We start from the raw sequence: 71,205 nt of genomic DNA, 5'->3' as shown, positions 1-71,205 counted from the left end.
CACTGAGGGTCAGGAAGGAAAAACCTGGGGCTGAGCCCTGCTTTTCATAACCAGAGCCTCCTTTCACTTTGCACTAGAAATTCAACGTGAAACCCTTGGTTTGTGGCAGATCTTGAATGCCCCTTCAACCTGCCCTCTCAGAGAAGGTCATCTCATGTCACAGGCAATGAAAGCACAAGCCCCACTGTCAGGAGCCAGGAGACTTACTTCTTTGCAATGTAAGATGTGGAGGATCTAAAATGACTGCAGCTGCCATTGCATTAAAAAGTATGTCTGCTGCCTTCATGTTTTTGACATTAGATGCTGCTTTCAGTTTCTCCTTAGCTGACAGCTGCATTTCATGGTCTCATGTCTGCTCTAGGAACAAAAGCAACCTTTCAATCCCAGCAAGCCAGGGTGAACAATCTCTCTTGTAGCACCTCCTGATTCATGAGTGTTAATTTGTTTTGGTTTTCTCTCTCAGCTACACTACAGGAGCCGGAGGACGAGGTGACTGGATTTTGGATCCATCCTTCTGCATGACCCTGGGTAAGTAGCTTTGCTCCATCCCATGCTTTGCTGTGACAGCAGGGTGGGATTTGCAGAGGTGGAGGAGATGAGGTGATGGGCACAATACATGGGGCAATTGCCCTATATCCCGTCCCTCCTGCCAGTGCTGCCCATGCTGAGCTGCATAAGCACAGCATCCCACACTCCCAGCCGCAGGAGGCACATGCTAATTCCTGATCAGCTTTTAATGATCCCAAACCCCTCTACTGACTCAGGCGACAGCTAAATTTATCCCAAGGTTAGGGTGACTCTGCTATAGTGAATTCTATTTAAAGTCAAAGCAAGCACTTCAGAATAACAAGTTGTTACACAACTCCAGAGACCAGGCAGCTTCCCATATTATTTTTTTAACATAAAAGGTAACATATTTCCACATTTTGTACGTGCTAATTGTTGGGAACACTGTCAGATGGTTCAGCAAATTGAAAATGACAACATCAACCTGTTCAATCCATTAAAATCTCTCCAGGATCATAAGGGACATTGTCAGCCAAGTAATGCTGGCATCCCTGTGGTAAAGCTATCTTGCTTCTTATTAATGACTGGCTTTACAGATGAGCAGATTTTTTTGGTGTGCACCACTCCATCACATCATCCAGGAGGGGCACTGGCACAGTGTAAGGAAACCCAGAGGTTAAAAGAGAACACTTTCAGTCCAGTGCAGACTTAATGAAGAGAATGGATGAGTAAAGTTTAAACAGGTCCCAGGCCACACAGCCAAGATAAAAGGTTGGGAATAACTTTCTCCTTGCCCAAGGACCACTGCAGGAGTTTAGAGGGAATACGGTGCAGATTCTGGACAAGTCTTTTATAAGAGAAAAGCAATGCCATTGTGAAAGACTCCCAGGTCCTAACTTCAGGAGAAGCTAAGGAAAAAACAGCCATCTCAAACCTGCTGTAATTCACCTCTGGATAGTCTTTTGGGAGAGTCACGTGTTTAATACCTTGACCTGGACTTTAGCTTCTTTGTGTAGAAACACAAGCCAGCTCCAGTCCAAAAAGCTGTAGGGATAAGTTAGTGCAGTGGTATGCCCAAGCCAATATACCATGGTATTTATTTCCACTAGTATTTATTATCTTGGCCGTGGTATTTCCCAAGAGCAGAAAGCAGCTGTGTATAACTTCCACACCAGAATTTCCAACTAGCCAGGACTGTAGGCAGAGAAAACTTGCATCTGTTTTCATCCGTCCTGACAGACACATCCAAAATCATTTTGCCATTGAAACTGTTGCCATAAAGCTGCTAATTCATTATAGCCATGAGCCTTTCAACCCATCCAAAAGCTGAACGTGAGGATCCTGGTATCTTACCCAGCTCGTTGTGAGCAGGGTCCGCTCCTCCTCAAAGGGTGGTAGCACTGGCTTTGCTGGGGACTGTCATAAAACAAACAATAGCTCATTGTCCTAACACTGACGGATCTCTGATGCAAAAATAATAATTACTTTCTTCACATCCCTAATATTTTCTGCACTCCCTTTGTCTCTGCAATGTTCTTGTGGGTAAAAAATCTACTGGGATGGATCACAGATGGAGAGACAGTATTAATTTAAAACAGTGATGGAATAATGGCTGTGACACAGGGGAGAAACACTGGGCTATTATTTAAGATAAGAGAAAAAAATCCCATTGTTTTGTGTTTTAGGGCTAAGCTCTTTTTCTCCATCGGTATCCCAAGCTGTTTTCTCTTATCCCAAGACACTAACTTCCCAGACGTTAGTGTCTCACAAGCTAGGCTGTTGTTCTGGTAATGTTGCAGACCATTAGTATTTCTTTATCTTTCATTTATGCCATCATGTTTGCTTTCCCAGGCTGCTCTAAAGCAGGCTGACATTGCCAAAGAGATTTACTGCGTGTACTTTGTATACACTTTAATTAGGTCTCCATTCATGTCTCTTACCTGACACTTACATAAGAAATCACTCATAAAGTACTAGCACAGCAAGGAAATCAATACATCTTCAATGCACAGCGACTTTCAGGCTGAAATTAAGTGCCTTCACTTACATAGGTTGTGTCCACCTCTGCTTTGTGGCATGGAGATGTATGTGTTTGCTCTGGGAGTTGTACTGCAGCCAGGCTCAACATCTTTTGGTCAAGTAGAGGCATAAGTTGTTCCAAGCGTGAGGGTCTCAGCACAGCTGGGATCGTGTATTCCCCATTTCTGCTCATTTTGACATACAGCAGCTACAGCCAAGGAGGTATGCAGAAATTAAAGCTTTAAACAAGGAATTGTTTCTTTTTGTCACTTCAATTTTATTTTATTAGACTTCCTGACAGCTCCAAGCTTCAGACATCAGTGGCAACGGTGGCTGAAACATAGTACTATTATATTATTGTCACTTCAATTTTCACTTGTGTTTCTAATAGAAATCTAAATGATTAGGTGTTTAACTTTCATGCTCCACCAATGTGAGACAGAAAAAAATACAACTGCCTATATTAAGGTCTGGAAATGGTGTTTTTCATGAAGGGATTTTCTCTCGGCTGTTGGGTTATAAGACTTTATTTGTCCCTTTATGGGGGAGAGGGGCCTCCCATGCACTGGGCAGATTATTTCCAGAGAGGAAAGGATGGATTATTACTTTGTTCAGGGGTGAATACTCAGCTTGTGGCAGCACTGTAGCTGTGTGCCCTTGTGCATCCCAGCCAAGACCACTGCTGTTACCAAGATTAAGCTAGTAAGCATGCCTCTGAGGGAGTCCACATCCTAATGCCTGCTTATTATTCATCTCCCAGGCTGGTGAGTACAGAATCCATAAGAAAAGGGTCTTCTTAAACTTAACTCCCAGTTAAGTTAAGTTAAACTTAACTGCAGTCTTTATTTCCAGGAAGTGGTGAGAGAGGGGTAAGAACTTTGTTGTTGTCTGAGTTGCTTCACTCCTGTGAGAACAGGATGCCACCAAGTGTGCAAAGCACACATCTGTATATGGAGAAAACCAGCATCTGAAGCATAAACACCTCCAGAAAGATAATTTCTTCCATATGACATTCATATGGAAATTTTTTAATAAACCCTGACAGAAGATAAGGCCAATCTAAACACATAATTGCAAAAATACAGGGATGTACATTACAGCTGCAGGACAGTTTTAATTTTTTAATGATAAATACACAAGAAAACTCAATTTACTCTTTCTTGTTCATTTTTTGAAAGATTAACAGAGTGCCTGCATCCAAACCTGCTAAGGAGGCATCATCAGTCATTCACTGAGTTTTCCTTCACAGTCTTAATTTCACTCTCTTGTGTCCTTTTCTTACTGGTTGCAACATTCAGCTCCAGATTTCTCCTTCTGCTTCCTGGCACCTTGCTAGAGTCATTAGAGTCATTGCATAGAGACTGCAAAAGTCTCCTTTTGAGAAGGGAGAAACTTCAACCCCAGCAACAATTGTGTGACCAGCAGGTCGAAGGAGGTGATCCTGCCCCTCTACTCTGTTCTCGGGAGACCTCACCTGGAGTATTGTGTGCAGTTCTGGTGTCCTCAACATAAAAAGGACATGGAACTGTTGGAACAAGTCCAGAGGAGGCCACGAGGATGATCAGGGGACTGGAGCACCTCCCATAGGAAGATCGGCTGAGAAAGTTGGGGATGTTCAGCCTGGAGAAGAAAGGCTGCGTGGAGACCTCATAGCAGCCTTCCAGTATCTGAAGGGGGCCTATAGGGATGCTGGGGATGAACTCTTCATTAGGGACTGTAGTGATAGGACAAGGGTAATGGGATAAAACATAAACAGGGGAAGTTTAGATTGGATATAAGGAGGAAATTCTTTCCTGTTAGGGTGGTGAGGCACTGGAATCGGTTGCCCAGGGAGGTTGTCAATGCTCCATCCCTGGCAGTGTTCAAGGCCAGGTTGGACAGAACCTTGGGTGAGATAGTTTAGTGTGAGTTGTCCCTGCCCATGGCATGGGGGTTAGAACCGGATGATCTTAAGGCCCTTTCCAGCCCTAACTATTCTATGATTCTATAATTTCGGCAACTGGGGACTTCATGGAGACCTACAAAGCAGCCTGTTTGTGGAAGTGACTAAATCAGGGTTTCATGACAACTTTTCGCTCCCATTTGGACTTTTCTTGGGTTTTGTTACTCAAAACCTTTTTTCTTTTTTTTTTTTTTTTTTTTGCTTCAGTGAGTGCTCCCAACAGGCTGTTTCTCTCTGTAGACACCAGGCTACAAAACCTTCCTGCCCAGCAGTATTATTTCATTTAATCTGAAATAATCGCACTGTAATCAATGCAATTGCTCCCCGTACAACATGCTGTGTGATACAAGCAGCAGCGTTGTTTTAAGGAGCAGAAATTCAAGACTACAATTCCTGTATCTGGACATTCAAAATCTTTGTTCAAAGCTTCAATATCAGGGATCAACTTTGAAAGTGTAAACCTCCAACTCTGGAGAATTTAAAGGGGACTCCCATTCTTATAGTTCAGCACAAAGAAATCCCTCCGCACACGGGTATATCCAATAGATAATCTCATGATGGAAATTAATTTGTAAGTAGTGTAATAGTTCCATTAATAAGATTAATTCCAGATACGGCTCTATAGATTATTGAAAAGACAAAGCAGCCTGATCCATGCAATTAGAACGAGAAACCTGCATTAATTAGGATTTTCACCTGACAGTAATGGTTACAACAAACAGCCCAAGTAACTCAGTCTTCTCCTCTGGTTTCATAATTCTTTCTGGTTTGTGTTGTCAATAGCTTTATCGGTTTTCTTACATCATACATATTCAGGAAGAATGATAGTGCTATTTTGACATGCAAGTGTAAAATCCTTTCTTTCTCCATCTTTGTTCTGATCTAAATGGCAAGTATTCAGCATCACTTTTTGTGTTGTCTTATTTGAATTATGGGAAAATCTGGGGTCTGGGAGGTGTGAAATAGGGCAGTGCTGTCTCACCTTGCTCAGACACTAGCCACTTTTCCTCTTCTGATGAAAGCAGAAACCACCGTAGCAGATTTCATCATGATATCTGCACATTATGCATCACTAAGTAAATGGAGGACTTCAAATAACAACCAAGGCAGGGGATCACATGTTTATAATCCATAAATTCTACTAAATATGATAAAAATCAGTATAACACACTGTTCAAGAAGAGAATGCAGCTCCTGCTCACTGTGTGCTGATGCTTAGGTCCATGTCCTTTGTGCAAGGTCCATGTGAATTTCTAGATCCTGCCAAGGCAAAGCCCAGTCACAAGTATGGATGAGGCCACTGGCACCCAGTCAGTGTTACCCTGCTTGTGTACCTCCAGGACATGTCCCTTTCTTCCAAGGAGTTTTCAATCACGCATGAGTCTTCACTTGACCTACTCTGCAGCTTTACTAGGAGGGTTTCTATCATGCAGTGAGTAAAGTGCCAGAGTACCACGTCACCCTAACAACCACCCCTGGGGAAAGAAAATCACTCTGTTCCGCTCTGTTGTACTCATTCCCAATTACAAGCCAAGTATCTCAGTCATGAATGTCAAAACAGATATTATCTGGTTAAATGATACAAGATAGGAGCAGTTAAGCCATAAGCTGTCATGCACACAGAAGTGATGACAGGAAAGCTGTCTTCTGATGGTAGGGGGAAATTAGCTTAATACTTCAGGTGAAGTGATGTCTGCTTAGCAGAGCCTCTGTTGTTCCACATTAGAAGTAATGCTGGTAGTGTTACTGTTACAACACACTATTTATTTTTTTCTTTTTAGAAAGATTATCATGCTTTTGTATCTTTCTAAAAATGTGCTGGGCCCTCCAACCTGCTATGATTAATTTTCGAAAACCAAAGCTACAATTTAGACCAAAGAAATGCTCCATTTTTCATCTCTGCATCACACGAACCACACTGAGTTCAAAGCCATCAGTCCCCTTTGAGGGACTGGTTCGCTGGTTCCCTTGAACGGCATGACCTATAAATGGTGCAGTGTTCCTTTGATTTCTGTCTGTGCAGAGTTTTGGCCATTGCTAGTTATGCCCAGCTGTGAGATTAATGTGTCATTCTTGTTATGTCAGAATTACTGGCATGCTGCTCTGCTCATTTTGCTGAGCTACAGGAGCTGTTGGGCAGCGCTGGATCCTCTCCAACAGAGATGAAAGAAAGTCTCAGGCTAGCTAGAATAGGGGAATCTCTGAGTTTGAGATTTTGCTGCTGAAGCTTTCAGAGTCACCTGCTTCATCTTGCCAGGCACCAGGATCATTTCTGCCTCATCCTCTGTTTTGAAGGTATTTGCTGAGAGCTTACAGATGAGAGGGGATGGACAGGTCAGCCAAACCTGTTTACCCACACAGTCACTCCAACCCCTGACCTCTCCTGCCAGGCTGCTAGAACCTCTGTTATTTTCCTCTACCTATCAATCCGTAGAGCAGAAGTGGGGTTGAAGACTGACACAGCTCTGTGCTCAGAGTGAGGGGCTCCATCTGCACACTGTGTGTGGGTCACGAGTACATGCCACAGAAAGAGATGAGTGCAATAGCACACCGTTAGGAGGAAGGCGCCTGTGCAATGCATGGGGAGATTTCCAGTGGTATAACAACTTCTAGAATAAAAGAAATAACTAATACTATCTCAAAGTAGATAGATGTTGAGTCCTTCATTCAGCTTTGAAACCCTTACAATCAGCTACGCTGAGAAGTGTCTTTCTTCCAGCCCACATACCTGCAGTTTATAATGCCCTCCTGGAAACTCAGAAATTTGGACATTTTGAATGTTTTTCTGCCTAATTAGGAAAAAAAAATATCACAAATGAAACAGAGGGGCTGTCAGCACATGAACTGCACCTTCTCGTGTCTTTATGCCCTATTTGAGCCTATTCAAGCCACAAATCTAAACCCCTTGCATATCTAATATAAAATTGGACAATAAACCTGGAATATCAATTATAATCCTAGACACATTAAATTTTTGTGGAAACCTTGCTCTAACCTAGCTTTGTGAGGGTTAAATCCCCCTCTAGATATTTCCAGATAATCAAACATTTGGGGTCAGTTTGCACCCTTCAGACTGAAAGGGAAATCTGGCCTTTTGCTGGGAGCATTGTCCCTCAGACACACAGCTAAGTGCCACAGCAAAGGGAGCTGCTGGAAGGAGCATGGGCTTCTGCATCCTGCTCTTCAGCTACATTTTCATGGTACTTGGACACTCTATGCAGTCACAGAAGCTTCCTGCACCACTGCAGGCATGAACCAGGTACCCACTGTCCAAGCTCAGGTGTCTGTGATGCTCAGACTTTTATGTTTCTCCAAGGTATGTCTGAACTCTGTCCGTGCTGTTTGTCAGACAGTGAGGTATTTGGGTAGCATTCGCTCTTGCTGTGTCTGAAATGTCCTCACATAAATGCATCAGGACTGAAGATTACATTAAACATAAACTTGCAGAGGGAAATCACAGCCAGCCTGCCATCCCCCATGCTCAGTTAAATAGACTTGCTAAATGCACAGACAAGAAACACTTTCAGCCCAAGTTCATGATTCAGTGAACCAACCCTGAAATGCAATTCCAGTCCTGAAAGTGAGATATGCTCTCATTTTGCTCCCATATCTGCAGAGTTTTATTATTTTTACTATTATTTTTTTTTCCCTTTTTCTGCCCTGGCATTTTGTCCTGGTGGGGCTTGTTCTTCATTGCAAAGAATTATACGCTTGATAAAAGAAAATCTGGGGGCAGTATGAAAGATATCTTAGGAAGTCTTGAACGTTGCCAGAAGGCCTGCGGAGGAACAATTTAGCTGGCAGATAAATCGTTGTAATAAGTGACCTAACAATTGTTTTGTGTCGGACCATGCTGCACTGTGAAAATTGACAAAATCCTGTTTCAATTGAAAATATTTCCTCCTGCTTGTGTAGGTGGTTAATCCTTAAACAGACCCAGATTTTCCATCCCATAGCAGAAGAGCTCAGCTGTAGCTGTGTGCTCATTATTCCCAGCTGGCTGGCATTATTATTTGGTTGCTCTCATTCTGGGCTATTGTTCTAGTTCACCTTAAACCACTTACACTGAAAACACCTTTGAAAATGGCAGTGGCACCATTTTCTGGGCAGTTGAGGACTAGAAAGCATGAAAGCCAAATAGGCAGACGGAGTCAATCTGCAAAAGTCAGCTCAAAATGAATATGATGATACATTTCAAGTAAGAAGATGCTGAACAGATATTTTGAAACGCCTTGGGATTAGACAAAATGTACTTCCCATCCCATTTGTCTGTACTAAGTCATTGGTGCTTTCTGCATGGTTGGATTTCATTTCAGACCCATGTTATATATTAAGGTTCACCTCCACTTTATTTATTTTTTTTTTTAATCAGACTGGTTTGGTTTTGTTTTTGTTTTTAATAAAACAGTACCAGCACAGAGGGCAAGTGGAGAAAAGAGTTCTCTGGGATGTGCCTCCTGTTGAAGATCTTTGCTTGTAAAGAGAATTGTCCTTTTGGGGAGGGTGCATGAAAGGCGCTATGCAAGAGGGAAGCCAAAGAAGCGCACTGTGAGGTGTCAGTGGTCTGCAATCCTGACATCTTACCTGAGAGCGCAGGAGGGAACCTCAACTGATGCTATCACTGGATATTGCAGCAATGAACAGCATTACTAGGAGGGGGGGAGGAATAACACAACCTCACTCCCACAGTAACTCATTTAGCTCCAAGATTAATGAAGAGGTTAGCAGGCTAAGACCTATTTATTTAATTTCCTTGCAGTTCATTTGAGCAGTACATGTACACTGGAGGCAAGGAGACTGAATTTAAGGGTGTTTTATTCCTTTGGCTTTGTTAGGCCTTATACTGAACCTGGTGTATTCAGGATCTCCTTTAGGAATTAAGTGCAATAATGTGAATGAGGAACGGCTGCCACTGTGGTCCAGGTTTGGAGGGCTCAGTGTCAGATCATCATGAGGATAACAACATTTGATTTCCTCCAGAAAGAGCATGGACTGTACATTATTTCCCTGCAAATTCCATGCTTAGTCCTCCCGAGCCAGCACGTGGGGTTGACCACTCTTGGTCTGAACTCAAGAGACAGAGCTCAGGTCAGATCTCATGCACACACAACTGTGTGCAATCCGAACACTTTCATATTTGGATGAAATCCAATTGCATCCAACTCAATTTGCGTTATCCCACCCCTGGCAGTGCTTAAGGCCAGGCTGGACAGGGCTTTGAACAACCCTGGTCTAGTGAAATGTGTCCCTGCAGATAGCAGGGGATTGTAACTAGATGATCTTTAAGGTCCCTTCCAACCCAAACTGTTCTACGATTCTGTGAAATGTTCTATGTCGTTTTCCAAACTCTCTGGTCTCTGAGGCACAAACCTGATTTTCTTGTTTACCACCAGCTTTTAAGTTTCCTACAGCAAAAGTCAGCCCATGCTGGGAAAAACCCTGCCACCTGTGTCTGATAGTCCCACGCTTTTCCAGGGCCACCCTCTTCTGCAAATAAATCTGTCAGTCTCTGAGGTTGCTAATAATTTCAATGCATGATTAGTATAATGATGCAAAAAAAAAGTAGCAAAAGATACACATTTTGCCTCTAGTAATTCTTCCATCTGTTGGTAGGCCTAGCAGGGTGCAATGCTCTGCCTTTACAGATTTCAAATTAAAGGTTTGCCAAGATGCTTCACGGAGTTAAAGGCAAATCAATTACAGCAGCTTTAGTAAGTTACAGGAACTGCCCCATTGTCTGACTTCCACAGTCTCTATTTCAAGCCTTCCACAACCTCTGTTTCAAGCTTTATTTGCTTTATTTCAAGCAAAGCAAGATTCAGCTTAGTACTTTAACAGTAAGGGGATTCAGAGAATCAGTTAGGGTGGGACAACTGGTCTTTTGAGGTCCGAGGGAATACACCACAACCTGTTGATGCCCAGCATGCTCTCATATAATCAGTTAGGTGTATTCAAGTACTTTTTAACCAGCACTTGGTTCTCAGCTATGGAAATCAGTTTTCTGACATCTTCCAATTGACATGAGTAAACAGTAACAATGTATTTTATACATTAATGAATATAGGGGTGGCTGAAGTTGTCCAAGAGTGATGAAGAGAAAGTAATGCCTTTTCCTGTGCAGTTAACGACTAATGAAATGGCATATGGATGAATTAGCAGTCACAAACAGACAGGTAGGTAAGCAATTTCCTAAATGCAATATTGATTTTAAAGATTAACAACAATTTCAGAGCTTGTGTGCAGCCAAGAATTTCTGCCAGATGTCCAAACACCTAGCTGTGTAGTTAGAATGAAGACTTAAATAAGAATCTGAGTTGAAATAAATGTCCTATTTCCTACTCTCTGATCTTGTTTGAAGCTCTGGGCGTCCCACCGTTCTCAACACCAGTCGCTAGTCAATGAGCAAATAAAACCTGTGTTGGATTAGTGGATTTTATTCCCCCCTTAGGACTTGAACATTTTTTCTTTTCTTTAATGTTGAGATGGAAACACTTACTGCATAATAACAACAACCTGAGTCAAATGCAAGATGCATAACTGTGAAAAATGTGTTCATTGCTTCCCATGCAGCCTGCCAGTTTGGGAAAGAGAGAGCCTGGCTTACGTTCAAGGTTTGGGGATTATATCATAATCTTGAATGGAGCCCAGGATGCATCTGAAATGGGAAAGTCAAAGAGCCACGGGGTTTTATAATATTAAAAGCACTACTGGAAAAATGTAAAATGGACAAAGTAAAAATCAATCAGATGAAAGCTGTAATTATTCCACATGAGCTCCTTGCAAGAAAGACTGAGCTGTATGCTCGGTATATACATTACTCAGCTGGTGTCAGCTCTGCTCACTCTCCTCGTGCTGCCTTGCTTGGCGGCCCATCAGAGAGACAGGCTTCCTTGTTCTAGAGGAATAGAACTGGTGAAATCAAGCCTGTAGCCAATCACTTGCTTTAATTTTCTCTCTTTTGAATGACAGACCCCCAACTTGGATCAGTTCGGCCAAAGATGTTGTTTTGTTTTTTTCTTAGGAGACAGCTGACAGGAGAAAATGCTTCATTTCTGGGCTCTGTGGGTGGTTCCAGCCAACTCATCTTGATGGCAAGCAATCTGCGATTCTGAAATAAATGTCCCCTCATTCATTTACATAGGAAATAATTACAGATGTATACAACCATGTAATGGAAACATGCAGACATCAGCACATATTATTGCAAACTGTGCCTTTATTTTGGCATTGGAGGAAAATTTATCTAAGCTGCACCTCCCCCATCATCCTGACTCTAGCTGTACCCAAAAGCATGAGTCCCAGAGTGCAAATGGGCAAGAACCAGTGATATTTTCCATATGTAAACTCACAGTCCCAGCAGTCTAGCATTAAGTCTCAAGGCCAGGCTGGACAGAGCCTTGGGTGCCATGGTCTAGTGCGAGGCATCCCTGCCTATGGCAGGGGGTTGGAACTGGATGATCTTAAGGTCCTTTCCAATCCAAACCATTCTATGATTTGAAGATTCTATGTTTAGTGGTGGAGTCATTCAATACAGACTCTCAACTGAAAACTGGCAACTCCAGGTCTTCTCTTAGGGGTTATTTCTGTGGGGTCTTGTTGATGATTGAATGTTCTCTGAACTTCCCCTGGTTTTCTTCATAAAGGAAGACCTTCGGTGACTTTTCCTACTAACTGTGAAAAGCCAAAATTCAGCTGTTTGCTAATACAGCATCTAACTTCTTTTGCAGCTGTCATCATAGAAAGACTTCACATTGGTTTTGGTGGCCTCAATAAAAATAAAAAAAGAATGAACTCTTGAAAGGTTAGTCTGTAAGAATGCACTTCCCTCTCTGGCTATAGCAATGACCTTAGAGCACTGCAGATTGCCATTCAGGCACAGGCCTCTTTTTCTTCACATGACACACGAATCTCACATTCTCACTTGCTTCTTCTGTGACATCTGAAACTCAATTTCTTATCCAGGAGCTGGTATGTGAGCCTGCATTCTGCATGCAGACACCTCACTGCAGCACTGGTACTTCTTTCAGCATTGTGCAACTTGCAGATGCTAAGTTTCTGCTGAGGTATGTCACCATCCCACAGAATGCTGACCTATAGTCCTGCTGGGATGGGAACAAAATCTCTCTTATGGTTTTCTACCATAGAAACAATGCCAAAAGTCATACTATCAGAGGAGAAAAGGCATCCTTCAACTATATTTGAAGGAAGAAATAATCAAGTCTGAGACCTGGCTGTTCTCTGACCAGGCACTGGTCACTACCAGTACCATAGGTTCAGAACCTCAATAAAGTCTTCACTCATCAATCCTGTTTGCACAATCTGTGCTGCTTTGCTCCTCCAGTCTGTTTATCTAGATATTGAGACCATTTATGATAGAAGCCAGGAAAATTTGCCCCAATAAGCTACCTATTTTTATTTTTTCTCAAGACAGCTAACCCTATTCCATATGCACAGCCTGCTGACATCTCCTCTCTTTTCTTCTCTTTGTTAACCCATTTTGAACAGCATCTGTCTCATTCAAAGCAAGCTGTGAAGCAGCCTCCTTCCTGTGTATCACTTCTTTGTCCTGGCTTGCCTTCTGGAAGTTACTTTCATACCATCTGTGTGCTAATTCTCTACTTGGAGGAAAAGACTAAGAAATGTAGAGGTTTAAGCTTACACATTTTACCTTGCACATACAGTAGCCAAAGAGTATGGCTGGCCCAGCTCTTTCTGCTGGTACACAGTAGCAACCTGTTGAGCCATGGTAAATTAACCGTTTCTAAACTCTTGATCTGGTGCTACAAGTGCCTTTGAAGGTGCAGTCTTCCTTCTTTGCACAGCCTTGCAGCTTGATTGTTTCATCAATGTATACGTGAATTTTTCCTGAGGACTTTCAGCTCACTCTCCACATAAACACTGGGCACCTTGAAAGGTCCAGAGAAACAGCTATCCATAGATGAGACACCCTACCAGCCAAGGCCAGGCCCTTTTCCGTATTGTAGAGATTATGAAATGAAGACAATTTCCTAATGTGGCTCATACAAGTAATGTTCTGTTTCCTTTTTCTCCAGCTTTTACCAGAAAGAGGATTGAGCTTAGTATCATACAGCAATGTATTCACCTATTCTTTTGTCTACATGGAGAAAATGGCAAAAGAGGGAAAACATAGAAAAGGATAATCCGTGGAGGAATTCCTGCTCTGTCACAGGCCAGCAGTGACAGCAAGAAGCAGATTCAGTCCTTATCTTTACCACTGTGAGGGAACACAGCTTCCCAAATTTCATCTTTTCTGCAAAGCTGTTTTGAGAATGCCTGCCTTCCATAGGAAGGTACAAAGCTAGGAACCACAGATCAGAAGTGTTCAAACCTGCTGCAGTGCTGCATGTGTTCCTCAGGGAGATCTGTGGTTGATCCCTAGTTTAATTTTGAGGATACATAGGCTGAGATACCTAAGATAGATACCCTCTGGTTTTCTTCCCATATGCTGCCACTTGGGGATTGTCTGAATGTCACCTAAACCCATGAAACTGCAGCTGTGTCACCAATGCAGTGGGAATGAAGTACTCCTGATGACCAGGAAATGATTGTTCATTTACAACTACCTGTCTGCTGCATTCTCCATGGGGCTGTTTTATTCAATCTCGGTTATTCCATCTGTGCAAATTTCCCACTATTATATTCCTTTTCCTCCTCGCTCTTGGTGGATCAGCAGCACTTCAACATGGTATTGCTGGCCTGTCACCAAGTTTAGAAAGTGCTGCGGTCAGAAGGTTGCTCCAGCAGAAACCTCTCCTGCTCCCCACCAAGCACTGCCCCAAAGCTTGATCCAGCCTTTGAACACCAGAGGTATGAAGATCCAAAGGCTGGACGCTAGCCCAGGTTCCTTCAATAACAGCCCAGCATGAGCCCAGATGAGCTGTCAAGCTGGCTGATGATACTCTTCTAAATTCACAATAATATATTTTTCTAATTCAATCTCTAAAATGGAAGTGCACATTTCAGCTCGTGATTTCCAAGTTATCTTCTATTTCCTTTCAGCTTTTCAATGTTTCTGAAATGCCTTATGCTACAGGCAAAACAGACTGATTACGATGGGGTTTTTCTTTTAGCAGCTGCCACTGAGCAATGTCACACATGGAGAAAATGGAAAGTCGACTCTGCCCAGTTGTGTCAAGCATTTGAAAAGAAGAGAGGAAAAAGTCCATGTGGTAAAAAGCAGGTGGCAAGTGCTGCTTTAAGGAAGAGGACAGGAGGCACTTCTTAAGAATTTAGACACGGTGAAGCTCTACAGGGTGAGTAATCTAACAAAAATCAGCCCATCAAAAATGCATGATATGTTAGGCACAATGATTAACTGAGCTTTGGCTTTACGGCATCGAGACAAATGCATCTGTGTATCTTTGAGAAGGACGGGGAAGATAGGAAGAAATGCCTGAAAGAACCATGGCTACAACCTTGTTTATTCCCGTGTAGCAAAGCCCATCCCCTCCACAATAGGGACAAGTTATTTTCTAGTGCAAGGGGTGAGTGATATATTGGAATTTCAATTTTGAAATTAAAGTGAGCGTGTGTACCCCCCTTCCTCCCTTGCACATTGTAAACATTTGAAAACACAACTGATTAATATCTTTACTGATCCCATCTTCATGATTAACACCCAGACAGACAATTGCAATTAGTATGAGAGCTGGGGGATTTAATAATGAGGTAAAATGTATAGTGCAGCACTGTGGGATGCAAAGTTTTCTGTTCTCCCTACAGAGGAAGAAGGTACTGTACTGCTATCCAAACTGGGAAAAACGCATCAAAACATGTAGTTACTTGTTGTCTTCAAATAACGGCTGCTCTGAAGCAGCACATCCCTCAGCCTTTTTGCTGTCGAGAGACACTGCACTCTGTGAGGGCAACCTCGATTAGAAGCAGCTTGTTGTGACAACCCAGGGAGAAGCTTGCATTGCATCAAAAGCTCCCTCTTTTTCTTTGAGGAAGAAGTTTCTCCCTCTCTTTTTCAAGGTAACCTTCTCTGAACCCTCACTTTGTGCTCACACCTCCATGTCAGATAAAACCATTCCCCCTTAGTGAGCAGCTGAGCCCCTGCAGGTGAACAGCCAGGAAAGAGGGACTCATCAAACCCAGTAGATGTGAGTGACTTTCTTCCTGCAACAACAATTTTGCTGCTGATAAAGGGCATTGATTTTCAATGGATTCGCTGCCCTCAACCTGTTTGGGAGTGGGGAGCTGGAATTTCTCACTCTAATTACACGGCTAGAGGTTTGACATTTCTCTGCTGTGAAAGAAGGGGCAGGGAATATCACGTAAGAAAAAGTTGCCAGAGAAAGCAAAGCCAGGGAGAAATTCTCAACACAGATTGTCCTTGGGGCTGTGTGTTTGAGCTGGACACTGCCATCAGTCACTACACAGACCCAGATGGCACCAAACCATGGGCAAGGGCTGCTGGCTCTGGCTGTGGCCAGGAGGGTGGAAGCCAGGCTGGCACACCTGCATAAGAGGCAGCCTGGCAAGCCCTGTTCTGCTGAATCAGTGTCTTTCCAGCTTGCTCCTATCCTCCGCAAAGGCAGCTACTGCCTGGCAAAGCTGTGACACAGCTGCTTTTTGTGGTCATGTCTCTATCCCCTGGCTGCTGCTCTCCCCGAGCCACAGCAGACCCTGCCTCTTCAGTCCTTTGAGCCCATAAATGCCTCTGGCTCAAAGGCAAGAGCATCAAGAGGCGGTTTTCAATGCAGCACAGCTGCACTCTTTGCCTACACGACACATTTTGGAGCGAGAGGCAGTGTGCACTCCTAAAATGTCATCATGTTGCATAATTTCCCCAGTAACCCTTTCTCCCAACAGTCCAGATGTTTCCAGTTGGGGGATTAGGAAAAAGCTTTTCCTGAAGTGGTAGCGGAAGGATTGATCCTACAGGATAGCTGTCTGACACCCCATGCCTATGGTATTGAGCACAGCAGAGCCAACCTGTGCCACACATCGCACCAGGGTTTGGTGGGAATTAAACCCAAGGAACCCCATCTCCTCTCCCTTGCTTTAACTGCTGTAGAAGCTAAAGTTCAAATCCACACCATGCACTTTGAAAATGTGAGGAATTCATTTAGTCCCTTGAAATATTCCTGCCTTCCAAAGTACACAGAACGAGCACAGCTCTCATTTAGTGCTCATGCTCTGTGAAGAGGTTTTCATGCTCACTGCGGGGAACCAGGGATTGTTTTTATTCAGAGCAAGAAAAAAAAAAAAGGGCCCATTTGATGTAGAGCTGACAAAAGATGTGATGAAGATGTAGTGATGGGGAGGTAGGGGGATGGAAAAGCACTCATGGCATGGCTTTCAATCAGGCACCCTATATTGTTTTCAGGGGTGGGGAGACATTTAAATCTAAACTGCTCTCTAGGCAGACAGTGATTGCGCAGGACCAGTGCCCTCTGTGAAGATGCTCATATCTCCACACGAAAGCAAAAAATTGAGGTACTTTCAAACAAATTCTAAATAATGAAAGCAGCCGCACATGCCTATTAAATGGCTGATGGAACACCATCACATCCCCTTTCCTGACAGATAGCTGCACTTCCAACTTTATTTCACAGTAACAGAGATGTTTATCACATGCATGGCTCAGCCCTTTCTCCAGACTCCTCTTACATTAGCAAAACCTGTATCTAAGGCTTGTTTGTCATTAGCAGGTAGTTTTCTGAGAATTAAAGTGGATTTGGCCTATAGGGTGGGATTAAGAATTTTCTTATAACAAACTTGGTGGAAATCCTAATGGCATATTCCCTTATAGAATTCATGTATTTTCTGAAGTGTTGAAGACAGTTGTTGAGGTCTGCAAATATATTCCTTATGTGCCTCTATTCACAGCTTCTTTAATACAGTATTTCTTTGGATTAAATTTCCACCATGGGATGTCCATGGACACTGTGGCTGGACAGTGTTGTGGGATTTACTATGGGTTTTGTCACTCGCATCGCTTTTTCAGTGCATCTGTTTCCGGATCACAGAAGCCTAACAAGGCAATTTACCCACACCAAATTCCACAGGGAAAGGCTTGGAAATAAAGAGCTGTTAAAAGCAGCTTTCTGAGCACAGTTCAGAGCTCCAGCCCAGCAGGAGGGAAGGCCAGGCAGCTGCTGCAGGGAGCTGGAAAGACTGGTGTGGTGAGAAGCACTGGAAAGTGGCCGTTCAGAGAAGCCAAAGCCAAGCTTCAGTTCCAGTCTCTGCACCCAGCACTGTGCCTGGGGGAGGGCACATGTCTGCCCCTTGCTGAGATTTCTTTTTCTGGAGAAAAAGCTGTGCCTTGAAGTCACTTCAGCTCTGCCCTTAGGCCCTCTTGGGTGATAGGTATGATCTAACTGTGTTATGCAAGAATACAGAAATGCCAAGTAGCTCATAAATACAAATGATTAAAAGCATCTGAAAACGTACGAAAAGGTCCAGAATTTGCAAGTCCTGTCCGAAGTGAAGCGTCAGATACCCCAGTATGTCATACAATCCTCTCAAGATAAATTGAAGCACTAATTCACCTGTGAATTTAACTTGTCCTTAATTTCTCTCTGCTTCAGGTTCTTGAATGTAAAATGATTACGTTAGGAAATGTAATCATAAGGACAACTCATGAAATTCATGATTTATGGGAGGTTGGGGAATCAGTCTCTGAGGGGCTCAGGGACAAACACTCTAATGAAGAAGGGTTTTGGCATCAATGATCCTGCCTTGGTGCACAGGAGTAAACGAGTCATCTTCTTGAATTCTCTTTCTACCCTATTTTCTCTCTCACCAGCCTGAGAAGGGACTTCCAGGAGGAGGTAATATGTATTTAAAGAGCACCAGAAAATTCTCAGTAAAGAATATGTTCCAGGAACTGTTATACTTGTTCTCATCCAGTTCTTGGATTTAACCTGCACATCACTGGAGCTTGTTCTTTCCTTACAAACAGCATAGAAAAGGCAAAGAAAGTAGAAGCAGGCAGGTGAGCAGAACTGGATCAACTGAGAGGCAGACACTTCTCCAGCAGAGCCCTCTGCTTCTCATACCTGACATTCATACTGGCTCCACTGCAACATCACATGCCATGGACAGGATTCACCTTCCCTAACTTTAAATGCCTACAATGATTTGTCTCTTCCCAGACTTGGTTAGCTGAATTATACCTTAAAAGAAAACCCTTCTCCCCATTCACTGTGGAGGCAGCACAGCCAAGGGCTCTGTGACAGAACACTGGGAGACATCAGGCAGGATGAGTCCCTGTTGCTTGGTTCGCCTGGGAACTCTCTGTCCATGCTATAAGTCCCACTGAATAAAATCAGGTTTCCACAAGGCCCAGTCTATTGGCAAAACCATGTAACTTTAAGGATGAACAAATCACTTTGAGCAAGCAGAATCCGCAAAAACTAGTTACCAGTGTCATGCTGGCTTGAAATTGAGCGCCGGCATGAATTTTCCAACGCCTAATGAGAGCTAAACTAACAGTGCAGTGGTTTTGCCAGCGAGCTTGCATAAAACCTGTAGAAGCTAAATACCTGTAAGACTGTCCCCCCCAGCTAAATTTGGCTGAAGTCAGCCCCTACATTCAAAGTGTGAACAAATACACAAAGCACGGTAGCTTTAGCTTGATTTCTGGTAAAACCAAACTGAAACAAGATTCTGACTCTGATGAAGTCAATCACATCTCTGTGCCCAGGAGTTTCCTCAGAGCAAACCTGAAGTGATTTATTTCCACAATGGGACATTGCCAGCTGAGCTCTTTGAAAATGCAAAAGCTTCCCCATCATGCTTTATTTTCTCATTATCTTGAGTGCTCATAAACCTATTGCCTTAATTTTAATAAGATTTCATAGAGTTCGGTATAAATACCTTTTATCCATCACCATGTTAGAAGAAAGAGAAACAGTAATAATTATCTCTAATGCAGAAGCTAATTATAATTCTCTGGATTCATAATCAATACTTTAAAGCTGTTCTATATCAGAGAACAGTTTGTCAATATTTTATACACTTTAATAATTCATGGGTTTATTACATAATCAAACAGGAATCTCACTGCAGAAGGCCTCAGCATAGGAGAAAACGAATTGGAGGAATACAAAACCTCAGGGTGTTACGTGAGGTGGAGATGTACAGCTGCTCATACACACATTGCACCACCAGGCTGCTCTTCAACTTTAGTCTCTGTGTGTAAGGCTGTGTTCATAACACAGAAGAGTCGGTTAGAGGAAAGAAACATGACAAAACTCCACACTGGAAGGATCAGTTTGAATGTAGACAGACATTTTTTCAAGCATGATGTCAAAATTTAGTATTTCCACTGGCAGTGGGCATTTGGGAGTGGAGAAGGGATAAGGATTGCCCCCTGTGGGGCAACCAGCATTGTACTGGCTCAGTTGTATCATCAGCTCTGTCCTAAAAATGTAGAAACATAAATCACAGTCTGTTTTCTTAATATCCCTCCTGTCTTAATTCAGATGTTTGTTCTTTGTCACTGCAGTGCTGCAAGTGTTGCATTGTCCATATGCCTGAATGCAAGTCACTCAGGATGACGCAGTTTATGAGTAATCTCTGCAGCGATCATCTCAGGAGATACAAAACCTGCCTAAAAACAATGGGACACATGGAAGCACAATCTCTATGATGTGGATAAAAAAAGAAAGACTTGAAAGATGATTTATGATTATCTAATTGGCATTTGAAAAAGCCCAATGGAAATGCAGGGAGATAGCTCCTCAGGTCAGCCTGTGTGGAAAAACACTAGCTGAAAATAAGATGTTACAATCATAAGAACTTGGAAGTAAAATAGGAAAACTGTTGGCTGCGATCCTGAGCAATTAGGAACAGCTGCCTCTGCTAGTGTGTTACCACATGTGTCACAGGAGAACATAAAGCCCACAGTAGAGAGACAGTTCTTCTAGACCCTGAACATGGGACATGATAAAAGATGACTTCTGCCTCCAAAAGCTTAGTCTAAGCAGGTGCAGCAGTGAAATTAAGGCTTAGCATCACTTCCTTACCAAAGAGAAACCCAGCAGTGAAGCAGCAAGCGCTCTCGTTGGCACAGGGAGTATGCAACTCTCACCTTTTAAGTGCTGCTGCAGTGTCTTGCACACAAAACCATTCTTAGTCTGTTTAATGAGTGCAGAATGAGGAACTGGGTTTGCATGGCAAGGTTTGGGTAGCGGGGGGATACAGGGGCGGCTTTTGTGAGAAGCTGTTGGAAGCTTTCCCTGCATCTGGCAGAGCCTATGTCAGCCAGGTCCAAGATGGACCTGCCACTGGCTAATGTCGATCCCATCAATGACAGTGGCAGCACCTCTACAATAACGTAATTAAGAAGGGAAAATTATTACTGCACAGGAGCAATTGCAGCTGTAGAGAGGAGTGAGATTATGTCAGAGGAACAACTCTGCAGACACCAGGGTCAGTGAGGAAGAAGAGAGGAGATGCTCCAGACACTGGATTAGATGTTCCTCTGCAGCCCATGGTGCAGCCCATGGTGAGGCAGGCTGTGCCACTCAGCCCATGGAGGTCCACAGTGGAGCAAATCTCCACCTGCAGCCCATGGAGGTCCGTGGTGCAGCACATATCCACCTGCAGCCTGTGCAGGACCTCACACTAGAGCAGGAGGATGCCCAAAGGAAGCTATGACTCCATGAGTGGCCCACGCTACAGCAGGGTCTTGGCAGGACCTGTGGCCCTGTGAAGAGGAGCCCATGCTGCAGGAGATGTGACCCAACACTGGAGCAGTCTGCTCCTGAAGGACTGCAGCCCATGGGAGGGACCCCACTCTGGAGCAGAGGAAGAGTATGAGGAGTCTTCCCTGAGGAGGAAGGAGCGGTGGAGACAACATGTGATTAACTGACCACAACCCCCACTCCCTGACCCCTCTGCCACTGGTGGGAAGGAGGTCGAGAATTTGGGAGTGAAGATAATCCCAGGAAGAAAGGAGGGGTAGGGGGAAGGTATTTTTAATATCTGGTTTTACTTGTTATTATCCTGTCTGATTTGTTTGGTAATAAATTAAACTAATTTCCCCAAGTGGAGTCTGTTTTGCCCATGAAGGTAACTGGTGAGTGATCTTTCCCTGTCCTTATCTTGACCCACCAGCCTTGGTTATATCTTCTCTCCCCTGTCCAGCTGAGGAGGAGAGTGATAGAATGCCTTTGGTGAGCACCAGGCCTCCAGCCAGGGTCAACACACCACAATGGGAAACGCTCTCTTTTTTTCTCTCTGAACATCTGTATCGCACATCATTAGGAGCAGTTTTGGTATGTCTATAGAACCGTCCTGGACAGAGTATTTCTTATTGAACACTTGTCATTTTCTTGATTACATTATTCTTTTTATATCATTATCAACTTTTTATAAGTGCCCATAAAATAGGTGCAGGATAGTAAAAAAAGTGTTCAGAGTAAGTAAATGGATATTGTGCTAAATGAGTTATGTCTTTGATGCTATTATCTCTAAATCAGCATAGATTGTTCAGGCTAGGGGCTTTTAGAATCGTAAGTGGCTGAGATCATTTCTCAGTTCATCATCCTATTACCCATAATGAGAAAATACTTCTAAATATGAAGGTTACTCTTCCAAAAGATGCCTTGTGAACAATTCCCCAGGCACTGAACAATATTTATTAACTCTTTTCTTTCTGCATGGAAGGTACTGAGAGAAACTCAAAGTTCTCAAGGATTATCTGGAGACATTCAGCAGCTCTGAATTTGCTATCACTCTCCTGGGATCCCTTTAGCTTTGCACTCCAATTTCTAAGAGCATTTTCTTAGTTCCCACCTCTGCAGCTGCCTTTCTGCAGTATGTAAATTCAGATGCTGGTGCTGGACCTGGAATGCACCAAAGCCTTTTAAAACTTCATTTCATTATTCTTGAGTGGCTCTGTTTATGCTGGGTTTAAGTTTCCATTTCATCAAGCATAAGTTTTACTGGTTTTCCAGCCAATGATTTCTACTTGCAAGCTTGACAAAATGACAGGCCCCCTTCCCTGACCAAAGTACAGACAACCCTCAGCATACCGGTGATGAAGCTTCCCTGTCATTCCTTTATTTTTCCACACCATCACTGACTCGTTCCCTTATTGTATGGGTAAGATTACCAGTTTTATTTATTGGGCTGCACATTTCTAAGAACCCATTTAATGCACATTTTCACAAGACAGTTTTCATGGAATATAAACTTCATATTCCATTTAAGCTCTCAAGTAAAGGATTCCTTTTACCGTTCACTCAGTAATACACGGGTCTGTAAAAAAATATCTTCATTTTTCTGCTGGGCAAGGTGGGGTTTCAACACAGCACATCTATGAGCTAATCCCATTTGAGGAATGCTGCTGCTCTTGCTGAGTTTAGTACCACTGTATCTCCAGAGAAGAAGTTCAGGACAGTGATTAAAGAGCTGATTAGGTGTCAAAAGCCTCAATACAGTCCCCCTGCATGTTCCTTTCAACACCACATCAGCTTCTGCTAACTGCATTATAGAATTCCCCTGTAATGTCCATTTACTTCGGTAGTGAAAATCAAAGTAGGTCAACATCTGGCTTAACTATGAATGACTGGGCGCTGCAGAGAAGCTTTCACACAATCTTATGCACTGTAAGTATGGCCTTCCTCACCTTTTCTTCTTAATTGCAAACATACCTTGCTTGGGTTTGCCAAGTTAGTGCCATATTTTCATTTGTGCACACCATACTTCTGTAAAGCACACATACAGTATCTTTTACAACACAAGATGAAGCAAATGCAAACGTGGCTTTTCCTGTAGGCTAACTGGTAGACTTTGCATGTTATACAAACAGCAACTGATACTTCCAACTTCCTGTTTTGCTATTGTTTCCTTATTTTCTCTTCATGAAAAGCTACCTGTGCTGGCATAATTATTTACTGCAATTCGTATGGTGGTGAGGCTTTTTTCAGAGATCTACATCTACAAACAGCATGTGATGGTTGTAAATGTTTTACTTCAGATTTGTTTGAATGCCTCTACAGGCAAATGCCAGCCTGGTTGTTGACAAGGCAGTTTATGTGGCAGCTTATGACAGACTTTTTTTGTACCATCACAAGAGTTGAAAGAGTCTCTTGTTAACACCATGTCACACCAGAAGGCTGAGGTTTACTTGCTGTAAACATTCCCTCCTATAAACTTTGGATAGCAAAACTTTACAAAGCAAAGGAAGTCTGAGACCTAGTGTGAAGAGTGAATTATTTTACAACTGCTTCCGTCATGATCATTATACTTTCATCCACAGTATTTTGTGTTGGTTGTTGGCAGAGACAACATACTGAATTAGAATAATCTCACATCCGAGTCAGTATGAGCCAGCATGATCCACATTCACAAAACGTAGGTACCACCTATTTGTCCAGTCTTTCATCACGAGATAATTTTCCATTATTCTCCAAATGTAGCTCCATAATTACAGCTGTAAAACATCAAAATTTAGAAAAACACCACTGGAACTACCAGTGCCTCCCAGACGATATTTTCCCCTTATAGTTTTGCACATATAAGTACGTGCAGTAATAACAGGTTTATACACTATATATTATAGCTTTTAAATTAAACATGTGGGGTTTAAAACATCTGGTTTACTTCACCCTGCCTTGTTGCATTGAGTCTTTGAAATTCTGTGCAATATTATCCCTTTTACTTTGCTTTAGCACAGAGGGATAAAGCAACGGAGCCACACATATTGGCTTCCTTGACATAGGATCAGAGCTCAAGCCATGCGCATGATACCCTAAGTGCTGCTGCTGTTATTAACCACTGTGGGAACAGAAACAATCACACTGACATTGCATTAGTCAGAACAGCTAACAAAGTAATGATGTGCTGTGATGCTATGCTCAATTAAACAGCTATTGCCATGGCATGTGCCTCAAGCCCCATGGCTTTAAGCAACTGAAAGCCCTTGGTGTGCCCTACAGCCACTGTGCATTTGATCAAACTGCCCTTCTTTTGGGGGCTTTTTAAAGCTCATCTTAGTGTTCCACTGTGTTTTGATGGAATGCAGTTGCAGTGCAGAGGGCAGAGGCATGGGATTTTTGTGAAACATATGCAGCCACACAAGATCTAGGTTAAACCATGTAGCTTTGTTCAGCAATAACGTGATCTTTGCAGGGATGTGTCTTACCAGCTAACTTAGCAGCTGGAGGCTCCAGAGAGGCTTGGACAGAGTGCCAGATCATGCAGTGCCATTGCATGAACACAATTTCATTGAGTATAGTGCACTGCATAGGATACCAGAGCTTGGCTTTTTCTTCTAGTGTAAAAAAGCAACTTCCTTAATAGTAACAGTCTGTATTTTTTTTACACTGTACAGGCATATGAGACAACAGTTCTCATAGAAGAGATCACTGGGTGTGATTGAACAGAATATAGACCTGTTACATCCCTTCAAAGGATCATTTCAAGAATATTAACCTAGTCTTGTGATTATTTTTTTGTGCATCATATTGGTGTTGGTCTCTGAATTTAATGTGATCTATAAATCAGCCAATTTCAGCTTCATTTAAAAGCCAGCATTGTTCCATCTTTCACATGACTTGAGGAACTAATTAGCACACTAATTTTTCTTTAAAAAAAAAAAAGTATTTTCCAGACAAGATGTATTTTGTAATTCCAGAATGTCCTGTTTTATTATCACTATCTAGCCATTTAAAATAGTGTATCAGAAAAGAGGTCTTCACCCTAAAGAAGATTTTAAATTGATTTTTAATTTTTCATTGTTTAAGATTCAATTCAAGAAAAGCAAAGACTGATTCTCAGTACAGGCAGGCTCCCAAGATGGGCTGCCAAAATCTGTACTTGTCATTCTTTCAGTGGGAATAGCTGTTTTAGTAATGTTTATATATTAGCAAAATTAGGCTCCAAAATGAGCTGCAATATCCATTTAAAAAAAAAAAAAAGAGGATAATATTATTTTAGAGAAACTAATTGGAAACTTGTTTTCGGCTAATGTAGTTATTATTTCCATTATGACAAGCTGGAAGCAGATGAAATTCACCTTTATCTTCCCCAGCCTGGTGTCTCACACTATTTATTCAAACTGAAATTAAAACCTGACAAAATCCCAGTGAGGCATTTCTCACCAGTTGAAGATTATTCGTCTGGAAAAGAACTTTTGTTCAACAATTTCATTATGTTGTTATAGACATATTTATTATAAAAGGGTGATACATAAATCAAAACCTACCCATTCCTGCATATTTTCCCCACCCCCAATAAAATAAAAAGAAGTTTAAGATGGTATTTTCATAGTAAACTAAAATTTTAAGGAAAAATGGCCATCGCTCTTTATACAGTGAAGAGGATGTGCTAGAGCTCAAGGTAAATTTACATGGGAAAACAGATGCTCTGCAAACTTTTGGCACTGACTGGACCCTCATTAGCCCTATGCAAGAGCATAGTCCGGCCAGCACATGCAAGAGAAGAGCAGAAAATAAGGCAGAAAGTTGTTTGCTTTATGCTGGTTTTATTCTGCCATGCCAACCTGTAGCTCTGTGCCCAGGGAAAACCTTAGGATTTTAGAGGTGTCCTCCTTAGATGTGCAGGATAAGAAAGGGGGGAAATTTTGAGCCTGCACATTGCATGTTTAAAACCAGCACAAAATAGAAGCTTGCTGTAATATTTGCCAAGGGCTGTGCACACAGGTGTTATCCTTGGGTGAATTCAAAGCTTTGAGTCCTGTTCCCCCGTGAAAAGTGGACAGCCTTAGGCCAATACAAAGCAAAGAGAGCCAGTGGAGTTCACAGCACAGCAGTGGTGTTGGGCAACCATCTCTTGCATATGAAAGCAATGGGGTGAAAAATTGTTTCCTGCTCTAATAACTAAAGGATATTAAGAGGGATAGGTTCACAGGGGTGTGGGCTACTTTTCATATTTAGAAGAAATTTTCCAGAAGTGTAAAATGATAATTACATGAGGAAAGGGTGTTTAATAATTTTCCCTGTTAATTCGAACACACAAAAGTTAATTGCAGTTTGGCAGTCTATGATATACAAATTAGGAGAGTTTAATTCTGCTAATCCTCACTTTTGAGTTGCAGGGTATTGAATATAAATATGATTGTCTCACAAAGGGACAAATTCTGCCTCCACTGAAGCCAGTAGGAGCTTTACTGTTGACTTCAGAAGGAGCTGGGTTCAGTCCCAAGGTGCCTGCATTAGCTGTGCATGTATGAGTGAACTGGCACAGAGCAAGGCAGACTAACGTGGTTCTTCTCTCAGAATATGGGCCAAAAATTCCTTGGAGATTCCTTGGAAAACTTGCCCAGCCCCATTATTCAATTCATGCAGCTATTGTTGGCTACCCATGTGCCCAGTGGGAGAAGTTGAGTTTTCTGTGGTTTTCCATTTCCCACTTCATTGTCTGTCTGATTAAATAATCAATGCCAACAATCCCTAAAAAAGCAAGGGCTCTAATACAAACTGTGCCATGTCACATACCGCAGCCTGCAACAGTCTGACTTCTTTACCAAACACTCCTCCCTTGCCTGTATGTTGTTTCCAGCACTGGTCTCATACACCTCATTTGAGACCATCTAATATTTTAGCCCCTTCTTCCTATGAGTAAACCCAGGAGGATCACAAGAAAACCAGCTCAACTTGCTGACAGAGGCTGGATATTCTGCTTTGAAGTAGGTGAAAATTTTGCTTCAGTGGATATGAGCTATGTGGAGAAGGCTGCACTTTAGACCTCTGTCTCTGAGCTGGTACTTGCTTTGGGGCTGTTGTCTTTGAACACCTCTAAAATGATGATAAAGCTATTTATCTATCTTTGTAAAGTATATGCATGCATGTATAGCTGAGAAGTGTAATTTAAGGTTGATCAAGTGAACAGGACATTACAATATACCTGGGCCAAGCACTTTACCATCATTTAATAAGATAACTACTACAAAGATCAGTCCAATCAGAAATGGATATTGCTTGAAAATACCCATTTGGATTGAAATAGAGCATGAAAATCAATCCCGGATCTTTACAAAACTGGATAAAAACATAAGCCACCAAATACATCTGATGTGAGGCAAAAGTCCTCATCTTGAGTTCTGCTATTACTGACGTTTCAGCTATTATTCATCAATATAGGAGGAAAAGCTGAACCCAGATAATTTGTAAAGCCTGTATGGTATTTCCAAACACATCTCCTGCCTTCCTGGTGATGATTATTATATGCTGCTCTAATTAAACAGATTAATTTACATCTCCTCTCATGAGAGGATATGTGCACCAGCAGAGATTTATATCTCTGGATTGCTTCCCTCAGTCACTGTTCATAGCTCTGAGGCTGCAGCAGTGTTTTCTCCTTGGACCTTCAAAAATGCAGGAGCAGAGATGCTCTGTGATTCCAAACGAAATAATTTTGATGTCACAAGAAATGTCATTAAAACTACTGCAGTCTTTTAATAAGCTCCTTCTTGGGAGAATGGATTTTCAGCCTCTTCGCATCAGCACTTGGCAGAGTAACTACAGTGAAGGTTTGTGCCAGTGTCCCCGTTACAAAATCCGTTACTCAAAGGTTTATAATTACAACATGCCTATAAAAATTTACTTTGTTCTGAAACCCAGGATATAGTTTCTCAGACAGAGAGGAAATATTGCTGTCTGATCTTGGTTTAAATCAATTTTGAGTTTCAAGAATCCAAAAATAATATGGTTTGTGGGTTTTGCATGCTTTTTGTGTGGTTCTATAACTCAGAAAGAAATCACTTTGCAGAATAAATTGTCATGTTTGTTTATAAAGCAGAGCAGGAGGAAAAATAACACAGATAAAAGTTCAGGATTTTTATAGTGGCTACTCAAAATTCTAAGAAAACAATTTTCTCAAAGAATGTCCCTATAGTGTCCTCACAAGCCTTTCCCTGAATAGATACAATAATATATATTGAAGGAACTCAGCACTGTTGGAGTTCATGTACGTGAACTGGAGAGCTCTTTTAAGCAGCTGGAGAAATAACTTCCTTACATCAGATTTGTTCTGCTCTATTCCCATAGCCAGGAAGGAGAAGAATCATTGATAGGCAAAGATGCAAAAAGCCACATTGCTGAGACTCTGTGCTTAAACATAGAATCACAGAATCATAGAATAGTTGGGGTTGGAAAGGACCTTAAGATCATCAAGTTCCCCCCTGCCATGGGCAGGGACACCTCACACTAAATCATATCACCCAAGGCCTCGTCCAACCTAGTCTTGAACACACTTCCAGGGATGGAGCATTCACAACTTCCCTGGGCAACCCATTCCAGTGCCTCACTACCCTTACAGTAAAGAACTTCTTCTTTATATCCAATTAAAACTTCCCTTGTTTAAGTTTTAACCCGTTACCCCTTGTATATCACTACAGTACCTAACGAAGAGTCCCTCCCCAGCATCCCTATAGGCCCCCTTCAGATACTGGAAGGCTGCATATTTACGTTATGCTTGTGGCTACTCACAGGACAGAGATGTGTTCAGTCAGAACTGTTAGTTAAGTGCAACAGGCATTTTCCCCATTTCCATGTCACGGCAGTGAGAAGGAAGACATTCTGTGCCCTTATATAAGGATTGCTAATAAAAACATCAATAACTGCACCTTGCACAACTGAGAGTTCCCATTTATATTGGCATTGCTAAATGTCTTGCAATATTTAGACTTTGGCTTTTATCAATAAAGACTATAAAACTGTTGCTAAACTGAAATATTGATGACACAACCAAAGCTCAGCAAGCAGACAGAAAAAAAAAAAAAAGAAAACAAATCCTATAAATCTTAGTGCAATATTTGTAATTTTGTTTGGAATTTACAATCAAGTCAGTTTTATTCAATTAAACATTATTCAGTCTATGTCACCTCTTCCTTATTAGACAAAATGTTCCAGTTCTCAGTATCCTACTTCTGTATCAAGTTGACAGGGTCATTTTTCACATGGCAAGTTGGTATTAAGTTGATATTAAACCATTTTGCATACAACAACCAAAAGCATGCTGCAAATAAACAGTAGCTGTTTTCTTCTGATGGTGTAATTAAAGGTCCTCTTCCTAGCTATTTTGGTGGGTTCCAGTTTCGCTAGCCCCATTAGATACTAGTACAATATTGCAGGTTTGGAAATAGTTTTTGCATCCATAACCATAACACTCTGTTTTTCTCATTAGCAGCTTTTGGCATAAAGAAGCAAGATACAGCTAGTCGTAGTGCAACCCTAGCCCCCATTAACTAGGCGAAACCCCAAAGTCTTGTAAAAACACACGTTTGCCGCAAGTGAGCTTTTTCCTTCTATTTTGACGGAAGGAGGGGAATTGTTTTTAATTAATTCAGTTAAATTATTAATTTTATGCCTAGTGCTATGACTTCTTTAAGGTCAACCTGTATAAGGAGAATTACCTCATTTGGGGTGTGTTGTTTCCAGCTTGCAATGTATCAGGTATTTCACAAAATGATTGAATAATTAAAAAAAAAAAAAAAAAAAAAACAGAAAAGCAAAATAAAACCAACAAAAACTTACCACAGAATATGCTTATAAACACATTTTGCTCTTCATTCAACTTCAGGCTTTTAGTATTACTGATTCAGATCCCATATGTAATGAAATATATAGAGTATGTGCGTGGGCATAAGAGGAAGTATGTATATATTCTACAACTCGCTGAAATCCAAATGTATTCCTAAATTCTAAAGAAATTCTGCCCATGAGTCATCCTGGCAATGCAGTGTAGGAGTGTGAAACTGTGTGGGAAAGGGTGGGCTCTAATGAAGAGCAGAGTGCTATGCAGAGAGACTCATTAATAAACTTGATTCTGATGGTTTACACCAATCTATTAGTTGTCTGGGTCTTTATAAGCTCTGTTTCTACAGCAGTTCTGAAAATCCTAGAGGAGATGTTGAACAGATGTTTGGGTAATACAGTCGCACCTTTCTGGGACTGTACCATGATTGGTTTCTTAACTGGCCTTGCAACTCACTTCAGTCACAGCTCTAGGTGCTAAGAGCAGTTAGAGAGTATATTTTACTCTACATTTGGACTGAAAACATCAGGGCTTAACCATGCAACCATGGTTCCTGCAACCATGCAGAAAAGAAGACACTAACAATGTCACAAAGCTAATCAGGTGTTATAGTCGCATGGCATGATGCAATCGATATGCCATGAAACTTCACTGCTTCTATACCACCTCTTTTCTTTTTTAAATGTCTTTCATTTTCAAATGTCATGAAAAGCTAAATAGTCTGATTTTCCCCAGGGAGCTTTTAAAACTACATTTTTCTTCCATAACAGGAAATTCCTCATGATCACGTGTGTGCTTCCTTTCTTCTACAGTTTAGTTGGCAAAACAAAATAGATATTCTCCTATATTGAAATAGTGTTATGCAATGGCCCATTGAAGGAGAATTCATTAAGAAAACTGAAAAAACAACTTGTGACAAGGGTAACCAGGCAACAGGTACACTTCCCAAATGAGGAAAAGCGAGATTCTCACTGGACTTTTTCCCAGGGAAGCCCTAAGCCAGTTGCCTTTCCCACTGCTCTACATTATTACTCCATTGTTTTTATCCTCCTTTTAGACCCTGCAGTTTCTTAGCCAATATTGCAAAAGGTCAAGGAGGTTCATCAGTTCATCTCTGCTGTGCAAGATTTTCAGACAGGGATTTTTCTTCCTTTCTCATCCTCATGTAGCTTTGTAATGAAACACTAACTTAGAACCCATAAATCCTGCCAGTTTCAAGTAAGTTTCAGATAGGCATCTGGACTTTAAGGGACATATTAAAAAAGAAATGAGTTGGGTTTTTTTCTGGGTTTATCCAGGAGAATCCAGGACTCATAAAACTTTACATTGAATATTAACCTCACTTTTCACAAAATTGCAGTGACAAAAAAAATAGCTTGAAATTGATTTATCGATCCCTAAAAAGATAGATATATAAGTTCACTGAAGATAACACTTCAATATGTGCAAAATCTATTATTTGAGTTGTTAACATTCATGTGTTGGCTAACAGTGGCTATAAAAAGGACAAGGCAGATGACTCCCTTCTGAAACAACTGCTCATGGACACAACTTCAGCACTGAACGTCTTTTCTGGGAAGTATGTGCATCTATGCTGGAGTCACTGAGAAGCATCAGTTGATATTTAGTTCCTTCAAAAATTAAGCCATGTACTTATTCAGCATTCCAAAGTGTATTTACTTTTTCCAGCTTTGGTGTCTATAGTTGTTACAGGGTCTTACATACGTGTTGGAATTATTTGGATAGTTCTTTTGCACTTTTCTTGCAAGAAGAAGTCGTGATTATTCACTGTGTTTGAAAATCAGCCATGAGTTAAAGCACAGATTTCAGGACCATTGAGTGTGCAGCTGTATATAGAGAGAGAAAAGTGTTTCACTTTACAGATGTAAACAAAATACTTTTTCAGTCAGAGAAATGAAGGTTCTTGTGGTCCTTTACTGTGAATTCATTAGAGCTTTCAGTAATTTATTCTCATGCAGTTTCTGTTGCAGTGGGTCTGTGTTCCTCACATGACCTCAATTTTTCTAATGAGTTGCTAATGAGAGGTCAATTAGTTATGGAAATTAGAAAAACATTCACTGAGGAACTGTACTGAGGTAAAGTGTGCTACCTCATAATGCTATAAATCATTACAGCTTTAATGAATATTTTACTCTTTTTCATGTTATAGCTTATTTTCTACCCTACAAAATGGCTTCAAGATGATTTTGAAATCAGCACGAGCAGCTCTCCTAAAAATGTTATCAGACTGTATTTATGATCATTGCAGAAGAACACCTTTCTTTTTGCTTTTATCACTAAAAGTTTGCACATGTATCAACATCTTGCCATGAAATCTTCAGATGATTAAAACAGAGATGTTGGGAACACCAGAGTTGCCATGCTAAATTAGAGCATTAATCTGACACCTACCCCAGCTCCGTTTCCAGCAGTCACCTTTCATTTGGCACTGTAGGGGGAAAATGGACATCATGTAAAGCACCTGGCTGATGGGACCGTATCCAAACCGTTGCTTGCACAGGGTCCTCCTGAACCCTTTTTCAGGTAACCAGCACCAGCAGCACTGCAAGAAAAACAGCCAGAGCCTACAGCACTTCATCCTGACCCCAATGTTGGTGAACTCCACTCCCCTCTTTTTAGTGAAAGACCTTCAGAAATTGACAGCGGGTAAGAAGTTTAAATGTTCACTTCACAATTTGCCTTCTTCCGGGGCACCCATTTAGCACTTTTTTAAAAGGTCTTAAATGAATGGTATAGAAACAGAGGAAAAGAGGTAAAAAGAGTTCAAGGCACCAAGATGGATAGTGAGTTAGTTGCAGTCTCATGCAATTAAATGTAGAGGCCAGGGTTATAATTCACTGCTGAAATTCAGCTTTGCGCTGTCATAAGTTATTATTTCAGAGCAGAAGCTGAAATGGCCAGAGAGGGGAAAGTGTACAAGCAGAAGTATAATTGGACTTCAGTACTTCATACTGATACCCGGAGACTTCCATTGCTAAGCACTGTTTCAGAGTCTGACCAGGGTAATGCTGCAGAAATAAGATCTCCCATATTCAGACCATTAGATTACGCTGTTTCCCCTGCAGGCACAGTAAATCAAAGCAAAAGACACCCTGTTATGTGCTACAAGACGGTTTTGTTGGTCTTTCTTCCCAAACACATTCTGAACACGCATATTTTTTATATGAGTCTCATTCACTTCAGCTTTTCTGTCTCAAATACAGATTTAAATTGGGAGGACAGAGAAAAGGAAAAAAAATAAGTCAGACCTTGAAACCAAGCAGCTATCCACAGGGAAGGAATGTGGCAGCTGGTTAAATAAAACAATTAATGCATCATCACATGGATGTGATTTTCTTCATGTCTAAAGAATTACAAGGTGTTCATCCATTTGAACCAGCCCCAGTGTGGATTTAGGTGAAAACATTGCAGTTACTTGACTCCAGTGTGTTCAGTGCCCATCATTTTGGTGCAAAGAAATCCATTGTGCCTATTAACGTAAATAAGTTGGTCCAAAGAATAGTTCTGTCAGTTACTCTTAGTATCACCTTGGGTAGCACTCTCATTTATGTCTCTGATTCCCCCTTCCTTCCCTTCTTCTTGGAAAGATAAACAACAATGGGGTGTCTCACTACTAATTGAAAGCAATATAATACTGCACAGATCAGCTCCATGATGGAATAAAGGAGGAGTGTGAATCTAAGTACCTTCTCATATCATTGCCTCTACATTGTTTTCAGGAGCATTTTTGTCAGGCAGTGATGAAAGGCTGAGAACAAAGTGAGTAAAATTCCCTTTTACTGCTTAAAAATTCTCAGCTGGTTTGCTATATCAAAACGCTGTCTCTTTAAACAAATCACACAGTTAAAATACCAAGTTATAATTCAGCAACTAACTCAGAAAATGACAATTTAATCAATCAGAAGAAACCCTTCCGAAAAAGAAAGGGGAAAAAAAAAATCGTCAAGCTTTGATGCCATGTGAGTGGTTGAAACTATAAAAAGGTTCAATCATTGTAGAACAAGCCTGCAGCATCAATGTTTATTAAAGTCAGGGGAGCCATTTATTGACCTGGGAAATAGCAAAGCACCAGCAGCACTGCTGGATTGCATTTTTATACTTAACAAACGGAAGGTGGTATTTTCTTTTTCTCTTTTAATTGTGATTCCGTCAAATCCCAAAAGTTAAAAGCCTCTCAGTTTTTAAAGGAAAGCAAAGAGAAGGACAGTCCACACTGTTCTTCAGTCCTTCTCTTTGCTCTGACTCTTAGCACTGGGATATATCAAATAATTGCAGCACAGGATCAAATTTTTAGGCATCTGTGTATGCCAGCAAAATGACAGACAGGTGTGTGCTCCCCCCACCACTTGAGGTGGTGGTAGAAGATAGGGAGCTACCATTATGAAGCTATTTTTTTCTGTAATCAAAAAGGAATTACTGTATTTATTCCTATAAAGGTACCCTGCCACCCAGACAGCCAAAAGCATTCATGATAAATTGTCTTCTCCTAGACTGACAACAGGCATTTTTCTCCAAAGACACATCTTGGTTGTCCTGGACTTTTTGTAACTCTGTTTTGCTACGAGCACTTTGTTGAGGTACACCTTTTCACATTGCAAATTGTGAACCACATAAGGCTATTAAAAGGAAAGCATCAGCTATTTGAAGTGGTGAAATGTGCATATGGATCTGTGTTACCCAAATTACAGGAGCTGACCTTCTGCTTCATTCTTTCCATATTGTCCCCATCCACAGGAAACCTTGGGACCAGCAAAGGAACATGGGGCAGGGATTTAAAACACTCTGCATGTGTCTGCTGCCACCTAAACCAGTGCCAACACTGAAAGGGGACTTCAAAAGCTAAGAGGATGAGTCAGTGCAGCCTGAGCTGACACGCCACACGCTGAAGCTGAGAGCTGTGGCGTATCCTCTGTGGATTAGGTACAAAGCAGGATGAGCAGCACACACAGGCCAGCAGGTTATACATGCATGCATCAAAGGGTAATGAATATTCTAACAAATCCCCAATCACTGAGGACCTTAGCAGTTGTCCATACACTGCATGTATTAGCGGCTCAGAGCTTGGTGGGAGCAAGAGAGATAGAAACCAAGTCTTCCACTTGAAACCTGTGCCATCTCTACCACTCTGAGAGTTTCACAGTTTCCATAGGGAGCACAGGGTATAAAAGCGCCTGATTCCTTTCAGTCATACATAGCACTTCACATCTTCCTTTCAGGTTTGCAAACAGACCCCTGGCAGCTCTACTTCTCATTTTCTTTTCCTCATTCACAGAGAAAAACACATAATATCCTCACTTAAAACACAGTGAAGGATTTTGACACAAATTAATGATTCACTGTCACACTATAAGAATTTTTATATTTGAAGGGGGGGGGGGGAGGCTTCAGGTATTCTGAGAGCTGTAAAAAGCTGCTTCAGAATTCAAAGACAGCTCATTAAAAATCACATCACCAGATAGGTTGGTGTGAGGTTTGAGACATTTTTCACTAAAATCACAAAACTGCAGGAATATGAATAAATAAACAGTTACAGAAAAAGTAACCCACAAGTTCCCTCAAATTAGATCCCATTGGCATGAAATCAGTTCACAGCTGTCACTTCAGTGGCTCCAAGACAGATTATTTCTTAAATAATGTTAATGACAACTTTGATTTGACTTCTGTAATTACTAAAGGAAGAAGGGACTGCATTTCCTAGGAACAAAAATCTTTTATCTGCCTGTTTCATGTACAGTCTTTGATGAAATGGAGCTCCTTTCCCCTGAGTTATTTCCCTGAGCACTTTTGTTTTGAAAAAGAAATGGATTTCCAGGATGAAGGCAAAGCTGCTGTGCAGTTGTCAGAACTGTGGGAGAGGTGTCTAATTGTCACTTACAATGACCCTCGACTCTTTCCTAAGCAGAGCATCTCTCCCCACCTTGCTCTGCCTTAGAAGCGGGCATATTTATAGAGCTGGGTTCTTCTCACTACCACCAGTAAATCACACAAAATTTCTCCTGTAATCAGTGCAGTGTCTTCAGATTTACCAGACAGTATAATCTGGTCCAGGAGACAGCTGATTGCTATCTGTAACCACTCCATCCAATTCAAAGAGATGGAAGATGTAATCCAAAAATCTCCTTCAGACTTTTTTACTGCCAAAATACATCAAATTCTATGGCAGCCTTTTTACAATTTCCACTTTTCTAAATAAACATCACACAGCCTGTACTGCCTTTACTGCAAAACACTTCACCCTGCCTGTATTGTGGTGGGTTGTTAGCTGAACACACAAGACACTGGCAGCATCTCCACGTGAGTCTGTAGCATGAGACCAAGAGACAGGGTGCAATGGGGCTCAAGCTATGGACCCAGAGCCCTTTCTCATCACAGAGCACCAGGAATAATCCCTGTGGCGAGTTGAAAGCCCTTTACACTGTCCCCCTCCCAGTTAGACACTGCACGGCATTGTACATTATTACTCAGCTCCCAAAGATTAAAGAATTGGTGGTATTGCACTCCTGCACACCAAAAGTATTGGGCAGCTGATACATGCATTCAAAACAAAGCTCTAAGCAGCCTGCTGAAGAAGTGTTGAGCTGGGCTGCTCTGCAGGCAGGACAGGGCAACAGGAACAGCTCTGGCAGAGGCCACCAAGCAGAGCCATTGGCTGAAAAAGTGCTGATGACTGTGCAGAAACGTATTTCGAAGGAATCATTTAAAGTACGCTCCTGGACTGTAAATGAACTGAAACTGCTCAGAAAAAGCCCTGAGTGACATTAAAGACCATGCAATTAAACACAGAGCTCTGATCTGCGGTGATCAACAGAAAGCAAATACATTATTAGAATGCATGATAAATAGAAAATAACACGGAAAAGTGTCCAGATTATGGCTGTACTGTGCCATTCGATTAATTAACAGCTTTCCCCTATTGGTTTGTTCACTAAGACTCAAACATGTTCATTCTTTAATGAACATTTGTATTCCCAAAACTGCAAATTTCTTCCCAGCTTTCTTTTGTTGGGAAGGCTTGATAGCTGTTAATGAGAAAGTGAACAGAGAAGGAGCTAACACAGTGGGGCCAAATGAAGCGGGAGAGCTCCTGCACTCACGCAAAGACTTTCTCACTGTGACCCGGAATTTCAGAGCACCTTCAATTAATTTATGGAGCCTGGAAATGAAGGGACCTTGCCCATATGAAAATCAAATATTCCCATGCAATGTTATGACTTTGCCTTGAAGTGGTTGTGGCTCCATGTTTCATTCACATTTGTGATGTGGTGATTTTAACCCGCTGAGCTTAACTGTGTAATAAGGATGACTGGATGTGGATTAATCTGTCCTTTCCCACTACAACCAGGTTTTGCCCTTCATTGTATGTTTTTGTGGACTCTATTAAAGCATAAATCTTTACAAAGTTCTTCAAGCTTGGATCTACATCTTGCAAATACGGGAACTTTTCTGCCTGTATTGTCTTTTGGAGCACACCAGTGCATTAAAGTTTTGCACACTGAACCCTCACTCTTATTGCTTTATCATCTGGTTTATGTGCTGAATGTCAAAACAGGCATCAGAAATACGATTTATGAGGATATATACAGAAATTGTGGTCCCTGTTTGTGACTGGGAGTCAGCTGGCAATTGCCTAGCAGCGTTTCCTCTTCAGCTACCAGAGCCCAGCCTGGAAGCCCAAAGGCAGTGCTGCCAAGATGTGATTTAAAGATCATGGTTCAGGACTAACAAAGCTTTGAAGTCTTTTTGCAGTATATTTGAATTTATACAGTTTATAATTACATTTGACCGGTTTGTGATTATTTTTTTTTGCAAGTGCCCATTTTGAAAATGAAAGCTAAATAAGTCAAGCAGCCTCCAAATGCCAGTATGAGGTAGATTTCACACTCTCTTTCCTTCTGTCTTTGAAATATCAGAATATTATGGGTGAAACCGTAATTGTAGTGCCTGCAGCACTACAGAACGCACAAGCATTGATAAATCTCAGGTTCCCCTACTGATTTACCATTTCATACGAGTCAGATTTATCTCCTGCTCATAAACTCGAGAGCCCACACCTCACATAACCAGCTCTACATTCGGGGTGCTCTAACGTTGTTTCCACACACCTCACATAACCAGCTCTACATTCGGGGTGCTCTAACGCTGTTTCCACACACGCCTCCTCCACCCTCTGTTCCCCCCGCCCCGCCACTCCTCCGGGGCGTGCGTAGAGGCCTGTCACTGCGGCTAGGCATGGAGGGTGGAGCCGAGTCGCCACCGCCTCCTCTTCCCGGTCCTTTTCCGGTGTGTGAGGCCTCGGCATTACCCGAGCTCGGGGATCCAGTGCGGCCTGGCGATAATGCCTGTCGCAATGACCGGAGAGGCGAAGATGAAGCTATCCAGGAACCTGCTGCGCATGAAGGTGAGGCGGAGGACTGCGGCGGCGGCGGCGGCGGCGGCGGCGGCGGCGGGGCCCTGGGAGCGGGTGCCCGGCGTTTGGTCCGCGGTGTAGAGTGCGGGGAGGGCGGCCGGGCCCGGTGTGGGATCGCTGTTGTCGGGGAGCTGCCCGGCTCCGTGAGGCGGCCGCAGAGAGGGAGGGATAGGGCTGGCGGCAGCACCGTATGCCTAGGCCGCGGCGGCGCCCGGTGCGTGCAGCAGGCCCGAGCCGTGCTGTGAGCGGCGTGGAGAGGAGGGGACTCAGTCCTTGCCCTGGCGTCAGCCATCCTGAACGTGTGTCCTGGCCTGTTTCGTGCCTCCCATCAGTACGCTTTAAAGTACATCCCTGTGTATTTTCGCTTGCTCTTTCATTCAGGCCTGCAGTGCAGGCTGGACCCTTCCAACTTGGTCAGTTTCAGAGGGCTGTCGCCCAGTTCCGGACTGCTTAAAACGCTGGGCAGAGGTCTCGGTTATAAAGTGTATGGTGCTGGAGGGTTTCATCCAGGAAAGAAACTTAGTGATTTCCGTAAAAGCTCTTGCCCTGCAAGACCCAACTTCAGGGCACCATTTGAGAGTCTCCTCATTTCACCCAGTTTATTTAGAGCTTGCTGTGAATACAGAAATTACGAGAACTCTTCCCATACCGTGCACACACGTTGAAATTAAAATATTAATGTTGTTTACGTTTTGGACGGCTTTTAATCTTGAGGGGAAATAAAAGGTTTATTTTTTCGTACAGTGTCCGTTTCTTGACTGTTTATGTTGCTGGCTGATAAAATACCCAGCCTGAATGGCAGTGTTAACCGCCTTTCCCGAGTCGTAAATGCGAGTGCTGTTGGTAACATTGTGATGTGCCTGTTACCCTTGGAACCGTGTCTGTCATGTCAAAACCAATGTGAAATGAGTCCACACTTACTGGCTAATGGATTGTGCTTCATGCTGTGCACCACACCACCTTAATTCAGTAGGGTACATGCTGCTGTGATTGGTGGTTCTTTATTGCTGGAAAACAACCAGTAAAAATTGAGTTGCCATTAAGTTCTTTTAAAATGTTAATATCCATTAATTTTTTTTATAGCTGAGTATGACAGGGCCTTTGTGGCTTCTTGCTTGTGATGTTTTATTCACCCATTTTTCCCTCCACATATTTATACTGGACTGTGTTTCAGACACTGCCTGGAAAGAGTTCAGCTGACTTCAGCTCAATACTTCACGTAAAGTATGCTCTGCTACAGTAAGATGGTGGAATGTTTACCCCAATTAACAGATGCTGCAAATGAAAGACTAAAACTTATGCACGGAGGGAATGGAGCACAGCTTGCCTCACTGTCAAAAGGGAGTAGATGTTGAGCTTAATTAGCCATCAGTGTATGATAGAATAAGAGTTCTGGATTGCAGCATCATTATTTTTTCTTATTTTTTGTAACACTGTTTTAAAGTTAAATTTCCACTCCTCTGTTGTTTGCCAGTTAATTAACCCCCCTGGAGATTTCACAACCCAGATCTTAGATTTTCTTCCATAAAAGCCTGTGGAGAATCAGCTTGTGGATGTGCTGCCATGACATTTGCAGGTTTACAGTCCAGGCAGTAGTAACCAGCTTTGAAGAGATGAAAAGGTTCGGAAAAGGTCATACACAGATCTTGTATTTAGCACTTCCCTTCTGCAGATCTTCTTGTTTACAAATGCTTTAATTAATCCTTTAGCAGCTGCCTCCACAGGTGGTGATAAGATGTATTATCACAATTCAGCAGGCTGATGAAGTGGAATCCAAAGGTGGTACGTGGTCAGTGGTAGCCTTGTGAAGTCCATTTGCACTAAGTACTACTAAGTGTGAGCTAAGTGTGCTCACTGCTTGATATGAAAGGATGGATCATGCTTTTAGGTCTTGCACCATTTGATTCAGGTGCGATTGCTTGGGAAAACTTAATCCAAATAACCACTCTGTTGCTGATGTACATACTCTGTAGACCTCAGGGGGTCTAATTTTTAATCCATCCATGTGTGTTTACATTTTAGATAAATGTGATCACATATTTTTTATCTAGTTATTCATGTACTAATCTTTAGGAACATAATCTTTAAAACATAATGTGAAATGATTATTTAATTGGCTGCTTGTAGCAGAATTTCTTCTGTTGAGTTTTCTGACTGGCTAACCAATTTCCTTGAGCAGTGTGGTTTTCCACATGATAGATTCACTTATTTTCCCTGAGAAGATAGTGTAATTTTAATTGGAAAGCTTTGATGGATTTTGAATTGACTCAGAAAACAAAAGTCAATTTTTATTTCATTAAAGAGCTTGTACACTGGATGCAAATAGAAATGGAAAATATTTATTTTCTGTTTCACAATCACAGAAGCTTTTGTGTTGGCTTTTACCTTTGGTTTGGTTTACTGGGGCATTTTGCAAAGACTGAAAAGATGTGTGGGATATATGTAATACATATATTACAGATCTGTATTGCGTTTATATTTCAAACAAAGTCAGCAATACATTTGGGTTTTTTTGTGGGAGGGAAGTGTTCTGTGACACTTTTTTGGGATCTATCCCCAGCCAAGCCCATTTTAGTTGGGACCCAAACTATGGCCAAGCCTAGTGTTCCCCACTGTCATGTTACCTGTCAGCCTTCAGGCTTATCTAAACAGAAAAATTGGTGCTGCTCTAAATGAGAGGGGTAAAATCAGCTGATGTAGAATTCCCCTGCAGTGCTGAACATACAGGTATGCTTCGATACCCACAAAACAAATTTTCTGCAGGAGTGCATATAAACTGTATTGGTAGATTTGCCTCTAGCTGGGAATTACATTGGTATAAAGGTACAGATGCAGTTATTTAGGCACTTCCTGTAGACCTTAAGGGAGGTCCCACCTCCTAGGGATGTGAGAACATAAGAGTTATTGCCATAAGATTGTGGAGATTTCTGCTCTTTTTATCCTGTTTGGTTAACACTGTTAATACGTAATTGTCACTCAGTTCAGGCACCTGACTTGAGACAACTGGAAGTGAAAGGGATGTTTCACGTAGGTCGGTAGTTTTGCATTCGGTGATTTTACATAGATTGTGGCAGATGTCCTCTTTTACTTGCAGCTGTGAGAGAGATTGCCATTCCTATCTGCCTGTTTCCATCCTCTGCCAAAGGCTGTCACTGTGGAAGCAATTTACAGGAATATCCTTGTATTAGGCAAAAATAGCAGTCTTACACGCAACTAAATTACTAGTCTCAGCTAATTTGGCAGGCTGTTTCTGCAGTGAGTTAAGGTGCTTACACATACTGCTTGACTCGTACTTTCGCAGTTCATCAATGAGAAGCTAAGAGCTGGTAACATCTTCCTTTAGTACAGCTCAATACAGAAGACTTCATTTCATAGCCTCTGTTTCTTCTACTTCCAAAGGCACATTCCATCCTTCAGAGCTACAAATGCAAGCCAGTTTATTAAATTAAGCTGTAGAAAATAAGAGGATGGTTGAAAGTATAGATGTTTCAAAAAATGGGCAATCTGGTATAACCTACCTCTGACTCTGAACTCTTGCCGTTTGTATGAGTGATGTTGGTGTCTGATATGCAGCAATAACTAACATCAATATGTTCTCTCTTAGCAAAGTTAGAGAATTTCAATAGCCTGTAGAATCAAAACTAACCAGGAAAGGTCTGTTTTTCTCAAAGTACAGTGGCTGACTGGTGACTTCCAGCCAATAGCTGTGATTAGTTCTTATTTACTTTTCCATTACCTCTTTGTCCAAACTTAGACAAAACCCAGGGGAAAATCACAAAAAACCTTTACTTTTTGTCAGCTGCTAAATATTATATAGTGGATAATTGTTGTCATGGAATTGCTGAATGTTTGAACATACTCATGCTGCAAAAAGTTGAAACTGTGTTTATGTGTCTGTCTTTGTAGTTCATGCAAAAGGGTTTGGATGCACAAACTAAAAAAGAACTAGAAGAAGAAGAAAAGAAGGTCATTAATGACGAGCACTGGTATCTTGATGTGCCAGTTAAAAAGGCGAAAGAGTAAGCTTGTACCCTTTTGTACTTCTTATCATCATTAGATTGTTGTGGAGTAGTAATAGAATATACATATTTTTTCTATAACAGCAGTATTATTAATAACCAATTAATTGAAGTAAAAATAGTGACAGACTGGCATTACAGCTTTTTTTATTACGTGTTTTCAGGGATGTTCTCAAGGTTGCCTAGGGAAGTTTGACCTACTTTCATTTCTTGGGTCTGTTGTGTTTTTTCACTTGCACATTCTTCTGGGTGCGTGTAATTAGTTTCTTTCAGGCAGGGACCAACTCATTTATTGCTGCTTTTTCCCTTCATTTGCAAAAGGAAGTTTGAAACCCCTGTGTTAGTAAATTCAGCTCCAGTCCCACGGTTGGGTTCATTCAGGACAGTTCTGTTTTCTTTAGTCCAGCTCACTTCAAATCCTGCTTTGAAATAGAAGAGAGCATGGCAAAAAATAAAGGAAGGCTTAACTAATAAGGAAGAAAATGTCCATTCCTGCTGTTTGTGAAAGGTGCTTTAAATAGCAAGAGAACTACATTTAAAATTGCTCAATTTTTGTCCATTCAGAAGAGGACAAAAATGCCACTGAGGGAGAGCATACATAATATTTAAAAAGCTGGGATCCAAGGAACTGCAGTTGAACAAGGTCATTGATAAAATAGGTATTTGAGCTTCAGTTGCAGCAAGGAAGGTTCAAGCTGTACATTGGGAGAATTTTTTCTAACAGTAAGGCTATTGAGGCACTGCAGTAAGTTGCCGTAGGAGACACTGGAGTCTTCATCATTGGACAGCTTATATGGGTCTCTGCTGTTCATGGTACATGTTTAACTGATCCTACCTGAGGTGGGAGAATGAGCTTGATTACTTTAGCCGAACTTCCTGTGCCTGTAGGATTTTGTTTTACATGGAAGATGAAGAGGATGAGGGAAGAGAAGCATATATGTGTGAAGAAAAGAAGGAAGGAAAATTCACAGAAATACTTTTACCTAACATGTGTTTTATGAACACCTCAGGGTTATGTTTCTTTTCTCACTCCGTGCTCATCAAAAGAAGAAAAAAGGATGGAGAAAGGGGAAATCTTTCTCTGCTGAACAGAGAATTGATGTTTTATATCCTGACAGACTCAGTAATGCCAAGTCTAACATCACAATGAAAAATTAATTAAAGCATTTGCTGGTATAGTAATGCCACCTGGAGAGTGATATTTATGTGGTATTTTTATTCTGGCAAAAACAGTCATGTAGGTAGAATCATACCAGCAAAGAGTGCTTTTTGTCAGGAGAGTTAATTTTGCTTGTGGAACTGGCACAGCTTTACTGGCAAGAACTCTTCCTTTACACTCCAAGATCCTTGTATTGGAAGATTTATCAGAGCAATTAAGGTTCAGAAAGTAGCTGATGTTTTAAAATACACTGTGGTTTTGTTTATTGGGGGAAGCTTTTTTTTTTTTGTTTGTTTACTGGGGGGAAAGCTTTTTTTTTTTTTTTTTTGCCTTTTTACATTCATTTAATTTGATTATTCTGTGGTGCACTGTTTGACAAAATGCTGGGTTTGGGGTTTCATGCAGGAGCTTTATCGTAGAAGAGCGAAGCTTTGTAGTATGCGAGGAACTACTTTATGGCAGGATGTCCTTCAACGGATTCAATCCAGAAATTGAGGTACCATTTAAATGTTTTGAGGTGATCTTGCATTAGGATTGAAGCTCTTGGGGATGAGGATTTGAGTTTTCAGACTGCATGCTGTTTGCCCTTTTTAGCCTTTCCATAAATCATCCCGTGTACAGAAAGTCCATGATTGAAACCAAAATGTTGATCAGTGCAGCATCTGGTAAATAAAAGCTTTTTATCTCCTTGCATTGATGGCCAGTAATTGCATGGCTCCTGCAGATTTTCCTTCCCCGAAGTGAGGAAGCTGTCCCACGTGCTGCTCACCATAACAATAGATCACTTTTCCCTCTGCCATTTAATTTAGAGTCTAATCTAAAAACATTCAACACACCTGTGTAAGGGCTTAAAGTTCCAAAGTAAAAGTTCTGAGTAAGAGACCCTTTTTTTTTTTTTCTCACATAATCCATGCTGGTAGAACTACACTGAGATAGTAACAAAAATGTTAACACAGGACTGAAGCAGGAGGATGAAGATGTAAAGACTGAGGTGGGCAAAAGGCTGTGTAAGGTGAATTACTGGGAGGTTTTTAGTTACTTTGAACTTGCTCTCACTGTGACTTGGCATATTATTGCTACATGGTATTTACTGTATATGCTTGCAGATATTTTTCCTTCTCTAACAAAACTGATCACTGTATGCTAACATAACAATGAAAAATTAATTATGATCTAATTCTCTGGTCTCCCAAAGATGCCTGGCATCCCCTTTAGAACATTTGAATAGTACAATATACTTAATACCTTGTCTCTATGTTGCCCCTTTTCCCAAAGGCAGACTGTAAGCTAAGCAGAATAACAGGCAGACATGTTGCCTTCTCTTCTTGAGTTTTCCTAGCAGTATGCTCTAGCCTGACTGGGAACAAAAGAGTTATTAAATTTGATTCTTATCTTTAATGCATTTCTCCTACCAGTGAATTTCAGCATAGTTGCCATTGTGTCAAGTTATTTGTTGTGTGGTTAAGCTATTTCTTTCTTCATTCTCAGAAGTTAATGATCCAAATGAATTCTAAGAATAAGAAAGAAGAAATTGAAGTGGATGATAAAATGGAGGCTGATGTGTCAGATACAGAAATGGCCAGAAGGTAAGTTATATTTTAGGATATAATCAATATTAGCTAGGAATATGATATATTACTGCATTATATGTGGGGAAAATAAACCCGAAAAGCAAGCAAGCAAACAAAACAGAAAAACTACCAGCAGATATGGTACTTTACAGGACTGATTTTCAAGGAATTTTGGTATGTATTCCGTGGAATCTCCATCCACAGAATCTCCAACCCCATATAAGATATTTTGGGGTAAAATATCTTAAAGGGGTTTTCTACCCTTTGTTATCCAGGTATTTCATGCTAATTTCCTCGTTGTTCCAAATTACTAACAAAACCATATTACCAAAATTAACAGTATAGTAAGTGATCATGTAGTACTTGTGCTTCTTAAAATTCTGAAGAACAGCTTTTTTGCGCCACTTAAGGTGGTGATTAGATTTATTATTTGCTCCATTGAATTTTTGTCTGTTTGTAGTAAAAGCTGTAAATTTTCTATTAACTTCACAGATACGAAACTTTAGTGGGGACAGTAGGGAAGAAATTCATGAGAAGAAGAGACCAGCGTGTATTAATGGATGAAGAAAATTGTGAGAATATTGAGATAAGGCCTAGCAAAAAAGCTAAGAAAAAGTTCTTAAAACCTCGCGACTGATACCAGCTGCACAACTGGAGCCAATAGAAACATTTTCTACCAAATACAGTACCACAAACTGAGATTGTTTGAATTACTTGCTGTTTAGTGTAAAGGATAGATTTGTGAATCGGAGTCAGTTCTCACTAGAACTTTTACCATCTGCATGAATAAACATGTATTTAATAGGTGTCATACATACTTACCACTCAGCAGTTCCTACTGTGCACTAATCCCATCATTCGTTTTAAACGCTGTGCATAACTAGGTAGGTGTCACATGCAATTGAGAGCAACATTATTGACAATTTATGGTAACATCCGAAATAAGTATTTGGAGTAAAGCTGTGTCCAATCCAGTAGGGCAGTTCAGTTTTCACTGCTTTATTTATTATGAAAATTATGCCTTTGCTGTCTTCAAATTGAAAGAAGACCTCAGAAACATGTGAGCACGTGTTTTCTTTTTTTTTTTTACTGTGCTATAAATAAGATGGGGAAAGAACAGAAATAAAACAATTTTGTTTATTTTTTTATAAAGCTTATTTAAAAATCATGGGGCTTGTAGTAAAACCTTTTTTTAATAATAAATATATAGAGCAAGCCAAATATTGGGCAACATTTACAGTTTGACACATTAGTAGATTGTGTGTCTGAATTTCTGTCTTCAAAAAGTTTGCTAATCTTGTCTCTTTTTCAGCAAAAGAAAAAAATGCAATCATAGTTATTGAGATCTTGTCATAAAAGCATAATAATGACTTCAGAAACATTTAACAGCTGAATAAAAATTGATTTTTGTGTGTGTGTTTAATGCTTGTGGTTTAGATAATTTAATGTAAAAAAACAATGCTTAATAAATTCTAAGAGATCCTGGTTTATGCTGGTCACAGATGTCCCTAAACGTTAGTTGACTGCATGACTCTTCCTGTTCAGCATGTGATGAAGCCATCTGATGTAATGTTAGGACAGAAACATTCTGCTCTTTGATCAGTCAGTGCTCTGAAAAATGTCAGTGTGGTCTTGCCTTTAATTGTAGCAATTCTCTGTATCCTGCCTTTCAACAGGAAATAATTCTGTTACTTCACTTCTCCAGTGAGATGTCTTGAGTTACTTATCCTTAATGCTGATTCTCTGGACAAAGAGAAATCCTTTAAGTTGAAGCAAGTAGTGGCCATTCTGTTATGGGCACAAGACTGTTTCTGGGTGTTTTTCTTAACAATTCTGTGAAGCAAGACATGAAACTCAGTTATATGAAGAGGGAGACTGTGTGTCTGCTGTTTTATGCCTGTGATATATGAGCTATCTGTATAGCAAGAGCATCTCATTAGATATTCAAGATGGATCACGCATGGAAAGTGAAATACGCCTTTAACTTAGAGGACCTCGTGCAGGTGGAAAGGGTGTGATTCATGATCTGAGGTGCATTTCAGAGCTAATTAAACACTACTGGTTGATTTACTTAAAACCTCATCATACATTATTACTAGCTGAAAAGAAGTTAATGATGGCAAGACGTTTTTCTTCCCATGGAAGATGTGACTTGAGCTCAGAGATGATTTATTGTTGGTCACCCCAAGAAAAATTCAGAATGTATGCTGTAATTATTTCCTGCTTGTTAGTATAAAAATTACTGCTCTCTGTCTGGACACATGCCTTCAATGGAGAGAGAATTTCTGTATAGCAGATAGTTGAGGGGGGGAAAAGTGTTCTAGTGAACCACCAGCAACCAGGACATGTCACTGCAATTGCACAGTCTGAGAGACAGTGGATTGGAGAAGGTTCCAGTGGTGTCATGTAAAGGAGTTGGAAATGTGAGTGCCATGGCATGGTAAGAGTGTGAGTGAACTCTAAACAGCTTCCTAGAAAATTTATGATTTTGAAATTTGGTTAGGGGGGAAAAGGGTGGTTCTTCTGTTTCCTAAACATGCCCAACACTGACCATGAAGAAACTACAGATTTTGGTTTATTGTCTTCAAATCTGGGTGCTCAACACTGACGTTTAGCTGGTGGCTAGGTGAGCTGTTGAAGTGCTGCAGTGAGACAACTACTAATTCGGAGCATAATCTCTTATTCATAGGGAGTTATTCAATGCATCTTTAAAAGCACCATTCATAGTGTGTTATTATAAGCAAGACAAAACTAAAAGTCATCTCTACCTGACTTTTAAATGTGTTTTCAGTGTGCGAAGTTTCAAGCAGGCATTTTATTATGGGATCTTCTGAAATACCCATCTGTATTTCCAATGTTATAAATATGTATATGTATGTATTTTAAGTCTGGCTGTAGCTTCCTAGCCAGCGTAGAAACATTCTGCTGTATAAAATCTGTGCTTGAGCTTCTCTTGACAGAGACATAAGTTTAGCAGTGAAATACTCCTCATGTGAACCTACATTAATACAAGCTTTTTGGCTGTGAAAGTCTCAAATGCAGATGCATTTTCATGTGCTACTTCTGTGCTGTAGAATTTTCCTACTTTGCCTTGTTTCTAAAAGAACAGCATTTCTTCTTTGAGAACAAAAGCAAGTTGGGTAAGTAGTAAGCATTTTTGTTAGAATGGCTACGTGCAAAATTCAGTGGGAAGAGAGTTACCAGACACCAGAAGTGTTTGTGCCTGTTACACCAAGGCACCTATTAAAGCGAGCAAAGCAAAGCATGCATTGTAGTTTGTGCTCATTGGCAGCTCACGCAGTGTTGAGCTAAGCGTGTGTCTTCTCAGGTAAAATCTTGTCCCTCTTTGACAGGCTGACTGTTTATTGTAATAAATGTTCATTTTGGAACATGAAGTATCATACAGCATCATCTTCCTTGCTCATGTTTCTGGTTTTGTTGCTTTTATTCTGCTTAGTATTAGATCTTGAGAAGTCCAGGACCAGAGTCCAACTGAAGTGAGCCATCCTGTATCCTCCCTTTACTAATGCATGAACTGATTAAACTTTGATTCTTTGGGTAGGGGGGAAGATGTTCAGTGGTGCCATGGAATTTGAACTTTCTTCTGAGTCCTGCTTTCTAGTAAGACACTTATGCAATTCTACAGTAGAGGGTGGCTCTCATTGCTACTGGGCATTGAATGTGTGTCTAATGGGCAGCTGGGCTGGGATTCTGGGGTTTAATCCAGCATTCAGACTTAAGAAGAAGTTGTCTTTCTGTTAATAGAAATACTAAGTTAAAATTGTATTTGGAATTAGACAAGTCCTGGTTGTGGGGCTCTTAAGCATTTGTTCTCGTTCATTTCAACAACAGTCAATAGCTAAAACTGCACAGTCGACTAGGCTCTCATGAAACCTTTCTCAGTGTTAATAAAGCATAGCAGTGGTGGAGGATGTCAAATATCCCATGTTTTCCTTTTGCATTCAAATGCAGATTTCTCTCAGAGCTGATTCTTTAAGGACTTGGTCCTTTCTTTCTGGCTGGGAAAGCATCTGCTTCTGACAGTAATGCCTTGCTAATGGAACCCCAGCATGAGGTTTCAGGGTTTGGTTTTGTTTGTTTTTACACCTTTCTCAACAGGAAACTTTGAGGCATTTAGGGGTCTGACATTCACACCTAGATAACCTGCTTTTGTCAGCTTTTGGGGAGCTCTAGTTAAACTGTGAAACTGTTCCTCCGCTGTATGTGTTGACATTTCTTTGTGAGATTTGATATTGCACAGTGAGGACCTGGTTATAATTGTAATCTCAAGAGGAAAAATCCCAGTCAAGAGAGTAGTTGACAACAGATGGAGACAGGGAGAGGTTTGAAGCCCTGTAGATCTTTAGTTAAGAGCTGAATAGCAGAAGAGGGGAATCTGGCTTGAGTCGCCCCATTACTGCAGGCATAGTTAAAAATGCTGATATGAGTCCACAGACCTCTGCCCAAGAAACCTTTGCATACCATAACCTGAGCAGTTACCCAGGAGCAACAGCAGGAACATCTTTAGGCAAGTTGGTAAGCAAAATACCCCTCCTGTTCATGGCTGTCCTCATGACAAGGCAGGAGCATGAGAAAACTGGAGTTCATTGCATAGACAAATATTGTCTCTAAACTGGAGAGACATCAGTTTGATAGGTGGACCACTCGGTGGATAAAGAACTGGCTGGATGGCCGCACACGAAGAGTTGTGGTCAATGGCTCAATGTCCAGCTGGAGACCAGTAACGAGTGGTGTCCCTCAGGGATCGGTGTCGGGACTGGTCTTGTTCAACATCTTCGTGGCTGACATGGACAGTGGGGTTGACTGCACCCTCAGCAAGTTTGCCGATGACATCAAGCTGTGTGGTTCGGTTGATACGCTGGAGGGAAGGAATGCCATCCAGAGGGACCTTGACATGCTTGTGAGGTGGGCTGACCTCACTTGGAGTATTGTGTGCAGTTCTGGTGTCCTCAAGATAAAAAGGACATGGAACTGTTGGAACAAGTCCAGAGGAGGCCACTAGGATGATCAGGGGACTGGAGAACCTCCCATACGAAGATCAGCTGAGAAAGTTGGGGCCGTTCAGCCTGGAGAAGAGAAGCTGCGTGGAGACCTCATAGCAGCCTTCCAGTATCTGAAGGGGGCTATAAGGATTCTGGAGATGGACTCTTCATTAGGGACTGTAGTGATAGGACAAGGGGTAATGGGTTAAAACTTAAACAGGGGAAGTTTAGATTGGATATAAGGAAGAAATTCTTTCCTGTGAGGGTGGTGAGGCACTGGAATGGGTTGCCCAGGGAGATTGTGAATGTTCCATCCCTGGCAGTGTTCAAGGCCAGGTTGGGCAGAGCCTTGGTGACATGGTTTAGTGTGAGGTGTCCCTGTCCATGGCAGGGGGTTTGGAAGTAGATGATCTTAAGGTCCTTTCCAACCCTAACTATTCTCTATGATACTATTCTATGATTCTGCATGGTTTGGTGACCTGGGTGAATTGCCATCAGCTAGAACAGAGGTGGTGAGTGTTTTGAAGCTTGTAATGTTCCTTGGGACCTCAGGGGCCACCTTGTTTTGATCAATCATTTAGAAGGGGGTAAAATTGGACCTTAGTATGAGTATGAGGATAATATGAACACCAATTACAGATTGAAGTTCTTAGCTCCATAGAAAGACTATGTTCACACCTGAGAGCCTCCATTGTCCCCTATTACCTCTTGCTTGGCCCTTGGTTCCTTATCCCTGTGCAAGTACATGAGCACTCAAGCCATTAGCTGCCACCACGGCCGGTAACAGGAAAGAGCCGACACTCACTACGACTAGCCCAGAGCTGCTGTTTGCCAAGCCCACCACTGGGCCTCCTCTTTGGTGATCATCTTCCTCAGCCTATGAGCTCTTTATCCAGGAACCTGTAGGAACTTACCTTCTGCAACACTGCTGTCAGATTTGTTCAATATTGGCCTGTTTGGCTCAAGAATTTTGTGGTGGGGAGTCCTGACCAGTAGATTGATAGCATGATTGAACAGACCTCATTTACTTAGCAAATGGTGTGTGCAGCAGTCAAGCAGTTAGGGACTGTGTACTTGAAGCAATTCCTTTATGGTTTTACTTTGCTTTATTTGTTTTCAAGTATGAAGTTAACAGCATTTGTGAGATTCATGATCACATGATGTCTTTGAGCTTAAACGTATCAGTAGGACAAATTAACATTTGACCAATGATAAGGATTATTGTAGGTTAGGGAGAAATAGTGTTTTTCAGTTTTTCTGCTAATTTTTGATGCATTTGAGAATGTTTCCCTTGTTTGGGTTTTTTGCAGAGCAGCAGGGTAGGGGGAACAACAGGGTTTTATAAATGGGGAAATGTGATTGTGAAATGATTCTAAAGAAGGATGTTCCTTTAGATTTGGTTGTCTTGACTTTTTTTTTCACTTTGATACAGCTGAATTAACTCACTTGTGACGTGAATGCATCTGTGCCAAGTGGTACTCATTCAGGATACCCGTATGAACTCCCATGTTTGTTATACACAAGGGAGGCAGAATTAACAGTATAGTGGGGTTAGCTTTGTTGTTCCACTTTCATTGTACAAATAGCTTGCAATGCTAAAAATACCAATTTTCCACCCCTTTGAGGCAGAAGTAAATCTAAGCCAGTTGTGACATTTAAGCCTTGTTCACCCTTTAAAGGATGATTACTTGTCAGAAGCAGAGCTTATAGGCATCTCCTTAGAGCCCATCAGCCACAATAATGCTGCAGTATATTGTTTTCATCACCAGAAAAATACGTACATACCAAAAATTACTTTGGGCAGTTTACTGCAGTAATGGCAAAAGGAATGCACATGATGGTAATTTTCATTTTGTACTATGTTTTGTCTAAAGGTGATGGTGAAAGAATTATGGCTCCTAATGCTCCTTTCAAGGATGACATTGTTTTACTTATATCAAAGGTAGAGAAGTGAGATGAGCTGCAAGTGGTTAGATCCTGTGAAAAATGAAGTTCTAAACGTGTACTTCATTGTCTAAATGGTCACAGATTACTTTTCTCCCTATAATAACCGTAGAAAATGTGTTGGCAGCATATCACAATTAATAATCCATAGTCCTATTTATGTGCTATAGGCACTCCAAAATTCCCCAGACATATTTCTCACTCAAGTTTATAAGCAAATTCAAATGAGATCCTACATTTGTGCCTAAAATTGAATGCAGTCATCTCACAACAGATAATTCTATCTACCTAAGTTTTTTTTTTTATCTACCTGACTGATATTTCCCAGAGCAAAATTCACTTTAATCTCATATTAATGTATTTTTCCTTCAATTGCCTGCAAAGAATCCCATGATTTTCAGTAGTGATCGTGCAGACAGTGGGAGGTATTGTATATACATAGCACTAGTGTAGGTTTTCCTGGTCACCTAGATTGTGTAAAATCCTTTGACATTAACTGGGACAAGTTTCCTGTCGAGGGTTATGTTGAATTTCTCTTTGAGGGTTTTTTCCACTTCTTCACCTTCAAGAGTTACAAATTCCACCAGATCCATATTTTCCTTGTAGTTGTATGTGGTCTCAGTGAGCGTCCACCCAATTAGTGCTCGAAAGCCATCAGTGGTCTGGAGGGTGCAGATGGACTTCTTCATAAAGAGGGAGTCTGGAGAGGTCTGAAGGTACGTGCACTGGAAACGGAAATCTTCCACTGTCCGTGGCTCGAGGCTGAACATGTAAACTTTCCGACAGTCTTTTTTCTCCAGAAGATCGGAGTTAGAGAAGTTTTGATTTGGGATATATTGTTTCCGTCTCATTTTCTCGAGGTACCAGATGGCATTTTTCTCTGTGAAGCGAAAGACGCCGGGAGCCTGGGGCTGGTCTTTTCCCGACACCAGCTCCATCGGCTGCCACATCTGATAGGATACACCAAAGCCTCCATCAACAATATAGGCTTTGCCATCAATCACTACTTTTACAAGGAGATGGGTCATGAGGGTGGCATACGCGTTTTGGTGTGGATTGAACACATATGCTCCCAGAAAGCTGGTGTCGTACCCCAGATGTTTCAGGACCCAGCCCAATAGCTGGTTGTTTTCCATGCACCAACCACCCCGCTTCCTCCGCACAATTTTGTTATACACATGCTCCAGCTCCAAAGTAATTTTCTCCCCACAATGGATGCTGAGGTTTTCAAAGGGAACAGCACGTATGTGATGCTGGAATATATCGGTTAAGGTTTCCAAATCTTGTTTTTCAAGTGAACCTTTATAGCCAGTTCTTGCAAAATACTCTTCAAGGTTCATGTCACCTGTAAAAGAAGGAATTGGTTTTTTGGTTTTGTTTCTTTGCATCAGTGATGTATGATGCTGTGAAAAACTGCCCAAGCTGCTGCCAGCAAAGATGCTTTAATGTACTGAACCTCAGTGGAGCAGTTTTTAAGGGTAACAAGTATTCATATCGAACGGTTCCCCCAGCAAGAAAAGCAGCACATATGAGGGTTTGCTGTTTGTCTTCCAGTCATTCCTATGGCAAGGAGCTGATGCAGTTTCAGCTTGATATGCTACAAAATGGGGATTTGCTGCATTTGCATTGTAACAGAGGGGTTGAGAAGAAATGTAAGATCACACTAGGGAGTGTTCAGGAGGGTTCATGAAAATCAGTCTAAATCCACTGTTCAGTGAAAGGAGTGTCAATGGGGGAAGCAGTGTTATCTGCCAGTTGGAGGGAGGATAATTTGAGCCAGGATTCACATGTTCTTTTCATGAGTCTGCCACTTATTCACTGATGGTAAATGAATTGCTCATCAGTACATGTCACTCTTTCTCCAATTACAAAAAGCGAGAATGATACTCCCTGTAAAGTGTCGAGTTTTATTCAGATAATTATAACTGAAAAAAATCTCTGACCTTCACAAAAGCCACAGACCACCAACCCTCTTGTCTGCTCTGAGTGTTGCACAAACTCATTTTGGTGTTGGAATAATTAATCTGAAAGGAGGTGAGTGACCTTAAAAGGCAAAGAGCACATCTCTATTCTCCACTGTGCCCTGCATCTCACAGGGTGTCCTGAAAATGAACAGGAGCTGCTTTAAATCTCTCTAGCCCTGGCTTTCTCAAAACTCCTTCGTTTTCAGGTGTAAGTGAGAATTGCCGGAGGCTCATCCAGTGCATCCCTGTCTGTCCTGTCTCCAGCAATGCACTGTCTTGATAGGACTCCTCATGAGCAAGATCGCTGCATGAGAAAGTACTTTTTGCTTTCTAATACCCTAGCAAGTCACATATAGTCATCTGGCTTTTGCAATGGCCCTTCACTGCTGGCCACAGTTATGAGCTGGATCCATTGTAGGTATCTGATGCTGTTTGTACAACACACTGTAGATTGTCTGCTTGGATATGGAGCTGGGCACAAAAAGTTTTGAAGGCTTGAACCTTCAGAAAGATGGCACTAAGTGGTTCAACAGTCTAGAGTTACTACAAGTACTTAACTTCTGGACAACCCGCAAAGCTACTTGGAAATCCTCTGTGCATAAAGTAAGCTGTGATTTAGACACTTAATATTAGCAACTGAGGAAGACTTGTATTCAGATAAATTCAGTAGCAAGCTGCTGAATGTTTACTGCAAGCTTGAATTTCTCAAGATGGTTTTCAGGGTCAAATTCATGATGTGCATATGCACGGTATAGAAGCAGCTGTACAAAGGTGATAGAAAGCCCCATCAAAAACCTTTCTACAGAGAGGAATTTAGCTTCCAGTGAAACTTAAGAGTATTGTTGGAGGATATGCTCAATGTAATATTTGTTAAGTATAATGTCAGACTCATGGCACTTTTTTCTTTTGATTTGCAGAATCCAAGTCTATCCAATTCTGCCTGCTCAAATTGTGAATGCTAAATAAATCACACCAACATAAGGCTGGTTTTCAAGTCTATCTTATTTATAATCTCTCTCTGTGGTTCCATAAGATGATTGATCAGCATTAGATCTTGACTGTAGGAAATAAAAGCTCCTATTCTCTTGAATTTTGAGCAGATGAAAAACTAGATACTGAAAAGGTAATCCCACAAATGTGGCTGTGATTTATGCAGAGAAAAACCTCAGCAGAAGAACTTTAAAGAACTATTTCTAAATGTGCAAATGAAGGTACTCTTATAAAAATATACCTTACCAATACTATGCACACTATCAGCAATTCCACTGTTAAAATACATTATCTGTCTACCTTTATCCTAATACATCAGCACATGGATTTTCTGGGGTACAGCAACCAGTCTGTAAATTTTTTAAGTTGGTTTTAGAGGACTGTGGTTTTATTCCAAATAAAGCAGTATCTACTCTTAGATTGCTCTTTTGCTTCCTTTGCATTTGCAATATTTTAAAAGTTAGAAATCTAAAATAATGACTTCCAACAAAAGGTTCTAGTTCTAAGTTTGTATCTGCTATTGTATCTAAACAAAAGAATCTCAGTCAAATGAATCTCCTCCTGAAGAGCGAGAAATGAAAGAATTGAACTGTATTATCACTGATTTACCCTCTTTAATAGCCCATGCTTAGCAGATAATATTTTCACTGTATATCCACACATTTCCATGTGTTTTTCCTAAAGAGTATATTACTTATCTTATTGCCCACAACCTTTACTATCATAAAAAAAACTAGGTTTTCTTTTCGTTGGAGGTTTCTTTAAGAAAATAAACTTACCTCTTAAGATAGCCTTATTTATTTATCAAGTTCTTCAGCTTCTGTGTTGTTTATTGCTGAAGCAGCAGTCAGTAAGGCCAGGAGTGGGTACAAATTGAGAGAGTTGCCTTCTTCTAATCTCTGCTGGCCCTTATTCCTGAATCATAAATGCTGAGAAAGGGCAGAGTCCATGCAACATGGAGGCACATTTTTGTACTTCACTGATCCATGAGCAAATTAAACTTTGTTTCTTTCCTATTAATAGACGTTTATGTTTCCCCCAGTCAAGACCAGAATGAACTTGTTTTCCATCTAAACTAACTGCAATAGACAGTTGCAAATGGCTCTGTAACTTTTTAAATTAAATTACTGTTGTTTCAGAAGCCAGCACATTGTGATGGAGGACAGTCATCTGCTTCCTTGCGAGGACACTGCCATGGTGTTGCAGGCTGCATGTTCCCATGCTCCACGGATGCACAAAATGACCCTTCTTTGCCCACAAAGGAATTTTTGCTATCTGCTCAAAGCTTCAACTGCAGCAGGGAGTTATTTTGGAGGTGCCACGCATAACAAATCCCATGACAAATACTAATCTGCACAAAGTAATGCCTTTCCTCTCTGAAACTTGGTCTTCTGCATCTTCAAAGTACTGCAGAGCTGTTTATTTAATTCTCTCCGTGTCAAGCATGTCTGCTCTTCATGGAGGTTGGAAGTCAGAGGTCCCTTTTGCAAAGTCAGAGAGCGCATCAGACTGTATCTGGGAAAGCACGAGAGTTTTAGGCACATCAGGTACCCCATGAGTCTGTGTGGTTGACTAATACAAGCATCAGTCTCTTTTTCTTGGCCAAGGACTGATGCTTTCCTGTCGCCCTCTTCAATAATACATTCTACACGGTACCTGCCATAAGCATCGTTTTGTGTTCCGTATAACACACTGTGAAACCACACCAGTGGCATGTTCTGACTTCCCATTGTTTTCTTTTTCATCTGCAGTATTATTTAATTCAGGTAGCTTTTGTGCAGAATGATATTTAGAATAAATATGAAGAGTTTTATCTGTAGTGCTGTCATCTCTGCTTGACATCACAGGAAGGTTAGGCCCCAGAAGTTTAGATTATAGTTTACAAACATTCATCTAACTTTGATTGTTTCCATTTTGGCTGCCAAAAGCCTGGTTTTTGAGAACTGTTCAATCATCTCATCTTCTATTGATTTCGTTCCAGAGACACAGAAAAATCAGAATCAGAAAAATTAGAGAGCTTTTGGGATTTTTTAAGTGCTCTTGCATAAATAGCTCACTTTAAGTCAATTTCTGGTAAGGGAATAGGACTCAAGTCTTTAAGCTTATTTCATCATAAGCTAATCAGCATCTAATAGTGGCTTGTTTTGAGAAGGTCTTAACCCTTCTTTTTCGTTTTCTTTTTTTTTTTTTTATGAAGTCTCTGAAAGCCAAATTCAGCTCAACTTTCATTTCAGCCTGTTAAAGGAAGTGAACAATTCTTAAAACTCTGCTGAGAAGAAGATTGGAAATAATGCCAAAAAAAGATTAGAGGTCTTTTGTGTAAAATGGTAACACAGCTGCTCCTTCTGTATCATTTCGGTTTTCTTTGCCACAAAATATGTCTGAAATAAAAGCAAATCCAGAGAGGTGGAACAAAAAGTTACGGAATCAAAAGTCTATTTCCATATGGGCAAATTAGAGGTAGTAAGGTATGTCAGTTTCTAAAGGAGTAGTTTAAGAAAAAACATGCAATTTGTGTATGTAGTTAATTAGCAATATACTTGAATTTACCAAGCTTTGTGTCCACCTGATTAGCTCAACTTTAGAATCAGATTAAATGCCATTAATGTTAATTTGGAACTTTTTCTATTAGCTATATAAAGACCCATCTAGAACAGCATTAGGATTAAATTGTATCGACTAAATTAGGTGGCAAGCCACGAACATTTACTGGTGTGAGTTTGTTCTCCAGCACTATACCGAATTTGTCTTTCAGTATCTTCTCAACCTCTTCATCTGTATGAGTTGTGATCTGTATCAGGTCCATTTCCTCCATGTAGTTATACTTCATCTCAGTGAAGGTCCATCCAACTAAGGAATAAACCCCTTCAGGGGTCTGGAGACTGCAGATTGACTTCTTCCTAAGTATGTTATCTAGAGACACTTGTAGGTTTGTGTTTAGCTCCTGAAAGTCATTTATATGTTGTGGCTGAAGTGTGAATGTATAAATTTTTCTGATATTTCCTGGTTCTGGAGTACCAGTGGCAGGCTCACTTTGCTCAGGAATATAATGCTTCCTTTTGACTTTCTCAAAGTACCAGGTGCCATTGTCTTCCATGAAGCGGAAGATGCCAGGGGTCTGGGGCTGATCTTTCCCAGAAATCAGTATCAAGGGCTGCCACGACTGGTAGGCACCACCAAAACCAGCATCTACTATGTAGGAATTTCCCTTGATCACCACCTTCAGTAGGATATGATTTATCACAGCACCATATGCTCTCTCTGCTGGTTCGTAGCTATTTCCTCCGAGAATACAGACATCAAACCCTAGCTCTTCCAAGGCCCAAAATAAAAGGTAATTGGTTTCCAGGCACCATCCACCACGTTTCTTTCTCACAATCTTATTGTAAATAGCTTGTAAATCCAGTTCGATGCTCTCCCCACAATGCATGCTGAGGTTTTCGAAAGGAATTGCCCGGATGTGATGCTGGAAAATGGCTGTTAAGGTTTGCAAGTCTGCATCCTTATGGGACTCATTGTAAGAAATCCTTGCAAAATACTCTTGAATGTTCATTTTGCCTGTGTGAGTAGAAAAATAGCCAGTTACTGTTGTGTGGCTGTCAAGGGGCTCACTCCTATTACCGTAGCATAGGTTAACCAGTCTACAAATGCAGTCTAGGCTGTTTCATTGAGGATTTGAAAGAAACCTGTGCCCTTGATAGATGAAAGCAGGCTGGATCTGCCTGTGTCATCTGTATTAAAAAAGAGATGAGGGTAGGAGCAGGTGACAATAATGCTTTCTCTCTCTCAGATGTTGTCTTCCACACAGGTGGATGTCTTTCCTATGGGAAGACATGGCACATGGCACAATAGAATCTCTGGCCCTGGATGGGGCTCCCACATGACAAAAAAATTATAAAAAGGACAAAAAAACAGCTTTGAAGAAAAGCTGCTGGACCATAACAGCATGAAAGTCACAGCAATTTCTTGCTGTTTCTTTTACTGTAATAGGTAAGCAATTCTTTGTTTATCCCACAGGTAATTTAGTTGGGAAGTTTTACGTTTATGGCTTCAGCTAGCTGGGATTAACATCTCAGCATGTCACCATTTTAGACAGGCTTCTGTGTGAAATAGATTGTTGTTTTCTTAATCTCTTTAGTTACCCTGTGGAGTTCAGACAGAGCTTTGACCCTGGCTGTTGAAAGGAAGGAATTGTTAATTTTCCTAACCTAGGGGTCAGATGAATTGATAATTGCTAAGAATACATTCAAGGTATATTCATCAGCTTTTTGTTTCTTTTACCATGTTTTACAAACCAAAACCCTTAGTTTCAGTTCAATTTATTAGATATATTTTATGTCTTCATGTCTCTGAACCCCTTTTCTTCCATTAGCCATAAGAGATTGCCATTGACTACATACAGGCTTGATGGCCAAGATGCAAAAGGTTCCCTGTAACACTTCTAATGATCTGACTCACTTGGTATCTTCAAGGATTGCTTTTGACTTTAATTTAGATTTAATATTACTTCTTTTACATGCAAGGATATTTGTTTTCCAGAATCATTCACAATTTGCTAAGGACTGTATTTCCAGAAAGTCTGAGACCTCATAGCAGGCTTCCTACAAGGGTGCTGGGGAGGGACTCTTCGTTAGGGACTGTAGTGACAGGACAAGGGGTAATGGGTTTAAACTTAAACGGGAGATTTAGGTTATCATAAGAAATACGTTCTTTCCTGTTAGGGTGGTGAGGCACTAGAATGGGTTGTCCAGGGAAGCTGTGAATGCTCCATCCCTGGCAGTGTTCAAGGCCAGGTTGGACAGAGCCTTGGGTGACATGGTTTAGTGTGAGGTGTCCCTGCCCATGGCAGGGGGGGTGTGGAACTAAATGATCTTAAGGTGCCTTCCAACCCAAACCATTCTATGATTCTATGGTTTCTTGCTCCTTGAAATTTGTTATATGCTCCCTGGGAGGATTTTCCAAAAATCATTTGATGTAGATAAGATGGGAGATTTCCAGCAACTGTCCTCAACTTTGGTCCAACTCCCTAGGAGTGACCAGCAGTTTGACCTGATGTCCATGCCAGCACTCAAGCAAGTTCCAGGAGCTCTTAAAAATCCTATCTCAACACACAGGTGGAAATACCCTCAACCCTCAACAGAACTCAGACTGGCTGATGCAAAATCATGGGAAAATGTAACAGAATAGAAGACAATCCTGGTAAAAGAATAAGAAATAAACATCATCTCTTCAAAAGAACACCAAGAGCTTACACAGAAAAACAGCAATGTGTCTTTGATATTGCGGTTTATGGGTTTTTTCCATACTTTTTTTACAACAAGGGCACTCATCTCTGGCAGGATCTCCTTGGAAACACTGGGTGTACAAAGCCATTCCCTCCCCAACAGACAGCACACATGTACAGTAGCAAGCTTATCATGTGGTCCCCATTTTCTTTTCTGTTCCCACTTCTAGCCATTTTGTGTAGCCAGATAGAAACATCTGTTCCCTGAGATAGTGTCAAGCTGAACTTCTGACCAGGAGGGGCTGAAGTGAGTCCATTAGCCTGGTGGGTCTGATATGCTGTCCCTGCTCTGGGCCAGCAGCAGAAGACCTGATGCCCTCCCTGCAACCTGTCTCCTAGGACTGGGTGTCCCCGTCGCCCCAGCAGTGAATAACTAGCTCCCCACTTCCAGCCATCACAACCTCCCCATCAAGAGCTTCCACAGGGCACTGGCAATGAGGTTTTGGGAAAACACACTTTGGGAAATGCTCAGCCCATGCCTCAGTTTCCCCATCTGCCCCTTATCTGGCCTCATCTATTTAAAGCCTGTATAGCAGAGACAGCCTCGTGGTGGCTGACAAAATGGGCTCTGATTTCAATGAATACTAAGAGAGGCTGAAGTATAATAAACCTGCAGTAGAAAACCATTGGTGTTGGGGAGCATTCACATAAATCTCTTTACCCCCTTTCCTTGCCACAGGCAGCTTTTGCTCTCTGCGCAATCATTCCTATCTCGGTAGTGATGGGGCTGCATCAGCAAGCAAGCCCTCACTCAGGACAGTTTGTATTCCAAAACCAAGTTACCAAGTATCTTAAGCCTCAGTCTGGATCTCAGCCTTGTTTGCTTTTGCTCCTGCAACAGCCAGGCTTCATTCAGCATTCATGCAGGTTGGTGGGTAGTGACATTCAGGCGTGGGTTCTGCCTGTCTGCAGGCAGAGCTGGGGACTGCTGTTTCCTTTCAGAATCAGGCTGAATATCAGGAACAGTTCCCTGCTAAAATTCCTGAGAGCCTTCGAAGGTTGGATCCTCTTGCACATGCCTATACCATTCATTTGATTTTAGCTACTCCGTGAGTCCGCGGCTGGGTTTTCCATACACTGTGGCTCAGCATAAAGGGGTTAGTTTAAGTCTGCAGAAATTGACCTTTGCACTTGGACAACGCCCTTGCAATGCAACGCACGCGTGTCAGCCCTAGAGTTGCTGTAATTTATACTTTGCTAATATGCCTCCAGTGCAAGCACATGGTATGCAGACCCACAGGGGTGGGCTTTTCCAAACAGGCTGACCTGCAGCTGGAGGATAAAGTTAAAGATCAGACACCCGAGCACTTACCTCTTTGCCAGTGAGCTCAGCCTTGCTGCCCTGGTTTGCTCCAAAGTTCCCAGGAAGAGCTGTTCCTGGAACTGCTGCTTTTAAAGGTCCAGGCTGCCTTTATTGCCTGCAAGGACAGCCCTATGCTCTAGGAGAGCAGGAAAAGAGGAGGAAGGGTTTCTTCTTTCCTAATAGTTTATATTCTGATGGTTTAATTGATTTATTTGTTTTGGCATATGCCCTGTCATGAAATTCATTGTGTTAGGCACTGTACACAGAGCCTAAAAATGACCCAGTCCCCAAATTGCTTACAGTATTGAGCAAATTTTAACCTCCTATGTTACTGATTAAGAATTGAAGCCCTTCAGGAGTGCAAAGGAGAAATACAGTATGGGTCTATCCAGCAACTTCTGTAAGCAATTATAACACCATCCTCAACCCCACAGGTCAACCAGGTGCGTCAATCTCTGGGACACCTCAATGGTTGACCCCATGCTGAAGCAGCAAAACAATAGTGCCAGTTTTGACTCAGATTTTACATTGTTGACACTCGTGTGGCCTGAAGCCCTATAGGAAGTGACTTAGATAGGAAGATAGTCATATAAGCCCAGATGTTACTGATTACTGGTGGGAGATGGCAACTGTTGGGTTAACCACACTGCACGGAGCTATTCTTTGTGAATGATACCAGACCCCCAAACAACAAGGTCAGATTTGCCAAGTCATTTAGCTGAGTCCCTTTGGGTTCAAAGAGAAGCCCTGTCCTTTGGCAGCAAGGATGCTGCTCCTGGAGAACCCTGTGCTCTCTGGGCCTCCTATGCCTTTAAGTGTTTGTCTCCAAAGTTAGTGATAGGGAAAAAGCAAACCACTGCACTCTGAGATGAAAAGCCTCTTGTTTTTTATGTCCAACAGAGAGCTTCATTCAATTACTCAGCAATAAGATCTGCTTCTGTGGGTGTGCTGAGCAGGAAGGCCAGAGGCATTGAGCTGTACCATGAAGCAGGCAACAGCCAGAGCAACCAGAGCTGTCACAGAGGTTCCAGATAAGCCAGCTGAAAGAAAAGTGGGTTTTCCCGTTGTTGTTTGCCCTTCACATGCTGAGTATCTGGGGCGATGGACATAACGCCCTACTCTGATCTTACAGGTCTTTTCCAACCTAAACAATTCTGTGATTCTATACCCTTTCCCTGAGCCCATGAAACAAACCAAAGCATGAGAAACACCCAGACATAGGGAGGAAAAAGTGTGCAGCCCTTTTTAGATGTTTCCCATGTCTGTTCCCACAAACAACGGACATTTTTGGTTCTGCACAGGCTTCTTCCTGCCCCATACCTCCGTAAGAGCCTGCTGGGTTTTACTTCTGTCCTGATGCTCTTCCCCAGGCTGATGAAAGAATAAACCCACCAAGTTTAACTCCTTTAGCTCTTCCACTAATATGGGGGCCAAAGAAGGATATAGATTGCGAACAAGCCAGATTCTGCTTTCCTCTAAAAATCTGTTGCAAGTTGCTGGTCCACACTACAAGAAGCCCCTTTTTTTTCTGCACTCTACTACAGGGTCAGTAGCTAATATTTCGTTTCCCTATAGGGTGGGGGAGTCTCACTTGCTGTAGGGGACTATTGCCCACATGAAGCCAAGCACGCATGGATGTGTTTGACTCTGGGAAGACAGGGATTTAGGAGCTCACCATGACTCTATGAAATAGATTTTGGACGTGGAATCAGAATCACAGAATAGTTAAGGTTGGAAAGGTCTTTAGGATCATCTAGGTCCAACCCTCTGCCATGCACAGGGACACCTCCCACTAAACCATGCCACCCAAGGCATATGCAGAATACCAACCAGCAGCTTTTATTAACTATAAACTGCTGGTTATAGAAAGCTTCACACATAGCATCAGAAGTAAAAAGAAGCAGTGAGTTACTGTATTTTAAAAGTCATAGCTTCAAAATATTAGCACATACAAATAATTAGGACAACTGCGGTGATTAATGACATTTTTTACTTTATTTTTTTACTTTATTTTGGGGGAAAAAAACAACTTAATAGTTCTACTTCATAATTCTTATTTTTTTATTTAATTGTAATTTACTTATATAATTTTCTTAATCATGAGTGCATATTTGTAATGCTTCCACAATTTGCACTAAAAGGAACTTCAAGCATCTTCTCAAAGGTCAAAGTGATCACTGATCACTTTTGAGGGATTTCTCGTACTAAAAATCTTAGCTGTTGGTTATCTGGTTAAGATGCATCATTTCTTCTCATACAATATAATTGGTATCACTGCAAACACATCCCCAGTAGAACAGATGAGTTTCAGGAAAATAATTCAGGAAAAATAATCCAGAAAAAATTGTTGATAATTAATGTGCAGTAACACTGGGAGTGGAGTCTTATGAGAGGAGCACCTACTCCCTGCAGGCTGCTGCTGGGTGATAGCAAACAGAACGCATGGGAGAGGCTTTCAGTTCAAAGAAATACTGCTTTTCAGTTATGACACTGAGGGAACAGGAGTCGTGTGAAGTCTGACACCAGACAATTGTCTGCTCATGGTTCTCATCAGTTTTAGGACATAAACAGCCTGTCCGTAAGTATTCACACAATGTGGCAGAGGCATGGGACTGTCCAACTGGTGTATGAGAGGGTGTTGTGAATGCAAGAGCAAGAAGGATTGGCTTATGGCTTAGCTATAGCAGACTTGGCACTGGATGTCTTTGTTTTCCCGGCTATTAAATTCCACAAGTAATACGGTATTCATTTAAAGAGGTGGGTATGGTTTCCCCAGGTGGCAGCACAAAGTAATAAAAAAGAGAAGTACAGCTCCATTGCTCTGCCCTGCTACTCTGCATGTATTTAGAAAAGCTTTTACAAGATGAAAGGAATAGGGGGATGAGCAGAGTCCGCTTGCAGATAAGCACAAACAGAAGGGGAGTGATTTGATTGAGCTGGGAGGAAATTATTTGTGCCCAAACCAAAAAGAGAGGCAGGGGCAGTTGTACAAATAAATTTATTTTCCAGATTCATGCTAGCATGTTCTGCCTTACACTGGTGTAGATGGAAAGAGAAAGCTTAACCTTTAAATGGTTCTCAGAAACAGGGTGGGGGGAATGAAATGCATGTAATGCCATTGAGTTGAATTATAATTCAGACAGTGAGTTAAAATAGAGACAACCTGCTTGTATTGATGGGTACAAATTTCTTGTCTAGTGTTATATTGAATTTATCTTTCAGTGTTTTCTCCATTTCTTCATCTGCGAGGATTCTGATTTCCACCAGATCCATATCATCCTTATAATTGTACCTTATCTCAGTGAATTTCCATCCCACCAGAGCCCTGATGCCGTTCATGGTCTGCAGGCTGCAGATAGACTTTTGCACAAACAGCGAGTCAGGCGCTGTCTGCAGGTGGGCATTACAGGCTTGGAACTCTTCAATGTCCCGTGGCTGAAGGGTGAAGAGATAAACCCGACGGCAAACTTCCTTTTCTATGTTATGGGAAGCGGAGGTGCTTTGGTTGGGAACCCACTGCTTCCTCTTCACCTTCTCAAGGTACCAGACCCCACTCTCCTCCAGGAAGCGAAAGACACCCGGAGTCTGTGGCTGGTCTCTCCCTGAAATCAGCTCCATTGGCTGCCAAATCTGGTAAGCCATCCCAAACCCACCATCCACAATGAAGGTTTTGTCATCAAGCACCACTTTTAGCAGCAGATGATCGATTTCATCTGCATATGCGTTGTACTCTGGGACATAAACTTTTGATCCCAGGAGGGTGACATTGTAGCCGAGGGTTTTCAGGACCCAAGATAAAAGGTGGTTGTTTTCCATGCACCAGCCTCCACGGTTTTTCCTCACTATCTTGTTGTAAGTTGCTTCCAGGTCCAGTTCAATGCTTTCCCCGCAGTGGATGCTGAGGTTTTCAAAAGGGACCGCTCGGATATGATGCTGGAATATATCAGTCAAGGTACCCAGGTCTGGCTTATCATAAGAGCCCTGGTAAGAAATCCTGGTGAAATATTCCTTGATGTCCATGCTTCTGATGAGAGAATGGTGGAAAAAAAAAAATAGGTTGTGTCAGAAGTGATGGAAGGATCTTCCCCATCTCTTGTAATGGGGCACTCATTATTATGGGTGACCTGCTTAGAAGATGAGCGGGATTTGACTAATGGCCCCATCAAAGGCAACTGAGTGAGTATTAGCAGTGAGGGAAGCCAATGGGACACTGCTGATGAGCACAAATGTTATTTTTTAATTGTTTCTTTTACAGCTGTGATGAAAGGCTCCAGCTGTGCTAAGCACATTTCAGTACAGTTCCTGCCCAGCAAAGCTACAAATCTCTGTAGGAAGGAACAAAAACAGTAGCAGCACTGTTTCCACACTAGAAATGACAGGAACTGAGCCTCTCCAGATCTGAACTGCCTTACTCTCTGTTTGACTCAGCAAAGCAGAAGCAGAAAACAAACCCTCCCACTCTTGCAGAGCAATCCAGAGCCTTCTCTGCAACCAGATCTGAAATAAATCTGTCCTGAAGTGGTATTGCCTTCATTATTTAGGCAGTCTGGCATGAACGGGTCTTGCTTGCTCCTGCTCTCCATGCTGGTAGTAGCAGATGTGGCCTGGAGCAGAGTGTTGGGGTGACTTTTAGGGCAGAAACAGCACAGAGAGAGGTGTTTTGCTTCATCTGTTGTGATGATCTGTTCTGTCTCTCCACAGCACAGCTTAGCTCCCTAGCTCTGCTAATCACAACCCTACACCAGCAGCAGCAGGAAACCAAGGTCTGAGCTTTAAACTTTATAACATCATTTTTGAGGGATCCATTTGCTCCTTCAACTCATAGTCTCCCCTGCAGGGGTGGCTGCCCATGGGTAAGGGACCAGGCATCACCCTTCCCAGCACAAGAGAAGGGCTCAATGGGAGTCTGTGTGTCATGAGCACACGGGATGGAAAGCAGCTCGAACCCTCCCAGCCCCTGATGGTAAGTAAACAAGGAATGGATATTGCCAAGTACTTTTGGTATTCCTCCCCAAGCAATGCTCAATGTCTGAAGTCTCTGAATATGGAGCGATGTTGTTCAGGTTATTGTCCTGAGAGGTCCCAAAATGTTCTCATGTTCCTGTATATGACTCTTAAGGTAAAATCATAAGAAAAAGTCCAACTGTTCCAACAGGATTAAATTCTTAATCTGATGAAAAATCACACACACCAAATTGTGTGGTGATTTTGGACATATTTTCAATATATAAAGAAAGCAGTGAAAATCCTGGCAGAAGCAGAGGGTGCCCTGTGTTGGCTACTTGGGTCCTTTATTGTACAGGGAAGCTGTGGCTTTTTCTTCCCTGGCAGTGTTCAAGGCCAGGTTGAACAGGGCTTGGAGCAACCTGGTCTAGTGAAAAGTGTCCTTGCCCACGGCAGGGGGTTGGAAGGGATGAGCTTTTAAGTCCCTTCCAAACCAGACCATTCAATGCATCTACAGTTCTAACCTTTTGGATAGAAGCATTACAGAAATCTGTAACTATTGTGTTATGGCCACCTCCATGTCTCTGACATCCAACAGGAAGGCGTAAATGATCCACTATCAGATTATTTAGGGGATTGTATTGGTTCAGCTTTTGGCTCATTCCCAAGCTTTCCCCCACATCCCCACAACTCTATTCATTTTTGAAAACTTGGCAGAAACCTAGTTCTTGCCATGTGAACTTTAAACCAGCTTCCCCAGCAAATGAGTTGTTTTTCCCTTTGTTTCTTCCACACTTTCACTTTGCCATACGAGGCAAAACACACACAACAACTTTTCCTTAAAGGGAAAATGTTGGTGTGGAGTTTTTATCTGTTTGTCCATCTCTTGTGGGTGTTTATAAGGTCCTTTCAACAGTGGTATCTGAAATAAGTCAGATGGCAAAAATGCCCGGTCTGCTTAAGGCTGATAACTGAGTAAATAAAGCCGCGTATCTATTACACTGAGCAGCTGAGCATTCCCCACTCTGCTGTTACACCATTTTCTGCTGTGCTTTGTCTTCAAACAGATTTAACTTCCTGGTTAGGGAGCACTCAGCTACCAAGATTCAGCGTTTCAAAAAGCAGACTTACCTGGAGAATCAGTTCAATCACCAGGGTACTTCCGGGGCTTGGGGAATATGGTTTTCAGCTACAGTGGTGTGGCAGGCTGTCCTTTACCTAGTGGAGACAGGGCTCGAGGACTCTCCTCCAACTCCTTTTCAGGGAAATGTCTTTTCCTTCAACCTCTGTCGGGCTGCAAAAGCTGGGGAAAAAAAAAAGAAGAAGAAGAAAAGCAGAAGGGTGGAGCATGAGAGCTGCAAAGAGCGAGCAAAACCAACAGCACTGGCTCCACACATGCAAAACCTGGTTGTTATTACAGCAGAAGCTGCTTCTCATTACCATTCGTTTCATGCTTTCTGCAGGGGCTAGCTCAGGGTGTGAGGAAAACTGTATTTCTTTGTTTCAGTAGCTAGCGGGATGCACTCAGGTAATATATGTGTATTTTTTGCCCTGGTATTAGGTTGCTATTTGTTTTAAAACGTGGGGAAGGAATCTTGCACGTGTGCAATTGAAGAAGGTGTTTGCACTGTTTCTAAAAACCAGCAAGATTTCAGCACAGCAGTTTGCACGTGCAGCCCCCTTGCTTCAACCAGCACGCACAAGAACTTCAGCGCTGCCTTTGCTTAATTTGCTCTCCATGATTTACATGCATTTTTTTATTATGGTGAATTTCACATATAATTCATTATATCTGGAGACAGCAGCGTGTCTTCTTTGGTTTTTTTGCCCACAGGTAACTCGTGAGCATATCGTGGTGGTTAGGATGCTATTGGCAAAGTAATGACTATGGACTGCTAATACATAGGGGGCTCCATCCTTTTGGTGTGCTTCATATGGCTTTTTTATCTACCAATTTGTCCTGTATTTTGTCAAGCTAAGTCTTACAAATTCTCTCACACACAGAGGTAGTTTCTTTCCTGTTAGTTCTCTAATGGTAGTTCCAGTTTTTCACAGTAATAATGCAAGTTTTATTCAAACACTGATTTATTGGAGTAATTAGCAGAGGTAATAAATTGAACTGAACAGAGATGTCTGTGGTAACCTATTACACAGCTCCACTCCCATATCAAAATCTAGCTCTTTATCATCAAATCAGTGGCTGCTACTTGACCCCACAAATGAGAACCGATGCCCATGCCAAGAGGCGCTGAAGGCAATGGATTACCTGGCCTCATCAAGTTGCCCCCAAGTGTGGGCAAATACAATTCAGTACAAAGTTCATATTCCTGGATGGATATTCCTGTACATGGAATGATCCCTTCTCTTCCCACAGTCTAAAGCCCTTCATTTTGAGAAAGAGAAGCCAAAAGATGGCAAACCTGCTGTCCTGGTGGGAACCAGGACTGAAAAGAAACCATACTGAAAAGAAGCCCATGGACACATGGCTGTGTGGTGTGAGAGCAGACCCAGCCATGCTCCTTGCCCAGATGATGCCAGAAGTGGACCACAGATGATGCCAGAAGTGGACACTTGCTGTTCTTCCTTGGACAAACATGTCGGTTGGAGATCTGTTCTAGCTAATTTTGGGGCCTCATTAAACCAAAAGTGTTTTCTAACCAAAACGTGCTTCTCCTGATACTTCAATACTCAGCTTTTCTCAACCCCTCTCCCTAAAACATAACTCTGATATTAAGTATTTTCTTCCTCTGTCTTTCAAATTGTCATCCCAGCTCACCATCCTGTGATGACATTCCTCCCTCACTTTCCATTTTTTTCCCTTCCTGCACATTTTGCTCCTTAAGCCATTAAATCCACAAGCTCTCATCCCCACCCACGTGTGCCAAAGGCCATCAGAGGGAAAAGTTCACTCAGTGAGCACTAAAGGTAAGAAAAGGCTGATCTTGACCCAGGAGCCTTGCTGGGGTCTGACAGCATTTCAGGTCTGTGCCAGATCACTGGGGCTTATCTCAGGCTTGGTGGGCAATAAACTGCAATCGCAACTGCTGGGTAATGCAGCCGTGACACTCCCGTGCCTGTCCCCAGAAGCAGCAAAGGGCAAAGTCCAGCTTGGACCAGGTGGGTTTTGGGGAGCGTGACTGTGGGGTGAAGGCAGAAATGGGAATGTCCTTAGAAAGGCTATGGCTGTCCATCCAGAGGCTGTACTGCAGTTTCCCAACCTTGGCAGGAGCTGAACCTCACTGAACTTTATCCAGAAGACCCTCAATGTAATCACACTCACCTTTATGTATTTATGAATTTAAACTGCTGACAGCATTTGATTTATTACTTAAATTATTCTCTCATCCTAACTTTCCTGAGAAGCTGTGTCACATATCCCTCCCTCCCTGTATTAATAGATTATTATATGCTGCAGTATTTGCCTGAGGAAATAAAAGCATAGGGTCCCCTCTATAATGACCTCTGTGATGGTCTGTAAAACAAACCAAGGATATAATTATGTTACATTACATTATGTTATATATTATTATATTCTTATATCATTCTTACATTACATTACATTATATTGTAGCATAGCATCTCATAGCATATCATGGTATAGCATAGTATATATCTTATCCTATCATATTATTTTGTATTATATTATATCATATTGTTATGATGTTATACCATGTTATATTAATAATTATATTGGCTGGATGCTTAATATACAAACTGTGTGGTATTGTACATAACTAGAGAGGAGAAAGACTTAAAGTAATAAAACAATCTAGTGTTTTAAACAGAATTAGTGTAAATTCTTGAATTCTTACACAAGGTCAGATTCCCCTATCCTGCTGAGCAAGGAGTTGCTGGAAAAGGAAACATGCACACCCTGAGCTAATTGACTAATTTTAGCCTTTCATTTAAAAGGGATTTAATAGAATCATAGAATCATAGAATAGTTAGGGTTGGAAAGGACCTCAAGATCATCAAGCTCCAATCCCCCTGCCATGGGCAGGGACACCTTGCTCTAAACCATATTACCCAAGGCCTCATCCAACCTGGCCTTGAACACTGCCAGGGATGAAGCATTCACAACCTCCCTGGACAACCTATTCCAGTGCCTCACTAACCTCACAGGAAAGAATTTCCTCCTTATATCCAATCTAAACTTCCCCTGTTTAAGTTTTAACCCATTGCCCCTTGTCCTACCACTACAGTCCCTAATGAAGAGTCCATCCCCAGCATCCCTATAGGACCCCTTCAGATACTGGAAGGCTGCTATGAGGTCTCCATGCAGCCTTCTCTTCTCCAGGCTGAACAGCCCCAACTTTCTCAGCCTATCTTCATATGGGAGGTTCTCCAGTCCCCTGATCATCCCCGTGGCCCTCCTCTGGACTTGTTCCAACAGTTCCATGTCCTTTTTATGTTGAGGACACCAGAACTGCACACAATACTCCAGGTGAGGTCTCATGAGAGCAGAGTAGAGGGGCAGGATCAACTCCTTTGACCTGCTGGTCACACTCCTTTTGATGCAGCCCAGGATAGGGTTGGCTTTCTGGGCTGCAAGCACACACTGCTGGCTCATGTTCATGTTCTCATCGACCAGCACCCCCAAGTCCTTCTCCGCAGGGCTGCTCTGAATCTCTTCTCTGCCCAGCCTGTAG

The 71,205-nt window shown here is 41.7% G+C and overlaps 4 protein-coding genes across 6 annotated transcripts; 1 reads left to right on the top strand and 3 right to left on the bottom strand.

Moving 5' to 3' along the window:
* The first annotated feature begins 38,206 nt into the window (after positions 1-38,206).
* On the top strand, positions 38,207-45,875 carry MPHOSPH6 (M-phase phosphoprotein 6). The gene is made up of 5 exons (XM_061372807.1): positions 38,207-38,366; positions 42,282-42,394; positions 43,959-44,049; positions 45,042-45,139; positions 45,617-45,875. The coding sequence occupies exons 1-5, from the start codon at positions 38,304-38,306 to the stop codon at positions 45,759-45,761; spliced, it is 510 nt and encodes a 169-aa protein (XP_061228791.1). The 5' UTR covers positions 38,207-38,303; the 3' UTR covers positions 45,762-45,875.
* Positions 45,876-52,361: 6,486 nt separating this feature from the next.
* On the bottom strand, positions 52,362-56,666 carry LOC133222770 (arylamine N-acetyltransferase, pineal gland isozyme NAT-10). The gene is made up of 2 exons (XM_061372806.1): positions 55,805-56,666; positions 52,362-53,416 (listed from the first exon to the last, which is right to left on the bottom strand). The coding sequence occupies exon 2, from the start codon at positions 53,409-53,411 to the stop codon at positions 52,539-52,541; it is 873 nt and encodes a 290-aa protein (XP_061228790.1). The 5' UTR covers positions 53,412-53,416; positions 55,805-56,666; the 3' UTR covers positions 52,362-52,538.
* Positions 56,667-56,702: 36 nt separating this feature from the next.
* On the bottom strand, positions 56,703-62,075 carry LOC133222769 (arylamine N-acetyltransferase, liver isozyme-like). 2 transcript variants are annotated; one of them, XM_061372805.1, is made up of 2 exons: positions 61,622-62,075; positions 56,703-58,583 (listed from the first exon to the last, which is right to left on the bottom strand). In XM_061372805.1, exon 2 carries the CDS (start codon positions 58,576-58,578, stop codon positions 57,691-57,693), a length of 888 nt encoding a protein of 295 aa, XP_061228789.1. In that variant the 5' UTR covers positions 58,579-58,583; positions 61,622-62,075; the 3' UTR covers positions 56,703-57,690. The 2 variants fall into 2 exon arrangements, with proteins under 2 accessions (XP_061228789.1, XP_061228788.1); XM_061372804.1 differs by having other exon boundaries at positions 61,618-62,072.
* A 2,517-nt stretch (positions 62,076-64,592) lies between these two features.
* Positions 64,593-67,835, bottom strand: LOC133222768 (arylamine N-acetyltransferase, pineal gland isozyme NAT-3). Of its 2 annotated transcripts, none has more exons than XM_061372803.1 (2): positions 67,688-67,835; positions 64,593-66,216 (listed from the first exon to the last, which is right to left on the bottom strand). In XM_061372803.1, the coding sequence occupies exon 2, from the start codon at positions 65,630-65,632 to the stop codon at positions 64,760-64,762; it is 873 nt and encodes a 290-aa protein (XP_061228787.1). In that variant the 5' UTR covers positions 65,633-66,216; positions 67,688-67,835; the 3' UTR covers positions 64,593-64,759. The 2 variants fall into 2 exon arrangements, with proteins under 2 accessions (XP_061228787.1, XP_061228786.1); XM_061372802.1 differs by having other exon boundaries at positions 64,593-65,636.
* Between the last annotated feature and the right edge of the window lie 3,370 nt (positions 67,836-71,205).

Source organism: Neopsephotus bourkii, unplaced genomic scaffold, assembly GCF_033783945.1.
Source record: "Neopsephotus bourkii isolate Nb327-2 ecotype Australia unplaced genomic scaffold, CSIRO-AGI_Nbou_v1 NB_1616, whole genome shotgun sequence".
In the NCBI taxonomy this organism is placed as follows: Eukaryota; Metazoa; Chordata; class Aves; order Psittaciformes; family Psittacidae; genus Neopsephotus; species Neopsephotus bourkii.
This window is presented reverse-complemented; position numbering and strand designations above follow the sequence as displayed.

Coding starts and splice junctions, on each gene's coding strand:
- MPHOSPH6 (XM_061372807.1), top strand. CDS start 38,304: ATGCCTGTCGCAATGACCGGAGAGGCGAAGATGAAGCTATCCAGGAAC. Junction 38,367..42,281: donor GGAACCTGCTGCGCATGAAG/GTGAGGCGGAGG, acceptor CTGTCTTTGTAG/TTCATGCAAAAGGGTTTGGA. Junction 44,050..45,041: donor GATTCAATCCAGAAATTGAG/GTACCATTTAAA, acceptor CTTCATTCTCAG/AAGTTAATGATCCAAATGAA.
- LOC133222770 (XM_061372806.1), bottom strand. CDS start 53,411: ATGAACCTTGAAGAGTATTTTGCAAGAACTGGCTATAAAGGTTCACTT.
- LOC133222768 (XM_061372803.1), bottom strand. CDS start 65,632: ATGGACATCAAGGAATATTTCACCAGGATTTCTTACCAGGGCTCTTAT.
- LOC133222769 (XM_061372805.1), bottom strand. CDS start 58,578: ATGAACATTCAAGAGTATTTTGCAAGGATTTCTTACAATGAGTCCCAT.